At 34.5% G+C, this 72089-nt stretch overlaps 1 long non-coding RNA gene across 1 annotated transcript; it reads right to left on the reverse strand.

The window, feature by feature from the left end:
- Positions 1–26648: 26648 nt before the first annotated feature.
- LOC306670982 lies at positions 26649–28124 on the reverse strand. The gene is made up of 3 exons (XR_013766550.1): positions 28014–28124; positions 27364–27660; positions 26649–26785 (listed from the first exon to the last, which is right to left on the reverse strand). It is a non-coding gene; the product is annotated as an uncharacterized lncRNA (long non-coding RNA).
- Between the last annotated feature and the right edge of the window lie 43965 nt (positions 28125–72089).

Below are 72089 nucleotides of genomic sequence, written 5' to 3' on the forward strand. Positions count from 1 at the left end.
ATCTCTCCTGTTCTCTATAACTAACAAGATCTAAAAGACAAGATCTAAAGTCACTTAATTTTATGATTTCATTACTGAGTAGAGTTTCAATTGCCTTCAATCTTCATTTGCATATTCATTAAGATGTGGTTTCTTTGATCAAAGTTTTATTTCTATACAACTTTATCTCATTTTTCTTTTAAATCACTAACACTTCTCTTTTCAAATACCTTCCTACTTTCATCACTCCCATAAGCTTACTTACTTATTTTTTGTAATATATCTTTCCTCTTATTTCCTTAGTGTGTTGGGAAGATATTGAATAGTATGGTGCATAATAAAAAACAGAGCTTTTTTGATAAATATGATTTAGCTATGGATGCCATTTGTGGGTGTTGACAACTCTATCTGTCATTTAAAATTTTATTTTATCTTCATATGAAGAGATAATAATCAAGGAAAGTTTATTAAACTTCCACATTCAAGAAAACCAACTAAGATTAAGGAAACCAACTTAAGGTGGAGTGATAGTTTGGGGCTATCACTATTTATGAGGAACTATCATACCTGAAGCTTTAACAGGGCTTAAAGTGGGAAGAGGAAAGTGGATGGAAGAAATAAGCAGAATAACTGATGAAAGGATGGTCTCATAGGAGCTGTGGGCCTTTCTAGAGATAGAGTCAACACTAAATAAATACTTCATCTTTCTTCTCCCTTCTTCTGATTGCTGGTGACTCCCACTCAGTGAGTCCAACTGGTGTAGAGGGTGGAAAGCTCACGGAGGTATTTTATATAGGTCAGCCTCCAGGAACTGACAGCAGAGTCGGGAACAATTTGGGGTAGATGTGGATGGACTGATGGGGAAAATCCAGCATAGTCCTGCCTTTTACATTCATCTTGTGTTCTGTCCAGATGAGTGTTCTGTGCCCAACACACTTGCCACCCATAATTTCCCTTCAGCTCCATTGAAAGAAATTCAGTTATCTACACATATGGAACTTAAAGTAGAAAGTAATACCAGAGTTTTCATAAAAGGTAGGAGAGACTGGGATAGAGAAAGTGAAAAATAGATAGTTAACATAATACTTTTCTACTGCAGTCTTTATTTCTGATGCTAGTCATGAGGATCAATTTGACAATTGTAGCCTCCATCCTTCCCTACCCAGTGCACCTATTTTAGTTCTGATGGTGCCTGAAATGAAGGGAGCTCTTGAAGTGTTGAGGTGATCCTGAATTATGTGAGTCTGTGGTGGTACTGTCTTTACTACATTGCTATTGTCCAAGACACTTAGGCAAAGAAATGCCAAGAAGTAGCCCAGAAAATTTCTTGGGTTCCATCCAAAGAACTCCTTGTCCCAATTTTGTAACAGAAACTCAACTTGACCTCGGTATTCTTGATCGATCACTTCAGTCAACAAGCAACCTCCTCTTCTTTTTTGTGTATACAATTATATGAGGAGCCCTGAATGACTAAGAGGGAGTCTCAGCTCTTAAACAGACCATGACTGCTTCCCTGATGGAAGCACTTTTCCTTTAGGGAATATGACTCCTAACCCAATTAATCAAAGGTTGTGGGAATGTGGAGCAAAAATTCTTCCAGAAAGTTATTTTTGTAATAGTAAGAAGACCTATTCTCATGTCTGTATTTTGGTTCTTTGCCTCATATGTTCTAGTTAGGCACTCAGTGGCTCCATAAACTGAGAACTAGTTTGGTATTTAATATATCTTATAGAATGGAATTCTAACCTTGAAGATGATTTTTCATTTAGTAAATTGAGTCTCGAGTTGGCCATAATATTGTTTCATCCAGTCCATTAAAACAGCAGCTCTTGGGTTATGGGACACCATGATAAGATCAGCACAATTTCTGGTATGATCCATTTTCTACACTTTAAAATGAATCTCTTTTTTTGAATATGTTGTTAGGGGTTCCATGGTGATTGGAAAGGTTAATAATGTAATTTTGACCCTCTCAGGGACAAAACAGAATAGACAAAGGAAAGAGTGAATCTATCAAAATGAGTGAAAATATTCCAGCACACAAGAAAACTTCATTGGTTAGAAGGAGGAGGAGATTAAAGGACAATTAGAAAAAAAAAAAATAGCTAGGGGAAAAAGCAGGTAGCTTACCAGTTACACACATTCGGTTTCCTTTGTTCTTTTAAGATTATTAGGAGAAACAGGACAATTTGGGCTTCAATTAAAAAGCAAATATAAATGGAGAGAGAATAATAATAGGTCAACTCTTTGAACTTCTATGACATTCTGATGATAGGTACTCACATCTAACACAAGAGTAATATGGCATAAGTCATAAAAATAGTTCAATTAGATTTTTGTGGTTGTAAAAAGTGTCCAAGAAGTTTCCCTCAGTGAAAGAATCTGTTATTTGTTCAACTGAGTAACTACCACGTGTCATATATTGGCCAAAGCACAGGTGCATAGGAGCAAAAAGCTCTGAGTCTCAAGAAGTCAACAGGCCAGTAGCCAAATAGACATGCACAACAGCACACATAATACAAGTGGTCATTACTGTGAATAAAAGAGGAGTAGATTTGGCTCAGGGTGCTGGGATGGAAAGGGAAGAGGGTCAAGGAGATTTCAGGGAAAACTGCACAAAGTATCTGACACTTATTGGGAGAAATGGTATCATCTAATAAACAAGTAAACAGGCCAATAGAGGAAGGAGTTTATTACAAGCAGAATTAAAAGCAGTTGCAATCATAGGGAAGTATGAGATATTTAGGCCAGTAGTTCAGTAAAACTGTCATAAATCATGTGAGAGGGAAAAAAGAAGGGCAAAAGGCTTGTGAGGATATGACAGACAGAAAGCCAATGTAAATTATTCCTGCTGTCATTCCTTATCCTGTATAAATGACTGGTATCTGATTGTGTTAAAACCTGTATCTATGAGAATTAGATAAGCTGTACCTCAATATTTTCTTCACTACTTGTACTAACTTGCAACAAAGTTTTTCATCTTTCAACAATTTTTAAGCTTATATTCTGCAACCTGTTGTTGAAAAAAGTGTATCTTCTGGGCCCCCTAAAAATATTAGAGGAATCATTAGGTTTGCTGCAGTTCAATCACATATTCTTAAATAATATATATGTATATATGTATGTGTATAAATATTAATGTTAATATTGTATTAGTTTTCAAATGGATTTCAAAGTATTTAAAATATAAGAAAATACTAGAGTACCCAATATTATGTTGGGTTATTATTTGTTATTATTTAGTAATGTCTAAACTAATAACTTGAAGGTATAATAATTTGAAGGTTAGAGGCAGAGAAAATTGGGAACACTGTATTGGAGTTTTAATCTATTTCCAGATTTTCAAAATCAAAATCCTTATAACTATGAATGTGCCATGAAATTATGGGGCATTTCTGATGTTAAAAGTGTTTAATATCATTGATTTCTTGCCATACTTTAATTTTTTTTATTTCATCTAATTTTGCTAAGTGAAATTAGCCAATCCCAAGAAACCAAAGGCCAAATGTTTTCCCTGATGAGTGGAGAATGATATGTAATGGGGGTGGGGGGTGGGGAGTGAGAGAAGAATGGTGAAACTTTATGTTAGAAGGAAATGAGACGGGGGTTTGAAAAATGGTGGAATGACACAGACATCACTACCCCGTGTACATGAATGATTACTCGAATGATATGAATCTACAATGTGCATAACCACGGAAACAAAATGATGTACCCCATTTGTGTACAATGCATCAAAATGAAGTCTGTAAAAAATTTAAAAATAAGTAATTTAAAAAAGTAGAGAGAAGTATGTTTTTGTGACTAGACTATGATTGACCATGAGAAAAGCAATGCATACAATACATATAAATACATACAGTTGTCCCTCTGTATCCATGAAGAATTGGTTCCAGGACATCCATGGATAACAAAATTGGAGGACATTCAAGTCCCTTATATTGAATAGCATAGTTCTGCATAAAACTCATGTACATCTTCCCATGTAGTTTAAATCATCTGTAGATTATTTATAATGCCTACTACTGTACAAATGCTGTGTAAATACTTAGCACGTGTATTGTGTAGGGAATAACGATAAGAAAACAGTCTGTGCACGTTTGGTACAGACACAACATTAAAAAATATTTTTGATTTGCAATTGGTTGAACTCTGAGATGCAGAACTCATGGATACAGAGGGCTGACTTGTTAAAATGTTCTTTGAAGTTCTTAAAATTATCCTTTATCTTTGACATACTTAGTCTGCTGTTCCAACTTACCTCATGAATTTTAGTTTTAATTAACACATTAAGTTTAGTGACGCTTTCTGAATTCCACACTTAAGATCATGTTACGATACAAAGATAGACACAGCGCTTTATATGAAACACTTTAATTTGTTAAGTTTCAAATAATTCCACTAGATTTTTTCTCCAAAACTTTTCCATTTCTAGTTTTCTTTTATCTCAAATGCTTTGGATCATTGAAGACAAAACTAAAGTGTGTCATTTTTGGAAGGACATGTGAAGATTGTCCATTGTTTATATGTTTTCATTATACAAGAGAGTGAGCAGAGTCCCGGGGCCTGGCGCAGGGATATTCAGCCATGCTTACATTCTTACACTGAGCTTGGGAACAAACAGTTCAAGTACATACATGACGTTTTCCCTAAATGTTTTTTGGCAAGGTTGCAGAAATGTTTTAAACCACTGACACATTTTGTTTTTATATTTTATAACACCACTGGTAGCAAAATATGCTAACATGACTGTTATTTTTTCCTCTTTCAATTGCTTATGTGTGAAAGTCTATTCTGTACAGAGACAGAGCAGTTTTTGATCTAAAAAAAAAAAAAAAAAAAAAAAAAAAAAAAAAAAACTAAACTAAACGCAACCCTGGATGAGGAACTGCAAGCGGCAATTTCTTTCTATTTGCCTGGTGCTCTAGTTCCCAAACTGATAGAACTCAAAACCTTTTCCAATGCAGCACTGTGTGCATGTTCACACACGTCTCCACACACACGTTCACAGATGTGCACGCAGAGTTAATTACTACTCTCTTACTTTAAAATGTCTGGGGAAAAGCAAAAGATGGCCGCAAAGTTTCTGACAGTGTGAGCATCAGCAGTAAGTCTCAGGGAACAGGACGCTGCTATTCTAAACAGTTGTCTGTTCAGCAAATTTAGCTAGATCTTCCATACTAGCAACTTATGTTCTCTCCTTCTTCCTAGTGTCTGCTGGTTATTTTTAATTTAATTTAATTTTAGCAATGTGAAGAGGGAGTCAATGTTACAGCAGCTCCTTTTTCTGAGGCCCTTTGCCTTCCAGGATTCCTTTCTACTCTGTATCCTGCAAGCCACCCAGTCTGGAATCCTTCCTAGAACAAGTTGAGATATTTGTTTGAAAAAGAAAGAAAAAGTAGAAATTAAAGTTTCTACAGAAGTTATTTGATAATTATTTTGGTCTTAGGAAAAATGTTATATAGCATTTAAAATACCCTCTTGTATGTATGGTGACATGGTGTTAATGATAGCTGAGTGTGCATTCCTTCTCTATATAAAATCATTGTTGTTATTATTATTTGTCGGGGTACTCCAAGAATTGAGCCACGTTGACAGCCTTTTTTTTTTACATTTTTTATTTTGAGACAAGGTCTAGCTAAATTACTTGGGGACTTTCTGAGTTGCTGAGGCTGGCTTTGATTGTGATCCTCCCACTTCAGCCCCCTGTACCACTGGGATTACAGTTGTGCTCCATCATGGCCAGCTTCTCTCTATAAAGTTTTAAGAATGCTTTTTGTGTTTCAATAATATGAAAAATTACAACATCCTGAATTCATACTAATGGACTATTTTGAGTGAAATTTCTGAATCATATTCTTTTTCTGGTTAAAATTTCAAGTTTTTAATGCATTTCCTTTGCAATTAATAAATAGAATGAAATATACTAACTTAACAAGACCAAGAATAAACAACTTAATTAAATAACATACAATAGTTGACATAAATGTGACTTTCAGAAATGCCTGTGAGATGGATTATATAAAAACCAAATTATGACACTTTTATTTGAAATTCTCTTGCATTCTGGAAACTAAACAGTGTCTAGTTAAAACTTGAATGTACCTCAGTATCTCTAATGATGCTATGATCTCATGGAAGAACACAAGTAGTTCCAATGCCTTTAAAGACTATTTAAGTAAAAATAGCAGTAATTGGTGAAGAAGAGACCAAAGAATAAGATTCTAATATTTCAGCAGAGAACTATTCAAAGGGTGGCTGCTTCACAGACCTGTTCATTTACTGCCCAGGAGGAATTTATAAATCCAATCGGAGTTTAAGGACCCTTGTAACAGAAAACCTCTCTATGAGAGATGGGAGAGTTTTGTGTGTGCGCGTGTGTTACGGCCTCTTTGCCTATGCTCTACCTTAGGGAAAGAGTGCACAGTGAAAGGGGCTGCTCTTTTCTGCTTCTAGGTTACCGCCTTCTGGATTAGCAGGAGGGCTGGCAGCAATGGGAGACCATCTGGACATGCATCAGTGACTCCTGGAATATTCAGTCTCAGTGCCTTCAGCATCACAGTTCCAAGAGCAAAGCAAGGACTCTGAGTGATGTCTTGGCAGTCCTTTGGATAACTTATGTAATACACTTTTTTCTTTTCTTTCAAGTGAAAATATTTATTCAGATTGATGTCAATTATTTCTTGTCTGTGCAAACTTGAGCTTTTTCACAACTCTTGGCTGCTAATTTGGCCCTATAAATTATACAAAACCAGCCACGGTTCATTGAGTGGCATTCATTCACATTCAGTGTCTGGACCTATTCTATGAAATTTTGTCTCTCAAAGGAATATATATATATATATATAGACTTCCATCCAGAACTTAGGGAAAACTTTTACTTGTTTTCATATGCACTGGGGCCTATATCCATCAGAGATGAGTCGAGCATTTATATTAACAGGCTAACTAACTTTTAAAACAGATTAAATAGATGTGGAGTGCAGGGTCATGGAAAGAAAAGATTGCCACTAAGTGGAACTTGGTGTTCATGTTGTGTTCATGCACATTACATATTTCATATAACATGATTTATAATTTTCAGCTATTTTATGTGTTTTCATTTGTAAAATCATCTCAAATTTATAAGTTATCTTGAAAAACCTTCCACTAAATTTAGGATATAATTTTATAAGGTTTCATATTCATATTAATTATTTATTTTCCCCAGTGCTAATTTTGATGATAATTATAAAAACACTTCCAACCACTTGTTTTATCCTTTTCAAAGTGAATTCATAGAGCTTTATTCATTTTATGTCCACCATAATCTAGCGATACTGGAAGTTTAGGTTATATTTCACTTTAGGCCAGAGAAAACTGTGACTTAGAAAAATTAATTCACCTTTCTGAGCTGACATGTTTAACAGTTGAATGAAATGGGTTGAGAAGTTGTATCTTTTGAGATCTCATCAAGCAGGCAATATATTAGAAAAAGTTTACAAAAATTCACTTATGTGCCACATAAGTTAATATATTCATTAAGCAAAATAAACTGAGGCAGTTTAGTTGCTATTTAATCTACAATGGAAATATGCCTTCTTTGGGGGACAGATGGCACTTCCGACTGGTGCTTTATGCTTGTGTCATTTCATGGGTTTTAGAGAATTTTGAAACATAATGGGAATGAGAAATGATTTTGTCTGACTCCAAACCCTTATCTCAATCTTTTATTCATATGCTATGTAGACAATAAGTCTCATTCATCTAGTTGAAGATTTTAATTTAGATGGTTTCTGTATTTAAATTGCTCTTTCCTCTTGGTACCATCAAGAGAGAGCTAACATTACATATATTTTTTAAGTTAGGAAACATGTTCAAACAGACCTGAAAACATAATTTGTGATACTTCTTCATTCATTATTTCAACCAACCAACCAAGGAATAATCACTCACTATATACCATGTGTCAGTCTGGAAGCTCAAGTGAATAAGATGGCTATGATCTCTGCCCTCATACAGGCACTGTATTCTTTTAGGTGTACTAACAATTAACTGCACAATTATAATAAAATCTCCTGGGAATTGTGTTTCATGAAATGGGAACTTACATACCAAGATTAGACTGAAAGGAACCGTGAGTGGGATTCACTTGGGAAGGATTTCTGGGAGCAGGGATAGTTTTCCAGGTAGCATGACAGAAACACTGGCAAATCTGAAGGACCAGCCCCTTGATGCGATGATCAAAATCAGGGCGTTGGATTCAGCCTTTCCTGAGTTCAAATGGGAGCATCATCATTTCCTGACTGATCTGTCACAAGGGAAAGTCTCCTTCACTTCTCAAGCTCTCATGTTTTGACAAGCAAAGAAAATTGACATCTTGAATGTCTTTGGTCAGGATTAAAGGTGATTTGGTGAGTAAAGCATCAAGAACAGGATTTGATGAGAACTGTCAAGTTCATGGCTAAGCCTGGAGAGCTAGTGTGAAGAACCCTGAGGGGTCAGCCTTGCAGATCTGGTCCAGCATTAATTTGGACTTAAGGGTCCTAGGAAGAATCTGAAGGGTTTTAAGCCAAGAAATTACACAAACAGATTTTTATTTTGGAACAATTTAATACTTGGGTGCAGTCACACAGTACCCTAAACATGAGAAATATTTTACATGGAAAAGATTATGAAGATAAAACTGAATGAAAACAAATAGGTAAATAATAGCAGGAAAGAAGAAAAACTCCAAATCACTAAGAATTAGCTGCTATATATTTTTATAATTTTTCTCTATGTAGAAAAAGCCTTGAGGCCAAATAGTGTCTTTTGAGACCACATGTATCAGAGAATATCTCTGGGCCACCAAACCATTGCATAACTTATTTATAATTCTTAGAAAAAATGTATTACAATTCCAGTTGTTGACAGATCCACATGTGCAGAAAAATAAAAATCATATGCCTAGGAGATGGTCAGAAATCTTAATTACACCTAAGTTCAGTATTGTAACATTTGTGAATTTATGTACTAAGCCACTGCCTGTTACTTATTATGTTCTGTGATGGTGTTCAATAAACATTTGTTGAACCAAGTTTAATGTGCAAATCACTTTACTTTATACTTACTGTCACATCTTATTGATTTTATTCCTGTGTTGTCTCACCACAAAATATAAAATTATATATTCCCTGTTGGATTATTTGTTTTCTATTTCACTGTGTACCAAATAAATACGATTGACGTTGAATTTCTTTTGTTCCTGCATCTTAATTCTCTGGGTTGAAATTAGTAAATATTATTTTGTCCTGGATAATGTATAACTGCCAGTGTTTTTCCAAAAAATTGTCCAAAGACCAATAGTGTAGGAAAAACCTAGGGAGGGAGAGTCCCTATTGCAAATGCAGATTCCTGATTCCTATCCCAGAATGACTGAACCAAAATTTTCTTGGGATGAAGTCCTGGAATTTGTGTTTTCTAAAAATTAACTAGTGTATTCTTATCTGAATTCAAGTTAGAAAAACAAGTTCAGAATGTGTATGCGAATATTTTCTGTTGATTGAACCAAACTGGATTATCTCATTGTTGTCATGTCTATACATATTAGTTCACTGTTGAAACAGTTAGTATGAGAGAGTATGTAATCAGAAAATCTCACAGAACACTAGTGGATGAGATGCCAATAGAGGCTAACTAAATAACTCTTACAAGGACCAAATGATGAAAATTTGAACATTATCTCCCTGAAAGCTGTGCTCAGATGAGACTACGAACCAAATGTCCATGTTCTTCCTACTGTTCATATGCTAGAGCCCTAATCCCCAGTGTGACGGTATTTTGAGGTGGGATTTTTTGTGACGTATTAGCTCACAAAGGTGGAACCCTCATGAGTGGCATTGACGTTCATATTAAAGACAAGAGAGAGATGATACCTCTATCTCTAGCACATGGGGATACAACAAGAAGTCAGTTGACTAAAACCCAGGAAGATGGCCCTCACCAGGAGCCATGTTAGCCAGCACCTTGATCTTATATGTCTCAGCCTTCAGAACTATGAGAAATAAATATCTGCTATTTAAGCTTCCTAGTCTATGGTATTTTGTTATAGCAGCCCATACTAAGGGAGACAGATGGTACATATTTCACCCATTAAGTCTTTTCTTTTCGTGTGATATTTTTGAATGAATGACCTGTAATGACTTTTATGTTGCCCAGAGCTAGTAGGGATATCTAATTTTTCAGAATCAAATTTCAAAAGGATATAGAAAAATGAAACAAAATAGAGTATTCAAACTTAAACTTTCGATATAAAATCCCATACTAGATTAAAACATTAGTTATGTAAATTCAAGATGTGGAAAGAAGTGAACTAAGGGCAATTTATTTGAGCAAAGTAAATGACTTCTTTTTGATTATAAGCTACATACAGATCAATAATGTGAAGCAGTTGCCCCAAATGGAGAAATAGTTTTTACTTTAATTGTAATGTTTTAGCAATAATGGTAAATATTAAAATTATCATAATGTAAGCAGCATTACCTAAATTTAATTGCTGAATATTCTATTCCAGTCCTTCACCACATAGATGTATCATTCAAATAGTTTAGTCATAAAACACATTATCGCTCAAATGTAGCTTTTTCTATTTAGTATTATATCATAAAGCTAATGTGATCTTAAGCTTCCATAATTAAACCACAGCAGAATTTCATTCTGTGTATGGTCCTGATGCAGGAACACATCTGGAGATCAGCTACCAACCAACATGGAGTTTGGAAACATGGGAAAAATATCCTGCCAGAAAGAGAACATTCTTAGGAAACCATGAAAGATCTTTTTATGTACTTGAGGGCTCATTTTGTGGAAGTAGAATTCCCAAGTACATTTTGAAATTTTCACTGTTTCTAGAGAGCAAAAAGAGGATCCACTGAATTCAATTTGACAAACCATCATTGAGTCTCTATTGTATTTTCAAAGTTGGATTTGGAGAATATTTCTATATGAACCAGGAAGAACCCAGCACCTTCATCCACAGATCTTATGAAGAGTGGAGAAACAACATTAAACTCCCTCAATTTATTTTAAAGCTCCTTTTAAATGCTTCCAGTTTCCCTTCCTATGATGTTAATGTATGACTGTGGCATCTTATTTTATACATTATAAATACTTGCTATACTATTTTATACATTATAATATACTTGTAGTACATGTTTATGTTTACTTAGTTAAGTATCTTTCATTGGTAATGATGATCCTCCAGAAATGCTCACATATATTCACAGAAAACACTTTTCAGAGCAAAGGGAATTTTGATAAAAAATTACTGAAATTGGTCTTAATATTTGTACATAAGAAATTTTCAAAGGGATTAATAACATAAAGAGCCTGATTGACAAGTAGGAAAATTAAGTTGTTGTCAGTAACAAAACATATTTTTACTACAGATTATTCAGCAAAGAATTTATTCCTGGCTTTATTTTTTGAAAGAGATGCGATAATATGCACATTTGCTTAACAATTTGTATGACTCAAAATTGGACATTATCTTTTATCCTCAGCTTTGTAAGCACTGTGATTCAATAAAAATTTATGTAAAACTAGTATGTTAAATTTCTTAAATTGTTCTTTGCTTAAAATTTCCTTCTATATTCTACATTCCAACAAGTCAAGATGTTTAAAAATATAGTATAATCTAATATTGAATGTAGAATTTGGCAAGTATAAAAACACTGAAGATGTATAGTTTGTTTCAAAATATTCTCAAAATATATTATCAAGTGCTAACACTCACATTACATCACTTCTCCTATTTAAGAAAAACAGTGTTTCAGTGTTTGATCATTCTGTACAGTATGTAACTTTTAATAGAAATGCTATCAGTATTTTATATGTAGCATAATTTAGTTGCATTTATTCTTATAAAATATTAAGCATAAGATTGACATTGCATTTTCTCATAATAAATTTCATAGAATTTTGATCTTTCTTTAAATTGATAGACGTGCTGATGAATTAAATGAATTAGTCTATTAATCATAGAAATAAAAGATCAATTAGAGAGCTAAAACAATGTAGAATTGTTTTCTGAGTTAACAAAGTAAAATTCATAGGAAGATAGGTTTTATTCAGTTTTGATATTTTCTTAAAAAGCCTTCTCTAAATCTATTTTAAAATTATATTCCTGGGATAACTTTACCTATTATAGTTGAAGCTTCACAAGTTTACAATGGAATGCATGTTAGTTGCCTTAAATTGTCACTAGAAAACTTGACAAAAATATATGATGCTACTTTAAAAGAAATCCTTATAATCGTATTGAATTATATAGTATTTGCTGGATAATATTCTTCTCATGGTTCACTACCAAAGAAAAAATAAGAGCCAAAAGTAATTAATCAAAGCAGTGCGGTTCATAAAGAATATGAAAAAAAAATCGTTTTTTTCTTAAGTGATCACTTACTCTACACTTTGCACTGTTCTCAGCACTGTGAGGATCTATTTCATTTAATTCTTACAGTATCCAGTTAGGCAGCAAATATTTTTAGCATCATTTACATGACAAATTTGAAGCCATGTACCTTGCTCATTGTCAATCCTTTAGGAAATAACACCAATACATAGGTTTTTTTGACTTGACACTAAATGCCTTATTTCTCTATAAGTTGTTTTTTGATGCACAGTGGACACTAAACCAAATAGACACTGAGAGGTAGTCTTTGAACTTTCAATAAGTCTTTAATGAATGTCCGCTGGCATTATGTACCAAATGAGGACACCCTCCCGGGTCTTCTCCCCTCTTCCCTCAGTCTTCTTCATCCAACATGGATCACCAGGCTAATTAGAAGAGAAAATTGTAATCATCTTTTCCAAGCAGAAGATCCCTGGAAGCCAAACTTCCCTTGAACTATTCCTTTGAATTTAAACTTGTCAAAATAAAAAATATCATAGTTTTCTCTAAGACGGTGTTATGCTGAAATAACAAAAAAAAATCTCTGTTCTATGTTAACCAAACAGGGACTCGTTTTCCTCTCATAACTGGAGCAAGGAAGGGGTGGTTTTGGCTACTCATCAACTATGTGATGGTCAGTGCCTCTACAGTTCTCTTGAAAACTGATGGAGGCTTTAAGGAAGAAACAAGCCACAGTGGTGACTTCTGTGACTGTCGTCTTTCATGAGGAACAAACAGCTTCCCTGAGTTTTTCCATGTGTTTCTCTTGAGGTTTCATTGGTCAGAATTGGGCACTGTGGTCACACGTAAGAAGCGCAATAAACTGGGAAAATGGGCACTGGTCAAAGCAGCAGGCTTAGATTGGTGTTTCTGGATGGGGGTACTTTCACAGATTTCCATAGGACAATTCTTCAGTATGATGGATTGCTGCATATCCTACTCACCAAGAAAGGAAAGATAATGTAATGAGACAAACATTACGACCCCATGTACATGTATGATTACACAAATTGTGTGACCCTATGTACAACCAGAGAAATGAAAGTTGTCCCTCATTTGTGTACAATGAATCAAATAATAATAATAATAATAACAATAATTTTTTTTTAAAGTTCAAGATTATGAAAGCCAATTAGATTGAGAAGTTGTCATTGACCACAACTTGATACCTATGTTTCTGATTTGAACTTTTTGCCATATGAATATTGCTTGGACTAATTGGAAAGACTTGAATAAGATCTGAGCTGAGATGGTAGAAATGTATCATCAAGAATGAATGTCCTTGTTTGGGTGGTTATAAGTATGTATCCTTTCTTTCTTTCTTTCTTTCTTTCTTTCTTTCTTTCTTTCTTTCTTTCTTTCTTTCTTTCTTTCTTTCTTTCTTTCCTTTCACTTTTTTCTATTATTTTGGTAGAAAATACATACAAATATAATTTAAGTATTTGAGAGGGATAAGACATCAGGTTAGCTATAGTTTGGTAAGTTTTTCTGTAAATTTATAATTGTTTCAAAATTTAACATATATCTGGTATCAACTGCTAATTTTATTGTTAAAAAGTTCTGGAATTTCATTAATGGGAAATGATGAGGCATAGTATTTTGGTTTGGAGTTAGATGTTAACCATGAGAAACATGAGATTCCCTTCTCTTTCGATCTTTCTTTGACATTTCCAAATATACCAGAATGCCAAATATACCTGTCAAGAAAAGTGCCTATGCAATAAGTGTATGTGACAATCTACATGTACTATGGCATTGTGTCTGTCAAAGTCCTTTCTAAAAATCTTTCAGAGAACTACTCAGGGTGTAACAGATGGAATTAAAAGTTTTGATATTTTCAAAAGATATGGATTCTAAAGTTTCTTTCATGAATCAATCTTTGACAATGGCTAAGGTAAGCAGGAAATGTGGATGCAGATGAAGGATTTCGAATTTTTTTTTTCTTATAAAAAAATGGTATCCAAATTTTCCTCCCATCTCAGTGTGCTTAAAGCTTCTGGCAATAGATACATTATATTTTCTTCTAATTTCTGTAATGAAAGCCCTTTTTGCCTTAGGCTGTTTTGCTTCTGGGCCTCAAGGTCTTCATTATAAAACAGAAGTTATATTAATAGTACTTCCTTCCCAGAGTTCTTATGTGGATCAGGAAAATAAAGAATGTGGATGGAAAGAGCTTCAGTAAGAAGTGTCATGCTTAGATTAATAAAACTAATTGATGGCTCTCCCTGAAAAGGCTTCACTTTGTTGGTTGTTCTCATTTAGGATATCATAATCTTAATGTTAAGAGTGGGTCAGGAGTCACCCAATATCTGAAAATGACCTTTCTGTAAGCCTAAAGAAAGTAACAGAAGAATTCTTCGGATATGATTGAACACAATCCACAGAAGAGAAATCAGTTTTAGTTTAATGAATTCAAAATAATTGAAAGATACTCACATAGAATAAGATAAAATGATACACAACAGAATTTTGAGTTGACATCTTTGTTCTTCCCTTTGGTGAAAGCCCTCAGTAAGGATGGCTAAGAGAACATGCACTCTTTAGTCTGTGTGATCCTGAATCTCTGTTGCTTCCCGGTGTTTGCTTTATACCAGTTAACACGGAGACGTTCACTTCTCCCATTGGGAATGTTAAATATTATAGAGCGATTACTCATTATCTGTCTGCAATTGCTCAATTTGGTTTTTAAGTACCAAAGTTCATATTAATTAGATTGCAAAGGAGGAATCCATTTTACCCACACCCTGACCTCATTCCCTAGTAGCCTGGGAAAGCATCAGGTTCCTGCATTACTTAGGTTGTCTGGGTTCTCTCTTTCTTATTGATCTGGAGAATCTGATTCTGCAAGTCACAGCACTGTTTGGAATAGGCTATTGCTACTGCATGGCTATGGGAAGAGTATCCTCACTAAAGACCAGACTAAAACACATTTGTGATGGACACATGCCTCCCCCATCACACTGCCCCATGTCAAGCTTTATGGAATTTATAGGTTACTATAGGGAGACATAACTGCTTATCTTAATAATTCACATTACAATGGCACAGATTTACATAGATTGATTCTTCTTACTAATTGCCTATAATTTTAAGGGGAATTTCATAGTAAAAATAGATGGAGAAGTAGAATTTCTAACTTCTGCCTCTGCAAAGCACCAGAGGCAGTAAGAATATCCAAATCACGATGACTGCTGGGTTGTTAGCATTTCCCAAGCCGTCTTTTGGCACAGAACGAGTCAGAGTTCTAAGGATCTGAGTCACAATGATCAGCCCTCATGAAGAAAGAATTTTAAAAAATGATAGTCTTTGTCTCTGGGGTGCTTCCTTGAAATTTTTGCTCATCACTCAGCCTCTTCACAATACTGCAGTCATCACTCAATGATCACTGTGTAAATGAGCAACTTTTATGCCATTTCCTCCCATTCCCTGCACCTTCCAAAAGGAGCACCAGTAGGTTCTAATGCCAGTGTTAATAAACGGAATCAGAAAAGCAGAAGTTCTTGGTACAATTTATAGTCATCATTACATATTTAATAGCACACAATCTTTTTTCAAATTGAAGTTTTAAAATAAGATAATTTGTTTCAGCTTGAATTAATTCCATTGAGAGTATTAGAACACACTATCTGTAAAATTCAAATGTTGAAAGATTGAATTAGAGAAAGTAATGATGAGACTTTGTTTCAAAGTTTATGTAAGTGCTACTTATAAATCATAAATGAAAAATTATTCTAAACAAATCAATATGAAATCTCCTGTCAAGACTGCATTTGATATGTGAAATTGGAAACTTGTTAAGCAGGAGGAGCTGAACCGGAAAGCTGTGCATTTTTCATACATAACAAAAGGCTGGAAGTAGAACACTCAAGGCTGGTACAGCCAATGACCAACCTTGTCAGATAAACACCGTTTCAATTTTCTGGTCAGTCACACTTAGCAGGAGGCCTTTAGCCTCAACCTTCTTCAGCATATCATGAAGTAGTATAAGAGAAGTGGCTGGGAAGGTCAAAGACCAAAGCACAACTGAGAAGTGATTTTACCTTTCCCACCAACTTTACAGGAAGTCATTCCAAATGACTTCCTCTTAAATCACATTGGCTAGATGCATGACATGTGGTTACCCTGGTGGCATCAAATTTCCTGAAGCTAAGTATTTGTAACTGGGCATATTGTCCTCTCATGGAAAAGAGGAATTCTATCACTAAAGGAAAACAAATAAGGAAAGAAAGAAATGAAGAATGGACACTGGGCAAGGCATTAGCAATGTTTGTTGCAAATATCTCAAATAGGTCCTATATCATGTGGTTCTAGAATCATTTTTGAATGTTGGTTTGGGAAATTTGTGTCCAGTACTACTCTTTACAAGATGAGAGGAATGTCCCATAGATGAGATAGATTATGACCTGATGGGTGATGGTATTTATTTTATAATTTCGGTTGCTTGTTCATAATAATCATGGTTCTTTATCTTTCAACAAACTGAAAAAAAGTACATCTAAAATAATCTCACTATTCCATTTATGTTCTCTATATTTGAAGCATTTAGTGACTTTGTGTTTAATGGATTAAATGAAGAATTCATATATTAAAAAGTTACTGCTGGTATGGAGGCACATGCCTGTAACCCAATATTTCAGGTGGCTAGGGAAGGAGGATTGTGTGTTCAAAGCCAGCAAAGTAAAAAATAAAAGGGGCTGGGGATGCAGCTTGGTGGTTAAGTGCCCCTTGGTTCAATCTCTGGTACCAAAAAAGAAAACAAAATTACTTAGAAGTAATTTGAGTAGTTACTCTTACACTTTATAGTCAGGGTTAATTATTTAATTTTGGGAAAGCAATTAAATTTGAGTTTCATTTGTTTTACGTCATGCCAACATTACAAAATTAAATATATTTTACAATAGGATTTAAGACTAATATGATTTATTAGAAAATAAGTGAAGTGTTAATTTCGTAAGTGTTGCACCAAGAAATATTTTTGTGAATTATCTTTACTACTCAAAGCTTTCAATTTATAGAGTAAAGTAAAATAGCAAGTTTGAGGTAAATTTGGGTACATACATTGAGCTACTCCATGTAAATTATCAATTGAAATTTTTGACTTGCATTTGAATTAATCAAATTAATTATGAATAATTACAAAATTAATGAGCTATTTTTGTTGCATATACATGGTTTGTATCATTTAAATATTTGTTATAATAGTCATCAAATAAAGTTCTAATAAATAGGATATAGTGGTTGTTCCAGAGATTATAAATTGTGCCTATGTGAGTTTCAGGGAGAGGAGGTGCTATGAACAGTGGGAAGTTTGGTAAAAAGACTCTTCAAAAATATATGCCTTTTTATGCCATTGCAGAATATTTGTGAAAATACCAAGTGTCATCAAGACTACCAAATTTCTGGAACACAGTTTTATAGAATAAGTGGAATGTTGCAGAAGTACAGGGAATAGGAATAGTTCTTGCAGACTGGAGAGGAGGCTGGTAAGGAAGAGGCAATCAAACTCAGAGAAGGAAGAGGTCAGGTGTCCAGTAAGACCTGTGCAGAACCGCAAGTGAGCTGTCCTTCCATTATGACCTGCTACTTGCAAGTTACTGAAACAAAAAACAAAACAAAACAACAACAAAAACAAAAACAGAAAGGAAAGAAGCAGCTCTAATCAAGCATTATACGATGTAATTTGAACTGATGATCAGTTATGCAAATTCAGTGTGACGGAAAGATAAGTATTCAAATATAAGGAGAAAGAATGGCAAGAAGAAAATGTGAAGTCAAGAAAAAAGTGGATATCAAATTACTGAGGTGGAGAAAATGTAAAGTAATTATGGTGCCTAAAAATAAATGAAAAAAGAGCATTTGAAGAAAGTACTGAGTATACTTATTGAAAAACACATTTGTACTTAATGATAATTACAGTCTTGAGATGGGTGAAAAAAATAGCACTGAAAGATACAATAGAAGAAACTTTCCTTTACATTAAGGAAGAACTGCTACTCATGTGAAAAAAAGGAGGATAATATTTCAGAAAATATAAATAAAACCTCATTGGAACTGGACATATAATAAGATAGCTAGCTATTATTCTTCCATGTTTAAAAAAAAATCCCCCAGGGATCAATGCATAAAAGCAAAAAGAAAAAAGAAACTACAAGGAAAACAAAATTGTCTTAGCTATATTTGAAACCAAAATAAAAGGAATTATTGTCTAAATGTTCCTAGATGACATAATAGAACAAATGACCTAAGAATATCATGTGAGTAAGTAGCCATTCAAGCATGAAGTTAGCAAGTGGGTATTGTCCAACATACTAAAATAAGCTACTAGAATTCATTGAATAGTTGCTCGGGGTGAAAACTTATCAAGTATTACAATAATCTTGATTCTCACAATAATCTTATTCAAGGAAATACAATTATTATCTCTTATTTATGGTGAAGAAATTAGGACAAGTTTAGCTATTTAATTGTCCAAGGTTTCACATCTAGTTAATTAAAGAGTTGGAGTTTGAACTCAAGTAGTTTTGGCTTAAGAAATTGTATACTTCCTCACTATAGCACCCTGCCAAGAACCTGAAGTAACGAACAGTGGTGAACCCCGGAGCCCTTCTGGAAAAGTCAACAAATACAAACCAAACAGGCAGTAAAATTGATCAGTGAAAAGATAAATTAATTATGGCTGCAAAATAGAAAGTCCCTTGACAAATTTAAAATGGTGGTGTAATAGTATATTAGAACCAACACAAATATGAAATAAAGAGAAAGATGTGGAGATGATACAACAGTTACAATATGCTAATCTGTTGCATGGGGGTGTAAAAGGATTCTGCTCAAAATTGACATAGGTGCCATTAAAATGATGACTTGCCATCCCCCAAAACGAAAGGCAGAATATTCTCTCTGTATGTGGAGGCTAACACAGAACAAGGGTGGGGGGTGAAAAGCACGCAGAAACCACTCCGGATGCAGGAACTCACACAAGATTTTATTAAGTGGACAGGCAGAGTGCCCACAGGGTGAGAGAGAGAGAGAAAATGAGAGAGAGAGAGAGAGAGAGAGAGAGAGAGAGAGAGAGAGAGAGAGAGAGAGACAGAGAGACAGAGAGACAGAGAGAGAGACAGAGAGAGAGAATGATGGTGGAGTCATTCTTAAGTAGTGGAATTTCACCGGCTAATTACAATGGACCAATGGCTGGCGAGGAGGTTCGCGGACTAAAAATCTGGACCAGTGACTTGACTAGGAAGCTCCTGAGCAAAAATCTAGGTTGTAAAATGGTGTGGGGGAGGGAGAATAATGGTGGCAGCAAAATAGCAGATCTGATTCCAATAAAGGGAGTAGGGAAGAAGAGAAGTTCAGTGCATTAGACTAAGGGGAATAAAGGAAAGAGGAGATGGGGTAGGAAAGACAGTGGAATGAATGGGACATCACTTTCCTATGCTCATGTGAGAATGCTCCACAGTGAAACTCTACATCACGCACAACCACAGGAATGGGATCCTAATGAGAACAAGTTAGACTCCATGTCTACGTATGTCAGGATATACTCTACTGTCACGTATATCTAAAAAGAACAAATAAAAATTAATTCAAATGAATAAATAAATAAAATGAAAAGATGGCTCACATTTATCCACATTAGTTTTAGTCTTCTTTCTTCAAGAGTTTCACAGGAATTAATTTTACTTTATGTGAAAAAAAAAAATATTTACCAAACATTTCAAAATGTCTTTAGTTTCAGGGCAAATTTTCTTTATTTTGTTGAATTCAAGTAAAATAAAATCAGTGCTGATCTACATTATGCTTTTCTAGTTTTAGTATTATTTATTTTAAGAATAATGTATTTTCATGTCATGGAGCTCACATTAACTGTTTTGAGTTCTGTAGATATCTTTGATAACATTGTTGAATTCCAAGGTGATAATGCAGGAAGATAATTAATAATTCTAGCATTGTACTCTAGTTGGGGAAAGACCTGTGATTATTTTTTCCCCAGGAACCATATAGCTATACTCACCTATTTCATAGCAATGCCTCGCTCTATCCCCACTCCCATTCCAAGGAAGGAAATTAATCTGATAATTCAAATCCAGAGAAACCACCTGAACATAATTACAAGTGGACATTGCCACTGCACATGCAATGGCTGGCTAAAACTTTAAGTAAGACATCCAGGTTTATGACTTCTCATTGTTCTTTCCTTTTTCATATCATATTGTAGAACTGATAAGTAAAGTCATGACTCCTTTTAAATTTTGTTGGCTTTTCTCTGCCTCTCATGCTGTGTCTGAGTGGGTAACATGACGCCAATCACATAATTTCCTCTCATGTAGGTCTACTTGAGTCTTCTGGTATCAATGTTAAAATGTGAGAAAAGTATTCAGAAGTTTCTTTTCAGACTTAAGGCCTAACCAGGTGGCTGAAATTTACCTGCTGACCAGCAATTTTAGTTGCAGAATACAGAAACCAATAAGATGATAATTTTATTTCACCTCTGTTTTTGTTCCTTGGATACCTTACATCATCACTAGATGGGAAGGATCCAAGACTATGACATAGGATTGAAGCTTCCCTAGCTTCCTGACTATAAAATGACTCAAAACTATCAAAATCTACCTGTCTAAAATTAGAGGACAATTTCTGAGAAGTTCAGCAACAGCTAGCTCTAGCCCACATCTATGCTGAATTCTCTGCATGGGTATAGAGATGAACCATTTTCATTCTGATCTCAAGTGGCTCATTCAGTGCTTGTGCACACATGGTATTTTTTTCAGAGAATGATAATGTGTTTCTAACTATGCCACTTATAAAACATTTTTTTCAGGTAGAGTTTCTTTAAGGAGGCATATAATTTATGACACCCATAGCCTAAAAGACATTATTTTTATTTTATAGGTGCAGAAATTGAGCCTTCAAGAGTTTAAAGGGTTTCTCCAAGTCTCCCTGGCAATGAAGTAGCAGAGCTGAGATTCAAAGGGATGTATGCCAACTCCAAGGGCAGTTCTTGTCCTAACAGAAATGTCTCTAAGTTACCCCAGTGTACTGAGTCCTAGTTTTCATTCTTGGGCAGTCAACATTATCTCATGTGACTCAACATCAGTTCTGACCCTGGGCAACCACTTGGATGTTCTTGGTGATGAGACATGTTGGTCTGTGACTGTCATGCAAGCATAGTCAACTAAAAAATATCCTTATAAACAATGAGTATCTCCTCTACTGTGTTGTTTATTTTACAAAAGACGTGGAGTAGGATGAGAGAAAGAGAACTTCAAAAGGGTCAAGGCAGGAACATTTGAAAATTATAGCTTTCTATTAAGAATATTAATTTATATTTTATTAATTATATAATCAGTAAGAAATCTCTGCATCTTTAGTCTAGTCATTTCTTCATGGGAGACATCAAAAGTTGAATTTCCAGCCACAGAGAGTGCGCCTAACTGGTACAGTTTTCTCTCCAAATATATTTAGTATGGAAAACTGATTGTTGACTAATCAAGGAGGAGAAAAAAGCCAATTCAATACCATGCTTTTAGTTGTGTAAATATTCTCAATCACAATTGTATGTATCAACTTTGAAATATTCTTTTCTGTAAGAATTATAAGATACAGAGGATTGGTCTAATTTTTATAAAGATATTGCTGATTTTCACTATATCATCTTAGTTTAACATTCATCTGAATGATTCAAAGAAGCAGAAAAGCAAGGGAAGAGTAGCTGATTTTTGTTGTTCTGTATTTATTCCTTTAATGAGTCATTCCTTTAATGTTTGAATATGTTTGTTTTGATTCTACAAAGAGATTGAAGCAATTTATTAGACTTTAGATAAAATAAAATTGAAAAAAATATTCATTCAGACCATCAAAAATAGAGCTAGAAATACAAAGAACATATCAGGAGAAGATTGTATAATGATAGTATGTTATAATTTTCTATATGATCACTGAAATTACATTTACACACTTATTTCTCTGCTTTCTGGAAGCCACCAAGGGGATGAAAAATAAGAAAAAAGATAACTTAGGTAAGTTATATTGTTCACAAAAAAAGCATTCTATCTTCATGTAATTGTTACTGCATGACAGTTGTGTCTTAGACTTATTGTTTGAAATGTCAGCATGTGTACTCAAAGTTTTCTCAGTGAATGCCTATAAGTACAGCCTGCATCCCATATGCTTATGTGATCTCCAGGACTTCAGTCCTTCTGTGAAGACTGCCATTGGACCAAATGTCCCTTCCTACTTTTAGATACCAAGAAACACAGCACAAATGTGTCATAACCACCCTGTTCACTTAAGACCACTTAAGGCATAGACACCTTGCATTTAAGACCAGCAGGGCCAAGATTATTCTTTGTTTTCACACTCATTTGTTTCTTTTCTCCTGAGTTCTAGATAATTTTTTTTTAGAGAAGTAGTTCATATTTATTTATTTATTTATTTAATTAAAAATCATAAATTTACATAGGGCAATATTGTTTGATTCATTCTGTTATTTTTTCCCTTCCCTCCCACCCATCCCACCCCTCTTTTCCCTCTATACAGTCCTTCCTTCCTCCATTCTTACCACCCTCCTTATCCTTAACCCTAAACCTAACCCTAACGCTAACCCCTCCTACCCCCCCTTATATGTCCTCATCTGCTTATCAGCGAGATCATTCATCCTTTAGTTTTTTGAGATTGGCTTATCTCACTTAGCATGATATCCTCCAGTTTCATCCATTTGCCTGCAAATGCCATACTTTTATCATTTTTCATGGCGGAGTAATATTCCATTGTATATATATGCCACAGTTTCTTTATCCATTCATCAACTGAAGGGCATCTAGGTTGGTTCCACAATCTGGCTATAATGAATTGAGCATCTAGATAATTATCAGCCACAATCTGCCCTGTTCTTCTAGATTGTATTGTGATGAAGTTCAGTGATTGATTTCCACTTCGAAGTGCATTGACCTTATGAATTGAAATCTCTCTCCAGAGGCAGAAAACATAGCAAAAGAAAACAATCTGGCTCTGGAATAGTCTACATTTTCTTGAGTGATGGGAAGCAGGAAGAGGAGAGGGAAGTTTGAGACAAAGCAAAGCTATCTCCTTTGTTGCATCCCCGAGAAAGATATTCTGATGTATCAACAGGAAGTTCCATTTTAGGAGTTTCATGCATCATAAAGACTCCCCAAATTCTCCCAGTTCTAAAATACTTCAACCGATCAGAAGCAGAGAGTTCTTTTTTTTTATTTTCAAACGATACCTCATTGATTTCCCAGTCTTTAGTGCCTTAGTATGAATATGTTAAACAAGTTCTCTCAAGTTAGAGAATTTTCTCAGAATATATTTCTGGTAAAATGAGGGACATATAACACTTCAGATATATTTTGGATCAGAAGAAGTTGGGGAAAGTGCATTTTTAAATCCAGTTTAATGCATAACAGCTGGACTTTTAGATATAGGCTAGCTCAGCCAGAAGTTTGATTTATATCTGATTCAATTAGATGTATAAATGATGAAAATTACTGTAGTTATTTCATATATCTTGTAAGCCCTGACTTGTAAACAGATTTGGAAATGTGAGACCATCCCTAGCATGTCTAATTATCCTTATAAAATACTCCTTGTTTATTTGTAGTTTTAAATAGATGCAGAAATCACTTGAAGAAATAAATGATACAGCATGTAACCTTAAGTGTGTTATATAAATGGCCTTCCTAAGTAAAATTTTATATTTTCCATAAAAATACAGTGTAAATATTTTCTTCAAAACAACAAAACTTAGAAGTAATTTAGTTATGTTACATTGATTATAGTTGATCTATAATGATATTCTAATTTTCTCATTAGTAATATTTATTAAATATAGTGAATTACATGACATAAACCTTTATGGACTCAGAATTAGAAAGCAGTTACCTCAACTCTTTTCTGTTTTCTTTAATAACAGGCTATACCATATGAAAATTCTCTTTTATGGAACAAGCCAGACTATTGACAATTCAAAAACACCATAAATATTTTACCCAAAGAATTATTTATCTGTGGGTTGCCTGTATAATATAATCATAGAAAATTATGATATACAAGCATTATAACATAAACATGGACTTTAAAAATAACATAATTTTCTGGCTTTTATTAATAACCTTGATAACCTTGAATAGAAATACAATATATCAAAAGTGCAAATGGTGTGCAATTTTAGGAAAAGAGAAGGAACGCAATTATTTTTAAAATCCATAGACAAGTCACTGAGAGACAATTTTATGGGAGACAAATCAGATCCCATGCTCCTGGAGATTTTTCAAGGTGCGATGTGGCCAGAGCTGTACAAGGTAACTTACCATATACCTGAGTGTCTTCCTGAGAGTACATTTGTCTTGCCTTCCCTGAAGCAGGATAAGATTTGAAATGTCAATGTTAGATTATCTTCACTTCAGAGTGATTAACTGGATAGTAACTGATGAAATAATCAATTTCAAATGCGGGACAAACATAAAATATAGTTATGCTTTCAGACTTCTATCTGTGACAGGACATGGAAATAAAATTATCTAGGCATTTTCAAGTTAAAAGATAGTAATGAGAAAGACAAAATTTTATAATCATCGTATGACAAAATAGAAGGGATATGTCTTTATTTAGGTTTGTTTTCATTCCAACAGGACTTTCTTCTCAAAGTCTGTGAATATTGTTAATCAAAGTATAAATGTAGACTAGGACATTTATAGAAGATTTAAAAAACTCCTACAGCTTTTGAAACATGTATAAATAAACAGTGTTATTTGGGGGGAAATATTGACCCAAATCATATGAAATATTAACATCAAAGAGAGACAAATGAATAAAATGAGTTAAAATGTTTGGTTTGAACAAATGGGGAGAGGAGTTCACTAGATAAGAAAATATTTATGATGAAATATTTTTAAAGGTATAATATGAATATTTTAAATCATGCTTGGTCTAATGTACTTAAAACTAGAAATATTTTGGAATATGAAAAATTACCTAAAATATTAATTATATATCACCATGGTCTTTGTAGTAATAGAGGTTTTTTTAAAAAAAAAATTCTACCCAATGTAGGGAAATTGTGTTTTTCAGTTTGTACTTATTCTTTTTATCCTAATTCCTTATAGAGAGTGGAACTAAATGTACCAAAGACATATTTATAAAAATGTCCATGTTGTGGACAAAATATAATGGAACCGGAACAGTATTATTTCCATATATAATATAACTCGTAATGGAGAAGTTACAATAGATCTCTCTGGAGTGCAAATGGAAGCTTCTGAAATATCACTTAGAACATTATAGTAGAGAAAGATAAGGAGACAATCTCTAGGTTTGTTTATGTGCATGTTCTGCAGGTTCTGATTAATGGGCAGAAAGGCCATGAAATATAAATCTTGGGATAGGGGAGAAAGAAAATCTATGGATAATGATTCAGAAACAAATTAGAAAGCAACAGATTTATTTGTTTTCTTCCAAATTGAGCAAATCAAGTAGTAGTTTAGCACTAATAAGAAAATAAGAACACCAGGTGTCTCTTTTTAAAGAAGTGCATTTCCAGTGCTATTACTTTTCATTCTGGTTTAAGGCATCTGCAACCAATTATTTCATGTCACCCAGTAAACATTATAACAATATTTTCTCAAAGCATTGGTTTAATTACTTAGATTAGTTGTTATTTATCCACTGCTTCAGCTTTTCACACATTTGATTTTGTTTCAGAACATTTATTTCAATATGAAACTTACCAAGTTATTCTTTGGAATGGCACTTGAAAAAGAAACTTGAATCATGTTAAATGTGGCACCAAGTCTCCTGGAACTGTCCCACCCTCAAGGAAGCAATCTCAGCGCAGGCCTTCCATCTTTCTGAGCCCAGACCTTGTCCATTGCATTAACTAGATTATTTTTCATGCAGGAATTTCTCATCTCTCCACTGACTGGCTGCCATATAGATTTCTTAAAATGTAAATATAACTATGTCACTCATTTTTAAAAGTGTTTAAGTGAGCCCCTATAACTCACATTAGATTCAAACAGATTAGCATGGCATAAAGAGCCCTGTTGACTAGAGCCCTGGCTAGCTGCTGATCTTCATCTGCTTCCATTCTCCTTAGTTTGCTCTGCAATGACTGTACTGAGAAGCCCAGCATCCCCCAAAGATGCCATGAGGGACAGATCCCTTGACTGGGGTCCATCTTCCCTTTGCTGCTCAGTGAAGTCCCACTCTCCCTTTAGACATACCTGTGAACTCTCCTTGTGGACTGAGAAATGTGAGTAAGCACTCCTTCTTTTCACTTCTTTGATAATCTGGTATGTAACTCTTAGCATATCAGACATTAGAATTTGAGTTTCTTTCTAATTCAGCACTTTCACAGACAGGTATTTCAATAACTGCTTCCTGGAAGAGAAAATATATAAAAAACACATAGGTGTTCAGTAATATTAAAAAAATACCACACTGTTTTATCATTGTCTACCACCAAGTTGCTGGATGTCTTTGAAACCATGCACATAAGGTAATTGAACTCTGCATATGGCCCCAAATTCTACAACCACACTGTCATCCTATAATAGAAAGTCCTCTGAAGAAGACTGACTCTGGAAAGTGTGCTCTAGTTTGAGAGCATTTTAAAAACTGGCTAATCTAACCCCTTTATTATATTAACAAGAAAAAAAATCAAGCCCAGAGAGGAGAAGGAAATCAGCTGTAACATAGTTGAAATAAAGTGGGAGGAACTAAACCAAGGTATACAGACACTATATTATTATAAAGAGTTAGAGTGCCTAATATATAATAATACAGCAAGATCTTTACTATGGAAACACATTAAAAAACCACAAATGCTTCTTACATTATTTTTATTGAATTCTCCTAATTATTTAGTCACTAAGCATTATTAAATATCTACTTTCACTATGTTTAAGATACTATGCTAAGTTATATGGATATAAAAATAAACAGAACATGGATCTTACCCTTCAAGTATTTGTGCTTGGTCTCCAGCCTGTCTCCTTTCTCTTTCCTTCTATCACCCTTACTCTTTGCTCAGATAGACTCCATTGGGTCTTGAGAAAAGCTTCAGCTAAGTATTTCTCAAGTGAATAGAGAGATAGAGGAAAATGGCCACAAGACTGGGGATTCCTAGAATCAGGTTGTGAATCAGATTCTGTCTCATCTAAATTTTGAGATCTTGATAATCTCCATCTTTATGAGCTTTGGTTCCCAGCTCAGAGGAAGTCACAGTGGTCTGTACTTGCCCCTGAGATGGACTGCTTTAAGAAGAAATAATGAGAGTGTTTCATTATGAAGCACTGGATTTAGAGCCCTGAGAGCTGACTTTGGATCTCTGCTGTTACCACTTAGTTGAGTGACTGTGCTTTTTCTCACAGAGTGGGGTTACAGTTTCTACTTCATCCTCATTAGGATTAGCATTATCATAAGCAAAGATTACGGTCTGACATGTAGAACATTTTCTATCAATATAAATCTTAGTCTCATTATTTTCAGGTGTTTTGCGAGAGTTTATCAGTCCTACAGTTCTGTAGACACCTTAGAAACCACTTCTCTCCAGACATGTGCTCTCTAGAGCCTGTCATTTCCAACATGACTGACCAAACCTTCTTACCTGAACACTGGTGGTATTAGGATTTTTCCCATAATTCCACACCTTTGTTACAGAGCTCAGCAGCAAGGCTGACTACACAGCAATGTGCTAGGAGCCTGAGGCTCTGTGAAATGAGGACTACTCTGGATTAAATTGTTGTGTTCAAAAAAATAAAGAGTGAGTCAGACCATGCCTAATTCCACAGGAAAGAGATTCGTTGCAGCAGAAAACATGTGGAGTTAATTTGGTTAGAAAGGAAATATTAACATCTTGAATTCCACACAAAGACTCCTATTCCTTGGAGTGTGTTGGATCCTTTACAGAGCCCTGTTCTAACTGCATAAATGTAATAGGTACATTATAAAAGGGTACATCAAGAATGACTATTGTTACAGTGAATGTTTGTGTTTTATATATCTTCTAAACCTCACCCTGCAAGTGGAGCCTCTACTGATATGGGACCTAGGGATTTTGAGGGAATTGAAGCAAGAAGTGATATTTACATAATGTTCTCTCAAGTTCCATTTTGGCTGAATTTTGAAACATGATTTTAGAATAATGTATACTTGGAATGAGTCAGAAGAATATACTTGTTTCAACAATATGGAAGTCAGCTGTAGTTTGCACAGCAGGGATCTTTCATTAATTTAGTGTCTCCATTGACTGTAATTCTTTTGTCATTCAGAACTTGAAGTTGCTTTGAAGTTTGCTTTCTGTGATAGTTCCTGCAATTTGCTATGAATTTTCATAGTTATGTAGATCCTTGTCTTTATTACTTTTATTTTCTTTTGTGTTTGACACAGGAAGAAAAGAATTTGTTTCTGTCTGGTTCTCTTTGTAGACTTGTCCCTACAGATTTGTCCTCTGTCATGTGCTTTGGGACTTTTCTTTCTCCCTTGTCTCAGACAAAATTTATCCTTCCTCAGGTATGAAATTCATTGTTGTGCATGTGTTTATATATGTATGTTTTAAAAAACCTTCTGTAGATGTACAGGGGTCTTTACAGACACAATACTGAAACAGATGAAGGAATTAGGATGTCCAAGTCAGGATTATTATGCATTAATTTAATTCATCTAAACAAAGTACATAAAAAAGACGTTTGCCTAATTTATATTACATTTCCCCAAATGTTCAACATATCCCAAACTCCTACCATTATAGTAGATCCAAGATAATAAATTCTTTTATTTGAGATCTTTTGGTGTTTTTCAAGGACATATTTTGTATTTGTGTATAAACTGAGGAGGGGGATGGCAGGGTCAAATGGTGGTTCCATTCCAAATTTTCTGAGAAATCTCCATACTACTTTCCATAATGGCCACACTAATTTGCATTCCCACCAGCAATGTATGGGTGTACCTTTTCCCCTACATCCTCACCAATATCTATTGTTGCTTGTATTCTTGATGATTGCCTTTCTGATTGGAGTGAGATGAAATCTTCCAGTAGTTTTGATTTGCATTTCTCTAATGCTAGAGATGTTGAAAATTTTTCATATATTTGTTGATTGATTGTATTTCTTCTTCTGTGAAGTGTCTGTATTTGTAAAAAGTTTCTTTGTAAATACTATGAAATTTGTTTCATTATATTCAAGAAATTGAAACTACCCAAGTGTCCATTGACTAATGAATTGAGAAAGAAAATGTTCTACATACACAATGGATCACTATTTAGCCATAAACAGAGAAGAAAACTGCCATTTGTGCCAACATGATTGAATTGGAGTTCATTATGTTAAGCGAAATAAACCAGGTACAGAAAACAAGTCCTTCATGGTCTTCTTCATATGTATAATCTATAAAAGTTGGTCTCACAGAAGTTGAGAGAAATATGGTGGTTAACAGAGATTGGGGAGAGTTGGAGTAATGGAGAAAGGTTGATTGATGGGTACCTGGTTACAGTTAGACAGGAGTAAGGGGTTCTGGTGTATTTCTTACACAATATGGTGACTATAGATAACAATAACGACTATGTAGTTTAGAAAGCTGGAAAGTTAGAAAGCTGAAGAAATTTTCAAAATGAGGCATGGGAAGGAACTAGAGCCACAGAACAAGCAGGTATAACCAGGGACACTGGAGGAAGCAGGAAGAAGGGAAGAGCCCATTTTCTTCCTGTTCTAGCATTCCCATCATTGATTCCAGTCATCCATTTCAGATCCCAGCTGGTAGTTGCAGAACAAAGGTTCCTTAAAATCATAATTTCATCTAAAATGTGAAAAACCTGGAAAAAATGATACAATATAGATCTCAGAGAGTTATGTTCGACTATCTTCCCTCCTCCCTGATCCATCTGAACCTAACCAGATGGTTTTGGAGAGGTCATTGAACTACTATGAAATTGTTTCCTTACATAGTAAAGGAAAAATATTCCATGCTATTTCTGGCCACAGGAGTATTGAAAGAAGCAAAAGAAATGGTATGAATAAATGTTCTATCTATATGGTAAGATCCAATATAAATATAAATGTCTAGTACACTTACATGCAATAAAGCATAAAAGTTCTTGCTCTCTTGATTATTGGATATGGATATATTTACAAATATATCTGTATTTATGTTCGTTCATTCTATTATAAGGTAGAATAAAACTACATGATTTTCACTAAGCATTTCGCTGTCGTATTAACAAAACGGGAGGGTTTAAAATTCTTTCTTCTCTATAAAGAGGAATTTCCTGAATAGTAGAATGAGCCTCCTTAACCATGAATCTTATCAAATTATTACCAAATAGAAAAGTAAGCTTTCGTCAGACCACTTATTCCCTGAGGCACTTTGTCCTATGAATAGATAAAAGGATAAATGTGAAAATTCTCATTACCCATTATTTAATCCCTGTTCCTCACTTACCTCACCTCATGAATCTTAGGTAACCTCATGCACGTTATGGAATTTCCTACTCTGGACAATTCATACACATACAATCATACAGTGGGTGGTCTTTCAGGACTGACTTCTTCAACAAAGTATAACATTAACTAGTTTCATCTGTATTGTAACATGAATTAGTCCCTTAGCACTTATTGCTAAATAACAGTTTATCATATGGGATATCACATTTTGTTTATCCATTCATCAGTTGATGAGCAATTAATGAGTCATTTCCACTGTTTGACTATGGTGAATAATGCAGCTGTGTACATTAGTGCACAAGTGTCAAGGACATACGGGCATATTTTTATTTCTTTTGGGTATGTACATATGAGAATTGCTGGGCCATATGGTAACTGTAAGTTCAGCCTCTTGAAGAAATGCCAAATTGCTCCCCAGAGTAACCACTCCATTTTATATTGTCATCAGCAATGTATAGTTGTTCTGGTCTTTTTGAGTGCATTCTAGCCTTTGCTATTGTGGATCATTTTATTAGAGCCATTTCACTTGGAAGGTGTGCAATCCTTTATATATATCATGGTATTTGGTTTGCTAGTATTTTTAAGGATTTTTAAAATTTTTATTCCTAAGACCTATTGATGATAAGCATTTTTTAATTGTCTGTCTGATTTTGGTGTCAAGGTAATATTGACTGCACAGCATGAATTGCGAAGTAACTTTATATATTCTTTACATATTCTGGAATGAAAATGATTTGCAAATATTTTATACTATTCTATGGCAAGTACTTATGTACATATTTTTTGCCACATTGGAGATTGAATTTAAGGCCTGGTACATGCTAGGCAAGAACTGAGATGCATTCTAGTCCTTTCCTATTTTTGAAAAATTTTACTTTGATACCCAGTCTCTCTAAGTTGCCAAGGCTGTCTGTAAACTGGGATCCTCTTGCCTTAGCTTCCCGAATAGCCAGATTATAGGCATATACCATGGTGACCAGCTTTTTTCATTTTCTTGATGATATTCTTTTATGGTAAAGTCTTTTAATTTTGTCAATATTCAAATTATCATTTTTTATTTGTTCTGGTTCTTTTGGTGTCATATTTAGGAATACTGCCCTATTCAAGATCATGAAGATTTATGCCTAATATTTTCCTCCAATAATTTTAGAATTCCAGCATTTACATTTCAATATGACTCATTTGAGTTAATTTGTGTGTGTGGTATTTTGTAGGTGTCCAACTTCATTCTTTTGCATATCCAGTAATTATTCCAGCACTAGTTTTTAAAATGATCATCATTTCCTGTGTTGAATTTTTTTAGTCCTCTTGCAGTTAATCAACGTAAGAGCTTAATTAGATTAATTAGATTCTATTAGATTGTTTATCCTTATGCCAGTACCTCACTGTCATGTACTGTAGCTTTGCAATAAGTTTTAAAATTGCAAAGTGAGATGCTTCTAACTTCTTCCTCTTTTAAGATCATTTTGTCTAAATTTGAGCTTCCATGTGAATTTTCATATCAGTTTGTCATTTTCAGCAAAAAAGCTATCTTCAATTTTGGTAGAAACTGTGCTAAATCTGAAGATCAGTTTGGGGGGTATTATTCCTTTCATAATATTGTCTGAAGAACAGCAGTTACCTTTGCAATTATAGTCCTTTCTCAGTTTCCTTCAACAACAGTAGTTTTTACAATACACATTTTGAACTTCTATTTTGCTTTTATTTCTAAGTAGTTTGTTCTTTCTGATGCTACTATAAATGAAATTATTTTCAGTCTCATTTGTATTATACCTTTCTAGTGTATAAAATTTGATTCTAGTTTACTGATCTTGAATTTTGTTGATTAATTTCATTCCTAGAGATTTTCTTATACTTAAACGATATTTTAAATGGAATTGTTCATTTCATTTTTATTTTTCATTGGTAATTTCTAGAAATACAATTTATTTCATGGACGTCACATTTGCAACTTAGCTTCAGTTATTTTTAGTTCTGGTGGTGTTTATAATGAATTCTTAAATATATACCTTGTTCAAGGTCTGGTATGGAGGTGGAGACTGCCAGTGTATATGACTGCCTATCTTCCTTTCTCTGCCTGAGCCCATGTCTAAACTGGATTTCTCAGGATTTTTACATTAAGCGAGTTCATAAGATTGAATTCTAGGGCAGTAGAATGTGGTTAGAAGTAATACATAATACTCTTATGTAGGATCTAGATTTTTTCTAATCATCCTACAGTGTCTCACCTTCCTTGTCACAACTGATGATGACCACGCAGAAGGTCTGAGGAAAGGGTAGGTGGTGCACACATTGAGCATTCAGCATCTAAACTGACTAGAGTAGACTTTTCTGAGGGAACTGTGCTCCCTCCAAATTCACATATTAAGCCTTAACGTGCAGTGTGACTGGATTAGGAGACAGGACTTTTAGGAGACAGTTAAGATTGAGGCTCTTGTCCTATAGAATTGGTTGCTTAATAAGAAAAGGAAGAAAGAATCTCAGGGTAGTTTTGATTCACATTTCTCTAATTGCTAGAGATGTTGAATATTGTTTCATATATTTTTGAGCATTCATTCATATTTTTTCTGTGAAGTGCCTGTTCAGTTCCTTTGCCCATTTATTTATTGATTGGGTTTTTTTTTTTTTTTTTTTTTTTATGGGTTAAGTTTTTTGAGTTTTTTGTATATCCTGGAGATTAATGCTAAATCTGAGGTGCAGGTGGCAAAGATTTTCTCCCATTCTATAGGTTCTCTCTTCACATTCTTGATTGTTTCCTTTCCTGTGAAGAAGATTTTTTCATTTGATACCTTCCCATTTATTGATTCTTGGTTTTACTTCTTGTACTATAGGAGTCTTATTGAGGAAGTTGGTCAGAATGGCAATTATTAAGAATGAAAGTGACGAAAAATGTTGATGAGGATATGGGGGAAAAGTGCGCTCATACATTGCTGTTGGGACTGAAAATTGATGCAACCCCCTGGAAAGCAGCATGGGGATTCCTTAGAAAACTTGGAATGGAGCCACCATTTAATCAGTTATTCCACTCCTCAGTTTATACCCAAATGACTTAAAATCAGCATACTACAATGAGTCAAATTAATGTTTATAGCAGTTCAGTTCACAAGAGCTAAGCTATAGAACTATCCTAGGTGCCCTTCAAAAGATGAATGGATAAAGAAACTGTAGTATATATACATAATGGAATATTAGTCATAAAAAAGAATGAAACTAAGGCATTTGCTGGTTAATAGATGGAACTGGAGAGCATCATGCTAAATGAAATAAGCTAATCCTAAAAAAAAAAAAAAAGGCCAGATGTTCTCTCTGATGTGTAGATACTAACATAATAAAGGTAGAGGAGGGAAGAATAGAAATTCACTGTATTAGACAAAAGGGAATGAAGGGAAAGTTGGGAGGATGGGAATAGGAAAAACAGCAGAATGAATTAAATGTAACTTTCCTATTGATACCACCAGTTCCCTTTGAGGAGTTCTGCTTCCTCACACGTTGAAGTATAATACCTAGGCAAGCATAGGGTAGGATGCAACAAGTTTTATTCAGAGAATAGTAATACAGACTTCTCCTGGGAGGAAGAAGGGAACCCAGAGGTGGAATCCATGGGATGAGGAAGTCCTGCTCTTCTATACATCTAAATTTCCTTTGTACTCCTGCATTCTTCTCCCTTATCTTGTTCATTTTCCCATATCCTGCAGACAAACCTGGGAAATGCCATTTGGGTGGCCAGAAGGTGAATAGGTGAACAGGGAGGACCAAGGAAGGGAGCAGGAGCCCACGTGACATTAATAGAAGCTCCCTGTCTGCTCAGGAGTTACTTCATTAACAAACTTTTGGGAGGAGTAGTATAAACAGGTAATCTTGGTAATCAAAGGACTCCGAAGACATGAACATTCCAATCTCCCTGGGGCAGTCTCCAACTTCCCAGACCCAAATTTGCCTCCATTTTCTCCATCTGACCCAATTACCCACCTACACTTACTGCTTGTTTTTAATTCTTGCTTCACTATGTTCCCATGAATACATGACCAGTGAAACTCCACACCATGTACAACCACAAGAATGGGATCCTAATTAGCATAAGTTATACTCCATGGATGTATCATATGTCAGAATACACTCTACTCTCATGTATATCTAAACAGAACAAATAAAAAAGAAATTACTAGCATCTATTACCATCCCTTGGGACATATAGTGTAATTTGAAACTACAGGTGGTATATATTCATTTCTACCTTTTATTTTCTGATTAAAATACATTGTTATTGAGAATTTAAAAGAAAAGAAGAAGAAAAGAAAAAAGGAGACATTTCTCTTTCCAACACTGAGGACATAAAAAGATGGCAGCCATCTATAAGCCAGGAGAAGTGATCCCTCACCAGAAATTGAATTGGCCAAGCCTTGGTCTTGGAATTCTATCACCTAGAGTGGTGAGAGAGCAAATGGCTATTGTTTGAGCTGTCCAGTCTCTGAGGCTTACTAAGTCTGTCCCAGCTCACTCTACAGCACCCACACTGCTTATCTGCTTTAGGCCAGGACATCAATGGGCACTAAAGTAAGAAACAGAGGAAATAAGAAATGGAATTGTTTGTTACAGTGCTTGACCTACTGTGATCAGTATAACAGAAGACAATCTAGAGGAAGATAGCCAGTATAGGTTGTTCTGAAAGCTGCCATAATTTTCAGTATTTTAATTATAAAAAGAACCTTCAATGAAGCGAGAGATTTACCACAGACTTTAAACATGAAGAATATTATTACTTAGGTTCCTTGACCAAATGAAATAGTGGTTATGTTGCCTCATAAACCTGAGAAGAAAAAAATGATTTTTTTTTTTTGAAATTCAGAAAAATCTTTGAGAAGAATGTCCTAACCATGTGAAAGGCTGAACCAGATGTAGCAATTATTGGGACTGAAAAGCACAAGCTTTTTTTTTGTTTTCTAATAGTTGTTCAAACAAGAAAATCAGAGTGAGCCATGAACAGAAAGATATAGCCTAGTAAGTACACTCATGATTTGGAAACTGAAACAAAAGCAGAACAAAAATCACCTGTCAAACAAATAGTTCAATGTAAAGTCCATGTTTGCTAAAGAAAGTTTAAACCATGGCTGTCATTTTGAGTTGGTAATTCTCTTCATTTCTCAAATAAGAGTATATGTTCAACAGTTTATTTTTGAGAAATGTGTAAGTATGACCTCTTGGACTCATAACATATCCATGGAGGTCTTCACATTAACATTTGGGTAAAGTAAAACTTTGGTAGCTTATTAGTTACAATAAAATATAGCTCCAAGTCTTAGAGGTTGTACAAATCCATGTTTGTTGTAAAATAACGACACCCAAAGGTGTCCATATTCTAATCCAGGGCCTGTGGAGATGTAACCCTGGAAAAAGGAGATTTACAGATGTCATTATATCTGATCTTGAGAGGGGGAGATTATTCTGACATGACTGGGTGGGACCACTGTAAATTCAATGGTCCTTGTAAGGAAGAAGCAGGGGTATCAAATCAAGCAGGAAGTGAGACCTGGGTGAAGTAACCATGAGCTAGAAAAGCGGGCCACCCCTGGAAGCTGAAAGGAGCGAGGAATGTGTTGTCCCCTCGAGTCCTCAGAGAGAACGTGAATGGGCTAGCATCGTAACTGTAGCCCTGTATGATTTCTAGAACTGTTAGCTAATACATGCATTTTAAGTCACAAGACTTGTGATAATTCTCATAGCAACAACAGTAAATAAACTCCAGATGTTTATTCTTATTAAAATCACAAAATAAGTATAGAGATGACTGTTTTCCTCTCTGTGGTTATCCTTGCCATAAAATGATCCCCATCCCCCTACCTCTTGTATTATCTCTTCTAATTTAATCTTTGTTATGTCTTTTCTCAACTTTCTGAGATATTACCTCAACTTGACCCTAAGAATTATTTAATATGATGTTTTCACAGTGTCAGTTATATTGATTTTAATAATGTAAATATCAAGTTCATTAGGTTTAATATGATGCACACAAAAAATAGTGATGTTTAACTGAACTCATTATAAGTAACTAGCAGAAACAATAATTAATTCAGTGTTATGTAAAGATAAAATTAATATATGCGAAGTAGAACAAAAACTTACAGCTGAGAATTGGTTGTTCACTCAAATTCTTTGCAATTGGGATTGTAGCAATATTGAAATTTTTCTAGGGATAGTGATGCAAAGATTAGTGGGACACCATTTCCATCTTTGGAGTGCATTGGTATATGAGAAGAAATGGTATTTAAAGTGATAGTGGCAGGACGATGAAGAATTTACACACACACACACACACATATATACATGGTATAAGTAAATGCATACACTACCAACAAAGTTAATGTCTAAGTCAGCTAGATTTATAGTAAGGTTGTTAATGGTTTGGTTTTCAAAAGTGTTTAGCTGAGAATTTATTTACTGAAATTAGCACTGAAAAGCAGCTGAAGAATTTCCATTTGAGTAAACACTGAACATTTAAATTATAATTCATTATTCAATCTCCAGTTTTGTTATTTCAACATCTGTGGGTGTTTGGATTTTGCCAAAACATTAAAGCATTTCATTTTTACTAATTATGATTTAATACAATTGGCAAACTACAAAGTCTAGTCCAGTCTATATCTAATTTGGGTGACTCTCTTCCATTGATTTTAATGAATGTGCCAATTTATTCTCTGAAGCATATGGATAAATATTAAAGCCTGATTGCAAAAGAGTCATCTAACAGTCACCTCTTCAAAAGAATTTCGATTTTGACACATCCTGTTTTCTCATGTGGTATATATTACAGAATTTAAAATTAACATTATTCTGCTTATTAGTTTTGTGACCAAGGAAGTATTTAGATAACTCAATGTTAAGGTTTTAATATGATAAAATGTTAGGGTTTTAAGGAAGAAATATCCTTAAGCACTTAAATAAAACAGATTTTCTATGACCTTTGCAAATTTACCTTACATAGAATTATTATTCTGGATGAATGAAATTAAAAAACACATTTTTGTAATTATGAGTAATATCTATTTCTTTTATATTTTTTCAGATTAAACTATGTCTAGTCTAGGCTCACTGTCAGGCATCTATCATCCGGCATTTGCCTGCCTCTCGCCTGTCCATCGATTGCCTTAACCCTATCCATCACCCAACGCTCGAGGTTCACCTCCCAATCGTCCAAGAGCTGCCAGCAGACTGACCGCAGACCGCCAGTGGAGAACCAGCTGCCTGCTGCTGCCTGGAAGTTCACTGTTACAGTATCTACAGGCTTGATTACACGTGGCTGCCACCATTTTGAGACAACAGCCAGGCCCTGTAGGATCCCTGGCAGGACTGACTGAGTCCTGTCTCCAGGATCCCTCAGCCCAACCAATCACTCCCTGCCTCTGAGGTCCTCACATCAACTGACTGCTCCCTGCCGCCAAGACCTCCAGATCAACTGACTGCGCCCTATCACCAGGAACCCAGACCAACTGATTGCACCTGGCCTCCTGGATCCCACAACCATACCAAAGACACCCGACCTCCAGGACCACTGCTGGGCCAACTGGATCCTGTCTCCAGGACCTCCAGCTGACCACGTCCACCCCTGAGCCGCAGCTCCCCATTTGCCAACACATTTGGAAGCCAGAGCAGCCATCTTGGATAATCCTGGAAGCCGTAGCTCCGATCTCTGGGTGGGGCAAATCCCATCCTGCGACGCCTGCTGGAGGCTTGAAGCTCATTGTCAGGTACCTCTCATACATCAGGCTACTGAACACTGGGAGGTTTCATTAGTATATGACTGTTATACGGTAGATTTTCTTTTTTCTCCTTTTTTTAAAAAAATAAGTTTTTATTTCTTTATGTTTCTTGCTTTCTTTTCCTTTTTTTTACCTGTTCCCTCAGAGTCACTTTCTCCCTTATTTACATGCTAACATCCGATTTCTTTTGATTACACTCTCACCCTTTCTATTTTCTAGAACTTCTGTATATTCTTTTATTATCCCATTAACAGCCATATTCTTCATCCCTCTGCATTCTCTTTGTTCTCCATTAGAAACTGCAGACATTATCGTAAACCTGTTTGTTTTACCGAAGATAACATTTGAACTCATTTTGTTTATTATGACAATTTTGTTATTGTCCCCATAGGGGCTATTTGGTCTAGGATTGCATAATGTCTGATTTGGGCACTGCTAATATTGATCTCCCCTTAAAGAAAGGGTTTTGGAAACCTATAGGGCCACTAAAAGCCTGTAGGGGGAAATCTGCAATACCCCAGATCTGCAGCGCTAGAGGGGAAGATACATGAACAACATGAAAAAACAAGGGAAGAAAATGAATCAAACAAATCTAGATTCTATATTAATAGAATCCAATGACAGTATGTTAGAAGAAATGTCAGAAAAGGACTTCAGATTATACATGATTAAGATGATTCGAGAAGCAAAGGATGAGATAAGAAAGCAAATGCAGTCAATGAATGATAATACCAATAAGCTGAAAGAGCACCTGCAGGAAGCAAAAGATCATTTCAACAAAGAGATAGAGATTGTAAAAAAAAAAAAAAAAAAACCAAACGGAAATCTTTGAAATGAAGGAGGCAATAAACCAAATAAAAAACTCAATGGAAAGCATCACCAACAGACTACACCACTTGGGAGACAGAACCTCAGACAATGAAGACAAATATTTAATCTTGAAAAGAAAGTGGCCCAGAGAAGATGTTAAGAAATCATGAACAGAATCTACAAGAACTATAGGACATCATGAAAAGACCAAATTTAAGGACTATGGGGATTGAGGAAGGCACAGAGATACAAACCAAAGGAATGAACAACCTATTCAATGAAATAATATCAGAAAATTTCCCAAACCTGAAGAATGAAATGGAAAATCAAATACAAGAGGCTTACAGAACACCAAATGCACAGAATCGCAACAGATCCACACCAAGGCACATTATAATGAAAACGCCTAACATTCAAAATAAAGATAGGATTTTGAAGGCCACGAGAGAAAAGCATCAGATTACATATAGGGGGAGACCAATACGAATAGCAGCCAACTTCTCAACCCAGACTCTAAAAGCTAGAAGGGCCTGTACCAAAATATTTCAAGCTCTGAAAGAACATGGTTGCCAACCAAGAATCCTATACACAGCAAAACTAACCTTCAGATTTGAAGATGAAATAAAATCCTTCCATGATAAACAAAAGTTAAAAGAATTTACAAATAGAAAGCCTGCACTACAGAATGTTCTCAACAAAATATTCCATGAGGAGGAAATGAAAAACAACAATGGAGGTCAGCAAAGGGAAGAACAACCTTACAGAAAAACAACTCAAAGGAGAAACCAAGCCAACTTAAAAACCAAAAATAAGTCAAATGACTGGGAATACAAATCATTTCTCAATAATAACCCTGAACGTTAATGGCCTAAACTCATCAATCAAAAGACACAGACTGGCAGAATGGATTAAAAAGAAAGACCCAACAATATGCTGCCTGCAAGAGACTCATCTCATAGAATAAGACATCCACAGACTAAAGGTGAAAGGATGGGAAAAAATCCACCACGCACATGGACTCAGTAAAAAAGCGGGGGTTTCCATCCTTATATCAGATAAAGTGGACTTCAAGCCAAAGTTAGTCAGAAGGGATAACGAAGGACATTTCATACTGCTTAAGGGAACCATAAATCAGGAAGACATAACGATAGTAAATATTTATGCCCCAAACAATGGTGCATCCCTGTACATCAAACAAATCCTTCTCAATTTCAAGAATCACATAGACCACAACACAATAATTCTGGGTGACTTTAACGCACCGCTGTCACCACTAGATAGATCTTCCAAACAAAATCCAACCAAAGAAACCATAGAACTCAATAATACAATCAATAACCTAGACTTAATAGACATATATAGAATATTCCATCCATGAATGAGCAGATACATTTTCTTCTCAGCAGCACATGGAACCTTCTCAAAAATGGACCACCTGTTATGCCACAAAGCAGCCCTTAGGAAATGCAAAAAAAAAAAAAATAGAGATACTGCCTTGAGTTCCACCAGATCATAATGGACTGAGAGTAGAAATCAATGACAAAGTAAAAAAAGGAAATTACTCCAACACTTGGAGACTAAATAATATGCTATTGAATGAAACATGGATAACAAAAAACATCAGGAGGAGATTAAAAAATTCTTAGAGGTCAATGAGAATGGTGATACAACATATCAAAATCTCTGGGACACTATGAAAGCAGTACTAAGAGGAAAATTCATTGCATGGAGTGCATTCCAGAAAAGAATGAAAAGTCAACAATTAAATTACCTAACATTACAGCTCAGAGCCCTAGAAAAAGAAGAACAGAATAACAGCAAAAGTAGTAGAAGACAGAAAATAATTAAAATCAGAGCTGAAATCAATGAAATTGAAACAAAAGAAACTATTCAAAAAATTGACAAAACAAACAAAAAGTTGGTTCTTTGAGAAAGTAAACAAAATAGATAAACCCTTAGCCACACTAACAAAGAGGAGAGAGAAGACTCAAATTACTAAAATACATGATGCAAAAGGAAATATCACAACAGACACCACTGAGATACAGAACATAATGAGAAGCTACTTTGAAAATCTGTACTCCAACAAAATAGAAAGTACCGAAGACATTGACAAATTTCTAGGACATGTGCTCCTCCCAAACTGAACCAGGAGGACTTACATGATTTAAATAGATCAATATCAAGCAATGAAATAGAAGAAGCCATTAAAAATCTACCATCCAAGAAAAGCCCAGGACCAGATGGATTCTCAGTCAAGTTCTACAAGACCTTCAAAGAAGAACTCATTCCAATACTTCTCAAAGTATTCCAGGAAATAGAAAAGGAGAGTACCCTACCGAACTCATTCTATTAAGCTAATATCACCCTCATACCCAAACCAGGAAAAGACACATCAAGGAAAGAAAATTTTAGACCAATATCCTTGATGAATATAGATGCAAAGATGTTAACAAAATATTGGCAAACTGTATCCAAAAACATATTAAGAAAATTGTGCACCACGATCAAGTGGGGTTCATTCCTGGAATACAAGGATGGTTCAACATTCATAAATCAATAAATGTAATCCATCATATCAATAGACTTAAGGATAAGAATCATATGGTTATTTCAATTGATGCAGAAAAAGCATTTGACAAAATACAACACCCTTCATGCTCAAAACACTAGAAAAAATAGGGATAGTAGGAACATACCTGAACATTGTAAAGGCTATTTATGCTAAGCCCATGGCCAACATCATTCTTAATGGAGAAAAACTGAAACCATTCCCTTTAAAAATGGGAAAAAAAAGAGGGATGTGGTCTTTCACCACTTCTATTCTACATTGTCCTTGAAACTCTAGCCCAGAGCAATTAGGCAGACTAAAGAAATTAAAGGGATACAAATAGGAAAAGAGGAACTTAAGCTGTCACTATTTGCGGATGACATGATTCTATATTTAGAGGATCCAAAAACCTCTTCCAGAAAAATTCTAGACCTCATCAATGAATTAAGCAAAATAGCAGGCTATAAAATCAACACGCATAAATCTACAGCATTTTTATACACAAGTGATGAAACAGCTGAAGAGGAAATGAGGAAAACAACTCCATTTGCAATAGCCTCAAAAAAAATAAAATACTTGGGTATCAATCTAACCAAAGAGGTAAAAGATCTCTACAATGAAAACTACAAAACACTGATGAAAGAAATTAAGGACGACCTTAGAAGATGGAAAGATCTCCCATGATCTTGGATAGGCAGAATTAATATTGTCAAAATGGCCATACTACCAAAAGTGCTATACAGATTCAATGCAATTCCAATTGAAATCCCAATGATGTACCTCACAGAAATAGAGCAAGCAATCATGAAATTCATCTGGCAGAATAAGAAACCAAGAATAGCTAAAGCAATCCTTAGTAGGAAGAATGAAACAGGGGGTATCACAATATCAGAACTTCAACTATACTACAAAGCAATAGTAACAAAAACAGCATGGTATTGGCACCAAAATAGAGAGGTAGATCAATGGTACAGAATAGAGGACATGGACACAAACCCAAATAAATACAATTTTCTAATAGTAGACAAAGGGGCCAAAAATATGCAATGGAGAAAAGATAGCCTCTTCAACAAATGGTGCTGGGAAAACTGGAAATCCATATGAAACAGAATGAAACTAAACCCCTCTCTCTCACCCTGCACAAAACTCAACTTATAATGGATCAAGAACCTTGAAATCAGACCAGAGACCCTACATCTTATAGAAGAAAAATTAGGTCCAAATCCTCCCCTTGTTGGCTTAGGATCAGACTTCCTTAAGAGGACTCCCATAGCACAAGAAATAAAAGCAAGAATCAATAACTGGGATAGATTCAAACTAAATAGCTTTCTCTCAGCAAAGGAAACTATCAGCAATTCGAAGAGAGAGCCTACAGAGTGGGAGAATATCTTTGCCACTCATACTTCAGATAGAGCACTAATTTCCAGAATATATAAAGAACTCAAAAAACTCTACAGGAAGAATACAAATAACCCAATCAACAAATGAGCTAAGGAAATGAACAGACATTTCACAGAAGAAGATGTACAAGCAATCAAAAATATATGAAAAATTGTTCATCATCTTTAGTAATAAGCAAAGCAAAACTACACTAAGATTCCATCTCTCCCCAATTAGAATGGCGATTGTCAAGAATACAAGCAACAATAGGTGTTGGAGAGGATGCGGGGAAAAAGGTACACTCATACATTGCTGGTGGGACTGCAAATTAGTGCAGCCACTCTGGAAAGCAGTGTGGAGATTCCTTAGAAAACTTGGAATGGACCTACCATTTGACCCAGCCTTCCCACTCCTCGGCCTATACCCAATGGACTTAAAATCAGCACACTACAGAGATACAGCCACATCAATGTTCATAGCAGCTCAATTCATAATAGCCAGACTATGGAACCAACCTAGATGCCCTTCAATTGATGAATGAATAAAGAAACTGTGGTTTATATATACAATGGAATATTACTCAGCTATAAAGAATAATAAAATTATGGCATTTGCAGGCAAATGGATGAAATTGGAGAATATCATGCTAAGTGAGATAAGCCAATCTCAAAAATCCAAAAGAGGAATGATCTCACTGATAATCGGATGATGACACTTAATGGGGGGTGGGAGGGGGACAGGAATGGAGGAAGGAGAGACTGTATAGAGGGAAAAGAGAGGTGGGAGGTGTGGGGGGGAAGAAAAAAATAATGGAATGGATCAAACATCATTACTCTATGTAAATATATGAATATGCAAATGGTATGCTGTTACTCCATGTACAAACTGAAACAATATGTATCCCATTTGTTTACAATAAAAATAAATTAAAAAGAAACTATGTCTATTACCAAGTAATTATTGCTAGCAAATGGCAGAATCAGGTTTAATCACATTAGACCTATTTACTTCCATAATAATGATAAAAATGAAATTAACAGTTTTGCTATGATTCTGCATCATGTAAAGCTAGAGAAATGAGAAATTGTGCTCCATTTGTGTACAATGAGTTCAAATGCATTCTGCTATCATGTATAATTAATTAGAATGAATAAAAAATAAAAAAATAATAATTTTTGAAGACAACAGTTTAGTTTTGACCATCATTTAAAAATATTCAAAAAACTAACATATCAATCATGTGACTTTATCTTTACAGTTACTCTATGAGAAAGGAAAGATGTTAAACTTCTGTTTTATACAACATTAAAGTTAAGCAACTTAACAAATCGTAAACATGTTAGTTACAGATTTGGGAACAGAACTACTTTTGTATATTCCAATATATAAAACAAATCTCATTAGTCTTTGGCAAAAGTAAAATCTGAAGAATGATGACAATGTAACTTTCTATGCAAGTGATGGTTCCATCATCTTTGTCTCCAAACAGTATTTTTGGTCCATTTCATTCTGATTTAATTGTTCCTGTCTTCTTATAAGACAAAGTCCTCTTTTAGCTGAGCTTCTCACAACTTCTGTGTGTCTTCTGCTCTAAGACACCTAGAAAGTTGACGTTAGTTCAGATTTGAGTATGTATTTCCTATACCTGTATATTTAACTTTATAAGAATCTACAAAGCTCTTTTTTCAAAGTGTTTATACTACTCAGTCATAAAGAAGAATAAAATTATGACATTTGCAGGTGAATGGATGGAGTCGGAGAATATCATGCTAAGTGAAATAAACCAATACCAAAAATCCAAAGGCCAAATGATTTCTCTGATAAGTAGATGATGATACATAATGGGGAGGGGTGGCAAGAATAGAGGAAAATGAGGGGGTACAGGGGAAGAGAGATAACAGAATGAGACAAACGTAATTACCTTATGAACATATATGATTACACAAATGGTGTGACTCTACTTCATGTACAATCAGAGGAAAAAATGTTGCTCCCCATTTGTGTACAATGAATCTAAATTTAAAAAAACTACTAAAGTGGTTATACTACTTCAAATTTTTAAAATATAGTGTTTTCAAATCCTTACTTCTGGTATTATTAATATTTTTAATTTTAACCATCTAATATGTTCATAGTGTTCTCTGATTTATGTTTTGATTTGTATTTCTTCAGTAATATTGGTGAATATATTTTCATTTGCTTGTTTCTCTTTGTATATTATCCTAGTGCACAATATTTTTAAGTCTTTTCTCCAATTTATGTTTTTATTTTTGAATTAAGGACTCTTTATATATTATAGATACAAGCATATTGCCAGATACATGACAAGTGTTAAAAATAGTTTATGCAAGTCTTAAAAATAGTTTATGCTTGTCTTTTCACTTTGTAACAGCATGTTAACAAAGAGCAAAAATCTTTAATTTTGATTGTCTAATTTATCTTTCAGTAGTTGTTGTCTTTTATGTTTGTCTGTGTGTGTGTGTGTGTGTGTGTGTGTGTGTGTGTGTGTGTGTGTTTTCTCTGAGGAATTCTTGCTCTAAAATATTTGTCCAAAAATAAAAGCTCGCAAACACTAGAGAACACTTAAAAAACTAAATATTTGAACCTGGGTTTAATATTTGGGGTACATTAAAAGAAACAAAAAGATATGTATAGTAGTAACTACTTAATCTGAAAATAAGTTAATCCTTTCTTTTTTCTAGACAAGCTAAGCCATTTTAAAAACAACTTATACTTCTTTAAAAGTCTGTGTAGATTTATGTAGGCAGTGTTCATTTTTCTGAGAAATTGAACCTTCTTTTTTTCTCATGTGTTGAGAGGAATTTGAAGGGTTCTTGGATGGTGGTCATCTCAGACTCCTTCACTGGGCTATACCCTATACATAAAAACTAGCTGCCTTAGAGAGTGTGTCAGTTAATCTACATAGCAGCCAGTTCAGACTGTCAGGACTAATCTGTGTACACAAGAAGTGCCTGGATGGCTACTGAGCAGGGCACATGATAACAAAATCTCCAATTTTAATTATTTATTAGAATCAGATGACAACTACCCATGTTTCACAATAAAGGTGTATGCTGTAGAATCTAATGTGCTGAAATGGCCTGACACTTGGTTACATTTCAGATAAGCCTCTAGATAGCTAGGCATTTTACTAAAATGAGAAGGTCTCAAAATCCTTCCCCATTTAGAAGTAGTGCAATAAAGATGTATCTCTAAAATAAATAAAAATAAGTGGGGCTGTAACTGTGGCTCACTGGTAGAGCAGTTGCCTTGTGTATGTGAGCCACTGGGTTTGATTCTCAGCACCACATATAAATAAATGAATAAAATAAAAGTCCATGAACAACTAAAAAAAATAAAATAAAAATAAAAGTAAGTTATTTTTCAGTTATATAGACTGTTACAGTAGTTTTTTTGTTGTTGTTGTTTGTGCTTTTCTATTTGCTTATTTTTCATTGAATATACTAGACTAGAAAAGGGATCCAATACAGGTAACATTTGTAAAATTAGAATCAATAATGGTTGATCTGGCAATCCTTCTACTAGCTGTATATTAGAAGAAAATGAAATCACTGTCTTGAAGAAATATCTGTACTCCTGTGTTCATTGGAGCATTATTCAAAGTAGCCATGACATTGAATCAAACTAATTATCCATCCATAGTGAATAAAGAGAATGTGGTATGTACTCACATGCAATAGAGTACTATTTAGCCTTTCAAAGGAAGGAAATCCTATTATTTGTGGCAGCATAGGTGAGCCTGGCAACATTATATTAAGTGAAAGAATCCAGGCTGGAAAGACGGATGTCCCATGATCTCACTCGTTAGTGGAATCTAAAAGAGTTGAAATAGTAGAAATAAAGAGTTCAATGGTGGTTACCATGGGCTGAAGCCAAGGTGGGGAATATAGTTGGGGAGATACTGGTCAAAGCATATAAAATTTAATCCCACGGGGGCATAAGTTCATGGGCTCTAATGTAGAACATGGTGACTCCAGTTACTCACAATGTGTTCTTGGAGCGGGAGGAGTCGTGTTCAGCCAAATCCCTGAATATAATTTCTAGATATTGATGTTGTTTGACTCAGGCTTTCTCCATGTTCTTTGCAGGATTTATATTTTGCAGGCATAATTATGCTAAATTAGAAATTTCACCAAAGTCTTAATTCCTGATATGATGTATAAACAGAAATGTGTAATTTGATTTAATATGTTTATTCGAATCAATTAAAAATTATAAAAAATAAGAAGAATAATGGGCAAAACATTCCTGTAGCTGTTTAAGAGAAACAAGTAGAATTTAGTGGTTTTTCTCTCTTCTGTGCATCAGAGAGGTAACCTAGAGGCGGTTTAGGTCTTCTTCCCTCCATGTGATGGGTAGAGATTTTCTATGTAGATCTATATTGGATGACTATCATGGATGATGGTTGGTTAGGGCCTGACTTTTCCTCACAGTATCAGGAGCCAATTAAAGTAGTCTTTGGAGTAGTCATCCCTATTCCTGTTATGCAAACCATGGCAAAATTGACTTACTTTCTTTAAAACGTGTTCTTTAAAAGTTGGGCAAGCAATAAATTTTATATGATGCCTTGAAGCAGGAACTATATTAATGTATTTAGGAATCATTTTGGCTTTGTTATCAATTAACTGAAATTAAAAAGAAGACTATACATGGAGACCTTTAGACAGAAATGAGAGAATGAGTTATTAAGTCACAAAGGAAAACAACAAGAAAGAAAGGAACAAAGAAACTACAAAATCGAGAGAAACAATTAAAATGACACTAGTAAGTAGTAAGCATTATTCTCAAGTGCACATGGAACACCTTCTAGAGTAGATCATATGTCAGCCATGAAATGAGTTTTAACAAATTTAAGACTGGAACTACATCACATATCTTTCTTGATCACAATGGTGTGAAACAATAATGAGAGAAAAATTGGAAAATTTACAAATATTTAGGAATTAAGCAGCATACTCTTGAGCAATTGAAAACTTAATGAGGTCAAACGGGAGATAAAGATATGCCTAGACACCAACAAAAATGGAAAAACAACATAGCAAAACCAGTTCTTAATTGGAAATTTATTTTAATAAACACCTACATCAAGAAAAGGAAAGATCTCAAACAATCCAAATTTACAACTCAAGGACCCAGAAAAAGAATGAAATGAGCCTAAAGTGAGTAGAAGGAAGAAAATTAGAAAGATCAGAATAAATATAAAGGATATAGAGACCAGAAAAACAAAAGATCAATGAAACTAAATGTCAACTTTTTAAAAGTTAAGCAAAACTGACAAATGTTTAGCTAAGTAAAAACAAAAGACACAAAGCAATAAAATTAGAAATCTAAGCGGGTACAGGTGAATAATACCACAAAAATACAAAGGATCATGAGACAGATATAAGCAATTATATGTCAACAAATTGAAATATCTAGAAACAACGAGAAAATCCTAGAAATATATGCAGTATCACAACTGAATAATAAAGAAATCTGAACAGATCAATAATGAGATAGGACACTGAACCAGCAATGAAAAATCCCCCATAAAGTTGAACCCAGGATAAGAAGGCTTCGCTTGTGAATTATTTAAAACCTTTGAAGAATTAGTATCAATCCTTATCACTCTTCCAAAAAGATAAACTCATTATTGGAAGCCTTGATTTACAGAGAAGTTTTTGCTTTAGCTCTACCCCTTGCTTACACTGGGCACCAAGAGGATTCCTGTCTCTCATACTTGGGAGTTCTCAAGGGTAATTCAGACTTGATAGGCTAAAACAAAACCCATGATCCTGTCTGACCTTGCTTAGATCTGGTTCATGTGCAGTCTTCCTTTTATCAAAAAGGACGTACATCATCAAATTATGCAAAATAGAAAGTTTAATACGTTTTTCTCTTTTCTCCCTATATTAAAACAAGACCATTCTCTGCTGAATTATTGCTCCCAAACTATGCAAGCTAAATAAGTTATATACATATGTGTGTCCTCAAGTTTGTTCGTTTGTTGTCAGAGTGAAGAACAAATTTTATAATGTGGTAGAGAATGGACATGCATATGGTGCATAAAGTGATATACTCTCACCTTTGTATTAAAATCACAGAGAAGTGTTATTCAAAATGTCCAAGTGGTGATTACAAATGAACTTAAGAAATTTCTCTCAACTTTATTTTTAATCACCACTTGAACATTTTGAATATTCAAAGGACATAAAATCAGCATTCTACAGTGACACAACCACATCAAAGTATATAGCAGCTCAACTCATAATAGCTAAACTATGGTACCAACCTAGTTGTCCTTCAACAGATGAATGGATAAAGAAAATGTGGTGTAGATATATGATGGAATATTACTCAACTATAAAGAAGATTAAAATTATGGCATTTGCTGGTAAATGAATGGAGTTGGGGAATATCATGCTAAGCGAAATAAGTCAAACCCAAAAAACCAAAGGTGGAATGTTTTTTCTGATATGCGGATGGTAATTCACAAAAATGGGGATGGTGGTGCTAGGGAAGAATAATTACTCTACATTAGGTAGAGGAGAGTGAAGGGAGAGGAAGGGGTATGGGGGTAGGAAGGATAGTACAGTGAAACAGACATTATTACCTCATGTACATATATGACTGCATGACCAATGTGATCCTACAATATGTACAATCAGAAAAAAGAGAAATTATGCTCCATTTAGGTATGGTTTATCAAAATGCATAAATGCATTCTATTGTCATGTATAACTAATTAGAACAAATGAAAATCTTTAAAAAAATGAAGCTCAGTAATACTGTCTGAATCTCACGCAGAAGTTGTTCTCTAATATTTTCTGTTACCATCTTGATCAAGGTTACTATTATTTCATGTCTTGAATCCGGTAGTCATACTTCTAATCCTACTCTCCCTTTATCTGATCCAATTGCCTTCCAATCTTCTCTGCACCTGTCATCAGGTAGCATTCACATCTGATCATCTCACCCACTGTTTTAAATCTTTCAAGGGCTTCCCATTTCCCTTGGGGTATTAACCAAATTCTTACCGAACTTAGATGGCGGTTTTAGTTTTGTTTATTTCTACCATGTATCTCACATCACAAAGACCCAACATTCTGCAATCAGGTCTTTCTCTCCTTTTAGCATCCTGCCTTTTCTCCTCTTCCCATGCAGCAGTCAGATGACGTACACAACTTCTCACATCTTTGCTTTCTGAGTCCCTCCCATCCTCCAGACTCAGCTGATCAAGTCCTTCCTCTAAGAAACATTACCTGATTTTCAACCTATGTCAGACTCTAACTTATAACTCTCTGAAATCATATTTCTGTCCTTCAGAGCTAAGTTTGAGTTTACATGCTCATATTGGATTAATATTCCAGTCCTCATTAAATTATAAGTTTCTCAAGAGCAAGGTGGTGTCTTTGTTATTTATATCACATTCCTAGGACTTACCACAGCGCCAGACACACAGTAGGCATATTCCAAATATCTTTTGAACAAACTAGTGAATAAGTAAATAGGTGTATCCTGCTGCTGAGCTGTATTCTTTAACCCCTTTAATGTCTTTCTATTGCTTTTGGAACAAACCAAGTGTTGTTTCATGTTCTTTCAAGACTTCCATGACCTTGGCTTCTATCTTTGCAACTTCTTAGCAGTCTTCTTTGTGCTCATTTTTAATTTTTGCTTCCTTTAGGCTTGGATGCACCTTATATTCTCTTACCTTAAGGCTGTTACTTATACTCTCCATTGCTTATAATCCTCCTGAGTCTGTGCCCTATGAGTATCTTATAATCTTGACCCTAGGCTTAAGTAACATATCTTTATAACCCTATTTCAAAAAGTCCAGTCTACCCTCATTATTCTGCTTCTCTATTACTTGTTCATTTCTACATTTTTATTTGTTATCAGAAAGTGCATTTGTCTAGTAACAAACTGACTAGATGAGTTTGAATACAGGTAAGAGATCTGAAATAGGAGTCCCAAAAAAAAAAAAAAAAGAATCTGAAATTTGTATTTCCAAAACAAAAAAGAAGCCCCCATTCCAAATGAAACTTAGATTAAGAATTATCTACAAATAAGAACAAGAAAGAGCAACAAAAGAGAAAATAAAACAAAATAATGAGTTCTTGTAAGATCCCCTCAAGAGTTCTGCATAGTGTCGAAGCTCAGTGCTTCATCCTAGAACATGACAGTCACCACAAAGTACCATCAACCATTAGATGAACATTCCCAAGCTAAATGTCACTATGGCGTCTTTTGGAATTACTTGTACAATTGGGTGTATCATGTTTACTATTTCACTTTTTCATTAAATATTTTCTGCACGTGATTATTTCTCAGTAAGAACACAATTTATGCACATTATAAGCTATTGTCCAGATACCAAAAATATGCATAAATATACATGAAGTTTTCTATTATGATCATTTTGCCTTAGAAGTGAAATTAAAATGAATGTACTATGCCTGTTAGAAATTTTTAAATTTTACATGAACTTATGTAAACATTTGTTCATGAATTGAAATGCTGTAATATATTAATGAAAGGTAAATAACTTCAATTTAGTGGTATTTTTATATTTATATTCCCATGAAGTCAGTGAGAATCAATTTCTTCTTTTATCTGATCAATGTAATTTTGAAAATTTGATTTTGAGTGAAATGTTTATCATAATGAAACCAAAGTTTCAATTTTTATGAAATCCAAATTGAAACTGGTTTGATTATTGCTGTATTTATTGATTTTTCCCCTTTCTTATTTTATTAATAGCACAGCAGCAGTTATGGGTCTACATTTTAAGGGCAAGAAATAGTCTTATAAGTGTAATTGAAAATTTCAGGAGTTACATAGCTTTTCATGACCACACAAACCACTTGATACATTAAAACTTAAATCCTGTCGTGAAAGCTAATGTTCCTACAGATTCTTGGAGATAAAATTGCCACAGTATTTTTGGCTTCATAAATGTTTTTGTGTGTGCTTATTACTACAAATAAGGTCAAAGATTTAAGAGTTTGAGTGTCATTTTAAATGAGACTTAAACATAAGAAACACAATATTTTTAGTAAACATCTACAGAAATACAACCGGACCATCACCATTAAGTTAGTTTGAAAACTGGGTTTCAATGATATATTTGGGACTCATGGAAATAATAACCATGCCAGGTTAAACTGTGACAGTTCTATATTATTTGTTTTCATTTAAACTTACAGGGTGCTAAGTGGAGTTGAAAGACAGGACCATGGCAAATTAGTGAAAGAGTATATTAGAAAACTCACGTGTTATTATTACAATGGGAAACTTGGCTACCTAGGGCCTTCATCATCAATAATTTAGCCCTTAATATATGCCTCTTTAATTTTCTTCATTGCTAGAGCCAGAGTTTGTAACTTTCCCATGTGTTTTGCATTTCTCTTTGTTTCTTGTTAGTGGGAGCAAGTAATATACCTAGAACACTAGTATTCTGAGAATATTAATTATAAAATGGAAATAAGTAAGTTAATCCTCCCAGGTCTACTTAACTTCAAGACAAGGAAACTTGAAGCTTTCCAACTGTGGAAACTTGTAGACTATTCTATTTAGACTTCGGAATGGGTTCCAGAAAGAATGCCTGTAAGAGATTTCCTTTAACTTGACATATCATGTAGTGAGCTTAGGTGATAAGCTCTCTGAAAATATTTGAAGACTCATCATGTTTGCAGGATTACCTAAGCAGACTGGTCTGATAACTTTCTTGGTAAGGGTATATTTTCAATCCTAGGATTTGTAGTGCTGGTGGGTTAATCTATGATCATATTTTCTCTCTCACTGTTGAGAGATTGGAATGAGGTACACAGTTAATATGCACTCAATTTTTTTCTCCCCAAACTATAGGGTGTGTGTTGAGCCATGTAAAGCTAGTCACCTTCCTGGAAGAGGTGCATTTTCTAGAAATGGAAATCATGGTTAATTAAGCCTCATTGTCCTGTAATTTACTTAAACCACAACACATTATTTAAGGATCATTCTCATATTTCATAAAGTCAGTATCAATTCACTGGAAAAAAGGGAGGGCTTTGTGATTGATTCTTTCCAAAAACAAAATAACATTTAAATAATCAGGCATAGCTAATTCTAACAATATGAACTGAAATATCAACTGATTTTTTTCAAGGACAACATATCTGCGTGTATATCACTAACATTGTTTGAAAAAAAAAGAAATCTGTTATACATGTTCTGCTGCTGTTAGCAAATAGAAATATATCCTAGAATTTTAAGGACATTTTGAACTATCCCTGAAGTTGTCATCAGTTTTTCAACATTTGATATGGCTTTTTAAAAGATAATTTAATTTTTTCTACTCTCTCACATACATGTCTTCCAAAGTTGTCATTATAATTTTGCAAAATTATATTTAAATGATTAGAAAGGACTCCATGCTGCTAATTAACTACATAGAAGCTTTAATTCATATCTAAGATAATACACTGAATAAAAGCAACACAAATACCATTTTTTCATTTCATCTGTTAACACCAATGACTTTTCCACTTTAATTTTTAAATCCCATAATATTATAATTCTTGTTTTTTAAAGCAGGAGAAAGCTCTTTAAACTGAACAGCTCCTACAATTCAATACACGTGATTTAAGAAAATCATTTAATCCTTAAGTTGTGAAAGTCATTTGTAATTTCCAATTGCACTACTCGGATCATTAACAGATAATGATACACAAACACACATTGTGTACTTTCCAAACACTTGAACCAGTTTATTTTTTCATTAGTAAAATGCCAACGTGCATCATATCTGCCAAGTCCCCATCTCTGGAAATATCGGTGTTAGGCCAAGTTCACCTCACAAAACTTTAACAAGAAATTGCAGAACTTGGCTGCCTTGAAATACCTTAGTGCTTTCTGATTCCTTTAGCTGTGGCTTTCTGCTTTTGAAATTTTTCTTGAAGACATAATATGGATATTAATAATTAAATTTAAAAATAATTAACAAATTTTATTATCACATTCATAATGTTCAAAAGACAGTTTTATCTTACTACCAAAGATGGATACAGAACTGTAAAAGAATTTAAAGTTGCATCCCATTCCTTGTAAATGACAGATATAAAAATTTTAGCCTTCATTTAGATGCTTAACATCAGAGTAGCTACTATTGCATGCTAAAGCTCTTGGGATAGGTTTTGATTAAATGGCAATAATGTTATAAAGTGTGACATCCTGTTCATCTGAGAGTCTTATATACTATGTCAGTTTAATAGTGTTATATAGTGTTATTAAAATAAAAAGAGTTTGAAACTTTCAGTATCATTCTTTCTGATGAAATTATTTGGTCTTTCTACTTCAGTTTCTTCCAGATGCTTAAGCTAAGGGATACTGCTTCTATTTAAAATGAAATTTACTTGCTCTAATTCCACTATTCCTCATGGAGCTTGAGGCTCAGGTATAATCTGATTCTTCTCTTTGAATTGGTGAAATATATTGATAGAAATAATCCATGTGTCACTCAAACCTGTCAAAGTCACTTACTTTCTTCTTTCTAAAATACTCAGTGGGCTTTTGTGGGAGTGGGGTTAAAGGTTGTATAAGCATAAAGTCCTCCCATTAAAATGGCATTTTACTAAAACACTGAACCAGCAATAAAAAACTGTACCTTCTTCTCCTCAGGAAAAAGGTAAGCATTCTGTAAAGTGGTCTCAACCTACACTTGTAGAAATACCATCGATGATTCCATAGAAGAGTGGCTTTTCTGTCTTCATTTTCCTCCCTTTCCTTTTTTGTAATAGAACCCAAATAATTAACCAAAACACATGTCCACTCCGCTTAAGATCATATCTACCAGCCTTTCCTACATGTAAGTATGAGTGTACGACTAAGTATGGCTTCTGGCTTAAAACGAGAAATAGCCTGTGAAATTGAAGGGACATGGACTTGAAAGGTAGGTGCTTCCTCTTCTTTCCTCCTTCCTGCTGGCAGAAACCCATCTTTAAAGAGGTAGAAAAGTACTAGCCACTAATCAAACTGAAGGGGCTCTGACTCTAGGTAATGCAGGCACACAGAGAAATGTCTTTTAGATCTATTAGAGATGAGTACATGTTCTAATGTGCACAGTAAATATTTTTAATACTGAAATATTTCAAACCCAAAGTACAGAGAAAACCTAACCAACACCGAGGTATGCACCACCCCAAATTAGCAAAAGTGAATTTATTCTTCTTTTCTTAGCAGTAACTATGATTTTGAATTTGGTGTATATTTTTCCTATTTGTGCAATTGTAACTGTACTATAAATTCATGCATCTGATGCGTATGAGATTTTTATTGTATTCAGTTTTATATGAAGTGTATCACATTATACTTCAGAGCTTTCAAATGTCCTATTTCCACCTAGAGTTGCATTTAATTGTTTCAATTTCATCATGTCTATGTATACAGTTTGAATTTTTGTCATATTTTTATTTTATTTATTTTTTAACTTACATTGACTTTCCTTGATTTTCACAAACATGACCTTGTTTCAGTGTATCTATTGATGTGATTTTATTTTTATTTCATTATACATCTTTTCTTTATTCATTTACAGTCATATGTTTTATATTCATTACTTTAGAGGTCGATTTTAAATGAGATTCTTGTTAATAAATTGCAGAAAAATTAAAACTTCTCTATTATACTCTTGAATTATAAGACAAATAGCAGTTAAATATGGATTGTATAAGGCTTACCTTGATATCTCATTTTTTATGAGTAATACTTGTTTAGGTTCCTTACAAGGCTTTTTAAATTATTTCCTTCACCATTAATTCTTAGAGTGCAAATCTTTCTGAGTTCAACTTAATTTCTGCTTAAGTACAAACTTTTGTACTATTGCACTGGTCCAGCAGAGTTGAGACCAGATATAGGAGGGCAAGGCATATGTTCATTGGGCAGTCTCTCCCACTAAAGTACACATGTGTGTACACACATGCACAAACACAAATTAAAAACAAGGTATTTCCTGAAGAACAAATGGTTTCTGCTGATGAAGTGCCCCTTGAAATCAATAATTTTATAGAAAATCCAAATGTTTTAATTTATTGATATAATTTTTGAGTAATCAGAAGGTTTACAAAGAGGGCTAATTTTAGAAACCAATTCATATAAAGCAAATTTCTCCTGTTAGAAAGAAAAGAATTGCTAGAATATGTTTATAATAACAGAAATATGTCTCTAATAAAAGAGCAACAATGGAAAAATGAATAAAGCATCGAAACATTGATTCCAAAGAACAATTTTCTGTTTCTTGTTTTCTCAAAAATTAAGCTAAAATTCCACAGCAGCATGTACCTAAATTTTCCACATTGTGCTTTTATTTCATTTTATTCCTTTGAGGATCATTTCCTTTCATTTTAATATAAATCTTTATCCCACAATTGCCCTTTATACATCTGAAATGCAGAAATATCTAGCATTGTTCTGATGTCAATTTGATTTTGTCATTGTTTTTACTTATTTTTAGCATATACTTTGTCAATCACTGTGCATTCATTTGAATTGAAATCAATATAGTTTTCTAGCAAAGGTCATTCAAACATTTCTGTCTGGTGGCAAGGACACGACTGCAAAGAGGTTTAGTTATTTTTAGCTCCGAGATTCCAATCAAAGAGAGGAACACCATTAATGATTTGGAATGAGAGAGATAGTGTTGTTAATGGAAAACACAAACACAGCTTTCCCTTCAAGTTTCCATATCCACATTATACAAAGCACAGACAGGTCGAGATGTACTTCTCATATGTCCGTTTACATTACCAAAGCTACTGAGTTTATTCATTTTATAATCTGTGAACTTCGAAAGCTTGATTCTCCAATGATCTTTAGCTTCATCTTTTTAAAATCAAGAAGTAGTCATGTAAAGTAGAAGCCTGGGTTCAGCTTGCTGCTGTTTATCCTTTATCACTGTTATCTGAATGATCCAGAAGTCAGACCTACTGTTGAATGCATATTAATGCATTTTTAAAATTGATTTGGTATTACCTGCACAGAAAGTAAAACATCATCTTCTTCCAATTCATCATCAGTTATACCAAGGATTTTCTCACAGACTTTCGCATTGCCAACTTTTTGCTTCTATTCCTCATAATACTTAAATTTAATGGTCTCCCTTTCTTACTCTCAAGACATAATCTGTTCTTTCAAGAAGAACATGTCTCATACTAGATTCTAATCTCCTATTTATTCTATTGTCATTCCAGCTAAAGTATCTCCTCTTTGGCTGACACTTTAGACTCTGGAGACAGCATGCTGGCTTCATATTGTAGGTCTCAATAAACAATTTTGAATTACTGAGCATCCTAGTTCCCTGGCAACTATGGGTGACATGAATATATATTCTCATGAAGAATATGGCATTTGCCGGTAAATGGATGGAGTTGGAGAATACCATGCTAAGTGAAATAAGCCAAACCCAGAAAACCAAAGGCCAAATATTTTCTCCCATATGTGAATGTTAATTCACAATAATGGGGTGGGGGGCACTAGGGAAGAATAGTTACTCTAGATTAGGTAGAACGGAGTGAAGGGAGGGGAGGGGTAAGGGGTAGGAAGGATAGTACAGTGAAACAGACATTATTACCTTATGTACATATATGACTGAATGAGCAGTGTGATCCTACAATATGTACAATCAGAAAAATGTGCAATTACACTCCCTTTGTGTATGATTTATCGAAATGTATAAATGCATCCTATTGTCATGTACAACTAATAAGATCAATTAAAAAATTAATTAAAAAAGAATATAGCAAATACCTGTGCCTTCCATACTTGCCTTGATAGTTATAGAGTCCTACTATATCCCCAGAAAATCCAAGTCTTCTGCTCATCTAAGGTGAGATAATGTGCCCATTATTCCAATGTTTCACATAGTTTTATTGTAAAGTAAGTCTGGTAATTTTTAGTAGTTTTCCACCCATGCATTGAGTTAGCCCAAGTCTGGGTTTAGAGACAGATTGAAAGCACTATATAGCACCTACAATTTTTTCCCCCTTGAATGATAGTGATTCCTTATGAAAAAGGGCTTATTTTAAACAGGCTTTTATCAATAAAGTTGAGAGTTTTCCTGGAGCCTTTGTTCCTTATGCCTACAGGATAGGCTTTGATTCAGGAATGATGAGGATAAGTTACGTCCATATTAAGCTAGATACGGATCTCTGAATTTAAGTAAAGTTAAAAAATGATAATTTCACAGCTGATTCTCAGATACAGAAAGGTCAGTTCCTTAAGCCATAGAGATAGCAACATACAAGCAGTCCTATTTCCCTCATCTACAATCACTTGCTCCACTAACAGTTTTTTTTTTTTTCTTCAAAACCTCAAATTCCAAATTATTCTACTTTTGAATAATGGAAGTCAAAAGCTCTGGCTTTAATGTTTGAAGAAGGAAAGAAACTGTTTCTTAAGTTGATGCTAAATGGTGTATATACTTTTCCTTTCCTTTATTTTTTCCCCTTTTAAATAGTTTATTTATTTATTTTTGCTTTTGCCCATAAGGGAACCAAGATAAAACCATGCCTTTGTACATGCAGAAGTCTATCTATTGGATAGTGGAAAAAGATCTCCTCATGTAATTTTTACAATTTAAAGTATAAAATATTTAAAAAATTATAAGCAACATCTTTTGTTATAACCCATAACCAAAGTAATTTGTAAGAGCAAAAAACCACCTAGTAACACTGTTTGAGTATGAATTTTCTGTGTGTCACTTATTCATTAGTGACCTCTGAAAACTTTCTAACCTTTCTAGCTGGTAGTTTACTCATCTGTAAAAGTGAGATCACTATAGTAAATTTCACATATGTTGGTTTTGAATATCAACATATTTCATCTTTGCAAGCCATGGAGAACAACAGATGGTACATGGTTAAGTTCAATTTAAGGGTGGAATAAGCAAGGTGTTATACATGCAAATATCACCTACCCCGATTGACCCTATATTCACATTTATTTTAGATTTTCTGGATATAAAGTATTACAGATGTTGAATTAGTTATCAGTTGCTGCATAATAAATTGCTCACAATATTAGTGGCTTAAAACCATCAACATTTATCACAGTTTCTGTGGTTCAGGAATTAGGGAGTAGCCTAGCTGGGTGGTTCTGGCTTGAGATCTCTTACAAGGTCACTGCCAGAGCTGCAGTCATCTGAAACTTTCCCAGAGGCTGGAGAATCCAGTTCCAAGGTTGCTCACTCATGTGGCTGAACGAGGGGGCCTCTCTGTTCCTCACCACATGGACCTTTCTGCAAGGCCACTTGGTTATCCTCCCAGGTCAGTTTGCCTTCTCTCTAAGCCAGTGACTTGAAATAATGAGCAAGATATAAACTGCAAATTTCTTTTAAGACCTGCCTTCCTGAGTCACACCTGTCATTTCCACTGTATTTTATTCATTAGGAGGAAGTGCCAGCTCTACCTGTTGATGACAAGTTGATCAAATAATTTGTGGACATGTTTTAAACCACTAAAAATGCAATTGAGCCTCCTATTTTGTTCTTCATAGTATGTTCCTCTTTACTCTTCCTCTCAGGATGATTACTATCCTGAAATTGACAGGTTCAGAATCTCACAAATCAAGTTATAAGTGAGCCCCAAATGCTGATTCCCTAACGTGAATGTCAGTGCCTGAGCTACAGAATTACTGTCCAGCCTCTTCTAATAGCCTGAGTATTAAGTATATGATTAAGTGCATCATATAATGTTAAGATGTTTTATATGTGTCATGATATAAATGCCATTTTTAAAGCACTAGACAATTTCCCTATTTGATCCCTGAAGCCCAGGCTCCTTGAGTAAATGCTGGTGCTGTATGGGTAATTTCTGATCAGTGGGTATGGGAGATGTTGAAGATGCTGTCAGATACTACCATTATACAGCCATTTTCAAAATAACCAATGTGGTGCTCTAATTCTCTTTTCTCCTCCCTTACCGATCCTCGGATCAGATCACACAGCTGTAAATTGGGAGCAGCTTGTTGTCTGAGTAATTACTTAGGGAGTATGTGTTGAGGAAAACCCTGCATCCACATTGGGCTTGACATGAACAAGAAATAAACTTTTATTACATTAAACCAGTGTGATGTCAAAGTATGTTGGTTATTGTTTGCTGATTGCAATACAGTCTATCCTACCTGACTAATAAGGAAAACATAAAACATAAATGAAAACATGTGTCAATCATTAAGAGATCACAGCAAATATAGAAGGCTCATGTATTAGAATTAGAAAGATGGTCATCAGTGTTACAAGGTCAGAATGCAATTAGTAATACTAGATCTGGAGTTACTTGGGAGGAATCCTATAAATCTAATAAAGGTAAATGGATAAAAGCATAGATATGTTGGTGTGAATCTTAATAACACTTAACAAATCATTGTAAGAAAAAGAAGTTTGGAAATGAGTTGGCTAGTTTACAAGCATAAATTCTACCTTTGCAACATTAGATTTTAAACAGTAAGGGCTAGGTTTACAAAACCTTTGAAGAACAAAGTCATGCAATGCTCATGAGTTGGATAAACTCACATGGAGCAAAGGACAGACTGAAACTGGTGTTTAATACAAGTCCCAGCTGAATAAATTATTTTAGGGAAAAATGAATTGAACGGTCTTTCCTGCCTGCTTATTGTACCACAAAATCTTTATATATTTATATATATATATAACAAGATATATATATATATATAAATATATATATATATAAATCTTTATATATATATACATATATGTGTACATATATACACACATAAATATATATACACATATACGGAGAGAGAGAGATAGGAATGGTAGTGGGAAATTAACCTTCATATTTATTAAGGAGAGAAATATGATTTTTGACACAAGAAACTGAAAATACATAGATCAGAAACCTACTAAAGTTTCAGCAGAAGTATATTGTCAAAGATATCTGACTGTTTAACACCTAAGACAAGACTTGGGTTTCTGTTACCCTGAGGCAGGAGTCACCTAAGGAATTCCCATTCTCCAAGTACACATGGACAGGGGATTCCATATACATGGTAGATTCATGGACAAAGAAAAGAGTACTCTCTTGGAAACTGGAGTTTATGAGAATATTTTTTGGAGAGTTTTTTGGTCCCCAATCCTAAAGCAAAGTGCTTTCCAAATGGTGCCAGGTAAGATTTCAGAGTTTCTGCCAACCAATGACTGCTGCATGTCTTCCATTTTCTCTTCTCTGATTGGGTATATTTGTTGTAGAATCCTCCCCATATCAGAAACGGTGGGGCAGGCCATGTGCCATTTTAATTAATAGGTGTTGGGTCAATGAGGGCAATATCCAGACCACCACACATTTATATTATATTAGGAAGTACTCCTTATAGCAAGAAGTTCAGAGATGTTGGGAGAGTGAAATATTTCTGAGGACGATGTTCCAAAATAGTAAACCCTGGGAACTTTTGGGAAGGGTGGGCTTGTTGACTTTCCTGTCTATGAACTGCAGGGAACAAGATATAATTTTCCTGCATTTTGGAGTGCTGGTAATCATGTGTTCAAAACACCAAGAAGAAAGTGACACGTGGGATGTTGATAATTGTTATGTAGGAGTGGCAATGCCACCTCATTTTCAGCAGAAATCATGAAGAATATATTGTTCTTCAAATGGTACAAATGGTCTCTCAGCAAATGAGATATTAAGTTCAGATTGTTCTTAGAGAATGTGTCATTTGACAAATGTCTTTCCTGAATTTTAATGTAACATGCCACTTTAATCTAAAAATAGAATAAGAAAACACAAATCTCAAATTATTGAATAGATTTCTTTTCAACATGATGTAGCTAAAAGGAAATTAATAAGCATATTTTTAAAAAATAATGGATATCAAACTCTTACAAAACAACATTTTTGTCAGCTAATCGTAAATGAATGAGAAACATATGGATTAAGTTTCCATCAAAAACCCACACATTTAAAAATTCAAGTAAAACTTGTTTGGCAAAAGTCTTTTTGTATTTTGCCAATTTCAAAATATTTGAAAATAATTTGAATGTTTTTTAACATAAAAAAGTCATAAGATGCTCTTTTTTTTAACAAATTATAAAAAAGATGAAAAAATCATGAAGTGATTTCTACAGCAATAATTATCAAGCAAAAAATTATTGTCATCTTGATAGCTCCATGGATTATTTCAAATGTAATTACCTGAAAGAAAAGAACAGCATGTTCTGAAAATCAACAGCATGTTGGAAAACTTAGGAAAATATTATGAACTAAAGATATGAAACTATGTTGCTCACTTTCAAATATAAAAAGGGCAGGATCTTCCAAGTAAAAATACACTTCATATTACCAATTGCGTGCTTTGGGCTTAGCATAAGAGAATACAATGTATTGTATATTGTTAGTTTCAAATAGTAGCCAAAGAACTTGACTTTAACTCTTGTTAAATTAAATTAGATTCTTTGGAACTTGATGAGAAGATATGGTGACCATATCAGTCAGTCTTAGACAAAAACACAAATATATTTAAAAAACTGAAAAGGAATATGTTGGATCACACATTCAAGAAGTCCAAGTCCTGGGTTGATTTTTGTCATGGCAAAATTCAGGGTTTACTTCCGCTTATTTCCTTTCTGTGTTTTGGTATTTCCTGAAATCTCCTGACTTCTGTGTTCCCAATATCACAAAACAGGGGAAAGCAGACACCTTCTTTCTATACCCAATTCCAGCAAAGAGCCTAAGAAGACTGTGACAGTTGTGTGTGATGTGTTCATCTGCTTAGCTGTGCTTCAGTCTTGAGATACCCACCAAGCCACAGGGACTAAGGAACAGGCACAGTTATCTTTCAAACCAGATGAATGTGGGTGAGAATCCCTGGTTTTTCAATAAATAGAGCTAATACTTTAAAAAGGAATGAAAAAGATTACTGGACAGAAATTCACCTCAGAGATTCCTTTTTATCTACAATCACAGTCTCCTTATATCGTCCCCTGGGGTAGGATTTTAACATATGATTGGTGGTGACACAAATAAGCAGACTATAGAAACTGGTAAGCAATGAAATTTTTCCTGTGTTTATCTTCTGTCTCACCAATTCTGCCTGCAGAGTGCAACTGACTGAGGATTTTGAGGTCAGGCTTGCCATTTTTATGTCCTTTTTGATGACGAAAACATTAGACATAGAATCTATATATTCTTCGTCGTTTTACAATAAAAGATCTCCTTAGAAAGAGGAAGAATACATGAAAAGATCCAGATAGTTGATTTCTGTGTCACTGTGTTCCTTGAGCATGATTATCAAAACAAGTATTTTCAATTTTTTTTCCACTTGGAACAGAGAAATGTATTCCTAAAACATGAATGTTTTATAGATCTTGAGTATTTATGTGCATTTTGAACATTAGGTGATTGGGAAAAAATGGAAACACAATTCAAATTTCTAATAACCAGATTAAGCTGTCAACACCATTTCTATCATACTTAGGTTAAGGGATTAAAAGTTTTATAAATTTAGTGTTATTTTAAAAAGACCAAAATGCTATATTTAAAAAGCATACTGATTAAGGTTAAAAAGAGGAGTGGGGGGAGGCAATTTTCTTATGTACATAGAGTTCTTGTAAGTATTTAAAAATTTAAGATGTATGTTAATGTTTCAATTTGTTTTGTGACTTCCTGAACAATTAAAAAGGGAGAATTTTTCATGAATAAGTGATTTTTTAAAATTAATATTTGAAGAATATTCTCATATATTTTTGTCCAATTTTTAAAGAACACTATTTGCATATTAAGTAATCCACTCTTCTGTACTTACATTTCACTCTTTGTTTCCTTTTTTTTTTTTTTTTGGTATGAGGAATTGAACCTGGGGTGCTTATCTACAGAGGAACATCCCCTGCACTTTTATTTTACACTTTTTTTTTTTTTTTTTTTTTTGAGTCAGGGTCCCACTAAGCTGCTTAGGGTCTCACTTAATTGCTGAGGTTGGTCTTGAACTTGCAATCCTCCTACCTTAGTCTCCAGAGTCTCTAGGATTACAAGTGTATGCCACCACATCCAGCTTACATTCCGCTTTTAACAAACTGGACAACATGTCTTTGTTAGTGCTGCCTAATCTTTACCTCCTATTTATATTTTCATTTGAACTACTTTCATAGATTTACTCAGCATTTCTGTAATTCTTGATTTAGTTTATGAGTGACTCAGGAAGTAAACATAGGATAAGAATAACTAATGTTTGAATCATCGGGTTGACCTACACTTCATGAAAATCTTATTAGTAAAAATATACTGACACTTAGATATTACTCATTAATATAAAATTTATATTTCTTGTGTGGCATACAAATACATAAGATATATGATGAGAATAACAGTGTTAGCTATCAGTTCTTCAAGACTTTTTGTTTGATAAGCATTATTCTAAATGTTTTATGTGTGAACACATGTAATTGATGAGGTAAACTAGTAAGGTAATTGTTATCACCCACATTTTATGAAACTTGAGAGCTGTTTACAGTCTCTAGCAGGGAGGTGCCGCTGCCTATATATCCTTGAATGGAGAATGGTCCTCCTCTATCGAGGAAAGTCCTCCTCTTCCACAGAGCTCACAACTTGGGGAAGGATGCACATGGAGCCCTGTGAGGGAGGAAGGAGACACCTGCCTGGTCAGCCAGATCAACCAAATGGACCCTGGAAATCAAGGGGTGGCAGGTGGTGCAGCCTGAATCGCCTTCACATCCATATCATGCACATTTTATGACAAAGAGAGTGAGCACAAAAAGCTTATGAAGTGGCTAAAATCCATGCAACTGGTTAAAATGGCACCACTTACTTTGCTATGATTTATTTTCTAAAATTGTTTTCAGCACACATTCATTGGGAGTTCAAATTGGTAAAATTAAGCTTATTTTTATAATAATCTTGAAATTAATGTTAAGTGATTATATAACAAATATAAATTTTAAAGAATAGTATCACTTCTTAAAATTGAATAAGGATCAAAAGATAAGTAAAAAAAATTTCCACAAACACATGCCTAAGTCATTGGCTGAGATAAGAACTGGAATAACATCATTTTATTAAGAACCCATTATCAGGGACCTGGGGCACAGCTCAGTGGTAAACCTTCCACTTGCCTAGCACATGCAAGTTCCTGGATTCAATCCACAGCACTGCAGGAAACTTTATATGTGTGTATAATATATATATATATATATATATATATATATACAATTATATATATAATTATATATAAATTATTATATACAATATATATTTATATATATAAATAGATATGTATGTATATATACATAAACCCATTATCACTTGATGCACATTTTCCTTCTCCTTGCTAGTCTTTGGATGAAGTCCACAAGTGAAGTCAAGGCATAATTTCGTATATAAACAATTCCCTCTATGTAGATGCAACAATTTTGCCTATTATTTTTTCTTTTCCAATGTCCCTTTATATTTTATAGTATTTTTCCTGATATTAACTTTTCTTTTCTGATATTATTACTCTTGGCTAATAAAAAGTTCTCTTGTTGGTATTAAAATGCCCAGTTACATGTAATAGTTAAAAAATAACACTAAGTACTTTAACAATGGAACTTATCCACTCCCCTTATTCAGACCTGCTGCAGAGGTTGAGCAATTAGGGTTAGGTGTGTGACTGATTTTTCTCTTTCCCTTCCTTGCAATTGTATTATTTTCTCTATTCATGGCAATGGAGTTTCCTTCCCCATAAAGCCTGGCATATAAGAGTTAGAGAAGGGCTATTGATAAAGTCCTTTCAGTCTAAAAACACATCGAAACTGACTCTTTCTCCTGTGACCTTACCTTGTCTTTTATTCCTTGCCATTGAAGTAGGGTTTCTGCTTGTTTCCTTCCTAGCCCCTGAGCATCTGAGAGCATTTCTAATTTTTCTTTATTCATGTCTGTTCGCTCTTTGTACATCCCTCCTGAGTACACATAAACACAAACACACACACACACATACACTTTCAGCATTGACAAGCTTAGAGTCCCGACTTCCCTGGATCAAATCCACCCCTGTGGCACATCCATCAACAGCTGTCCTTCCTGTCTCTCATCAGTTGACCTCATCCACCATTTATAAGAAACACTTCTCCAGCTCTCTGAGTCCTCCTTTTGAAGATGCTTCCACTAGACTTGAGGTAAGGGGAGGAGATCACTTCCTTATTTTTCTCTCTAACGCTACCATATTAAATAATATCATTCAGTTTTCACCAGCCTTTCTGCAGTGGACAGAGCATTCTGAAAAAAATTCCCTCAAACTCTACTCCCTCTCACAAAATCGAGGGGCAAATTTTCATCTTGTTTGGTTACACACACACACACACACACACACAAGGTTTTAGTGGTAAAATATCCTAATATGCTCCAATGGGAATTTGAGATTCATGGGAGACCAGTCACATTGGTGCTGGTATGGATGAGCAACCCCTCCTTCCATTCAGTCCCCACCACAGCTCAAGTTTACACACTGGTCTCAAACCCCTCCTCCCCACTTCAGAGCACACATTGAATAGAAGCAATACCTCACAGAATCAACATCTGCTTTACTGAGATGTGTAATAATAGATCATAGTACTAATTAGTTTCAAATTGAGGTCATCCGACAAATATGTAGGTGAGAAGTAGATGAAAAAAAAAAATCTGTGAAACAACTCCAGCATTCTGCTTTGATAATATTCTCTGAAATGTGAGCATGCAGACTAGATATGTAAAACTAAGTCAAGAAAAGCTCATTTTCTGTTCCTCAAATATCATTGCTACTGTACATGAGTATGTGCATATTTATATGTCCTCCTGAAAATAGGGAAATGAAGCATGATTAGTTTTGATCATTAAGATCCTTTTTCGTTAAAGGACTGAAATCTCAGCTCAACTTGATTCAACCTAAGGGGGCTACTATTCACCCCTGGTTAGCAACAGCAGCTCAATTGTCTCTACAAAACCCTCTGTCCTCCTTATCTAATGCTCATCCTTTCCTGTTTCTGCATCTCTTTATGAGCTGACTTCCTTTGGGTCTTCTTTATGCTGCTGTCTTTGCAGCACCGAAACCCTGGGGAAAAGGTCGCTTCACGAAAGACGTCCTAGGAAGGAACTATCAATCTGCATGCTTTGACTGCTGGGCAAGGAGATGTGCCCTCAGAGTGCTAGAGATGCTCCCATTAGAAGGAGTAGAGAGGAACATGCTGAGAAAAGTGGAGGCAAGGTTGCTATAACAATACTACAGACTGGGTAGTTTAAATAAACAGAAATGTGTTTTCTCACAGTTCTGAAGGCCGGGAGTTCAAAAATCAAGATGTCAACAGGTGTGGTTCTGGGGCTGTGAGGAAAGGATCTGTTTCAGGCCCCTCTTCTTAACCTATACATGACTATCTTCTCCCTATGTCCCTTCATTTTATCTCACCTCTTTGTGTCTGTCTCTGTGTCCAAATCGGTCCTGTTCCTTTTTGTTTTTTTGTTTGGGAGTACTGGGGATGGAATCCAGGGTCTCATACATGCTAATCAAATGCTCTACCACTGAGCTATACCCCCAGCCTCTCCTCTTCTTATAAATCACTAGTCATATTAGATTAGAACTTACCATAATCATCTCACTTTTAATATTTTTAAAGATTAAATAGATTTTGTTTGTTTTATTTTTTAATTTTTTATTTTTACAAATGATTGCATTTTGATTCATTGTACCCAAATGGTGTACATCTTTTTGTTTCTATGGTTGTGCACAATGTATATTCATACCATTCATGTAATCATACATTAATATTGTCAAAATGGCCATTCTACCAAAGATGCTATACAGATTCAATGCAATTCCAATTAAAATCCCAGTGAAGTTCCTCATAGAAATAGAGAAAGCAATCATGAACTTCATCTGGAAGAATAAGAAAATTTGAATAGCCAAAACATTCCTGAGCAGAAAAAGTGAAGCAGGAGGTATCATAATACCAGACCTTAAACTATACTACAGAGCAATAGTAACAAAAACAGCATGGTATTGGCACCAAAACAGACACATAAACCAATGGTAGGGAATGGAAGGCACAGAGACAAACCCACATAAATACAGTTTTCTCATACTAGACAAAGGAGCCAAAAACATAAAATGGAGAAAAGATGGCCTGTTCAACAAATGGTGCTGGGAAAACTGGAAATCCATATGAAGGAAAATGAAATTAAAACGCTATCTCTCACCCTGCACAAAACTCAACTCAAAATGAGTCAAAGACTTAGGAATTAGACCAGAGATCCTGCACCAAATAGAAGACAAAGTAGGCCCAAATCTTCATCATGTTGGCTTAAGACCAGATTTCCTCAACATGACTCTCAAAGCACAAGAAATCAAAGGAAGAATCAATAAATGGGATGGATTCGAACTAAAAGGATTTTTCTCATTTTTAATTTGATGTCACCATAAAGATCCTACCTTCAAATGAAGTCATTTTCTGAGGTACCAGATTTTAGGACTCCAGCATACCTTTCTTAGGGGAAAACAGTTCAACTCCTAACACACTATTTCTTAAAACAAGGGAGTCAGAATTAATCCTCCGAAGACAGATCTCAACTACTACATTCCACACTGCACACTTTTGCTATATGGCTATGCAAATGATATGCAAATGAAGAATAGTAAAGAAGAATCACCCTCATTTCCCTCAAATATATAAATTTCAAATTTTCCTTATATTTGCATTTATAACATGTATCTGAGCTCCTTTCACTGTTGGATATCCAGGTTGTTCAGGTCCTAAGAAAATTATTATTTTTTGTTGGTTTCCTTTGTTTGTATCTTCTGAAAATTTTGCTTCATTTTACTTTAAAATCTCTCTTTCAGACTTTTAGGAAAATAAAATACTAGGCAAAGATCTGTTATCATCATGTGTAGAATTAATTAATCCTAAAGATTTCATCCCAGTCAGAATCATGATTTATAAATGAAATATCCTTTTGCATTTCTTTCTCATATCTATCTAAATGATTATATGAGTTTCTAATTTAGAGATGAATTATAACCTCATTTGAAGCATGCATTTACTCAATAAAATCAGAAACTTCACAGAAATTGCATAAAGCATGTTGAATAGTGTAGTATAGATGCTAACATGTTATTCCTTCTTAGTAGCTATTTCACTGTATGGTGCAGGTCTTCTTTATCAATCATAACCCATGATCTTGACTTTGCCCTTAATAGATTCCTTAAAAATTATTTTTCATGAACGAATGAAAAAAATATCGTTGATTAAGTGAAACAAAGCAGCATACTTATTTTCCCAAACAGAACACAGAAGGTAATTAAGTGAAATTTTAGAAGTGCGCACACACCATATGCACACATTTAAAGCCTGATTTCCATAAATCATTGTTTTTTCTCCAGGAGGTTTTGTTTTTATTTTATTTTATTTTATTTTTGTTATTTGTTCATTTTGTCTTATTGAGTGAAGAACGCAAACAGTGTGTGTTAAATTGAAACTTAAGCCTCTTGAGGGTAAGTGTAAAATAAAATTTAAATATAATGTCTGCAGAATGGCTTGCTTTTAAATTTAATAATTGTATGTCCATGTACTTCTTAAAAATTTATTGTTGGAAACTGTCTTTCCAAATAATACTTGTTTGAACAAAGTTCTCTCTGGAGTTGATATGAATTATTTGGTGCCAGAAGATGTGCCCTCTCTGCATTCTGGGATGATCATCTTTCTTCCAGATGTTCACATCATCCGTCCTTACACAAAACAGCCCCAGGACAAGAACTGTGTCAGAGAGTGGGAAAGTTAAGAAAATATCCAGGCTCTGGTACTTTCTACCGATAGACAAACCAAGTTGGAATGAATGGTCCCCAGGTGCCTTTTGTCTCTATGAGTCTACTATCATCTTGAACTCCATCACTATGGACTGTGCTGCACACATTGCTGCCAACCCACAATTAGCATTGTGGTCTTAGTCAGGGATTGTTGAATAGTCATTGTAAAAGACAAAATGTCTGAGGTTATGATTCAGCAGTTTAGATGTATCTCAACTTTAATTTTCTGGAGTGAGTTTTATCATTTTAATGTGGCAGGAAATTTCATTGTATGAAATGTAAAACCAGCATTGCTTACTTCCTTGGGGAGAACACAGTTAAAAATAGGAAACCAAGCCTACGTCTCAAACACTTCATTTGTTCACTAAAGGTAACATATTAAAGAACAATGAGCCTAGAATTCACGAAGAACTGAGGCCTTTGCTCCTGGCACACAATCTTTTTGTTTTCTCCTTTTGGGACAAGACAGTTCATATTTTTCAGGTCCAATTTTTTCTTTGAAAGATGGAGACTATTCTTCACTCACTTTGTGATGTGAAGAATGATACAAAATGACAGAGAGTGTCTGGCTCATAAGTGATTCCTAAAAGTTCATCCTCTTTTTTTCATTTGATTACAAAACAAAAATTTATTTGATTAAGAGTAAGAAAATCTAGTCGAGGTACTTGAATAGACTTCTATTTATTCCATAAATAGACTTCTATTTATTCCATAATCCCTTATATGATACTTTAATTTTTAATCACACTTACAAATTTTTGCATACTATGTCATAGTATTATGGAAGAGTAGAGAATGAATAAAATGTGGGCAAAAATAGTGAGAATCTCAGGTACAATGTATATGAAAAGATTTTGAATTTAGAATAAATCTATCACTACATCATAAAACACAATTTTGTTATAGTTTTAATTTATACTAATTATAATAGAGAATATGACTGGATCTGAAAGTCAGTGTCATTCTCAATTTATCCCACTAAATTCAAAATATGTTACTGACACATGATTTAATATATTTTTCATATATATTGTTGGTTTTTGGATTTACCCTTAGGTGTTCACAGTCTGAGAAACTAAGGAAAAAAGTCATAAGATTTATCTATATATCCTCACAAATCTAAACAGATGGTAGAAAATTTCAAAGAGAATTTAACTGTATTATTTAAAGAATATTGATTTAATACTTTTAATTATTGTTTCAGTGTTTTCTAAAACATGGAAGGCTTATAGTCCAAAACTCATCACAATACTCTAGTAAATTGAATATCTGTGCTCCCCTCCCCTCCAAATCCATATGTTAAGACCTAGTCCCATTGTGATGGTTTGGAGGTGGGACCTTTGGAAGGTGACTGGATCGTGAAGGTGGAACACTCATGAATGACATTGGTGTCTATGCTGGCCAGCTTTTTGTTGTTGTGACCAATATAACTGATAAGAACAATTTAAAGGAGGAAACCATTGGCTCATAGTTTTAAAAGTTCAGTCCATGGTCAGCTGATTCCATTGCTCTGGGGCCAAAGTAAGGCAGAACATCATGGTGGAAGAGTGTGACAGAGGAGCCTGGCCCAATTTATGACAGCCAGAAAGTGGGGTTGGGGGTTGGGGGGATAGGGGGAGAGAGAGAGAGAGACCAGTGGGGTGGGGAGTGGGAGAAGGGACACGGGGAAGATAAAACCTTCCAGGGCACACCTTAGTGAGCCACTTCCTCCAGCTGCAGCCTACCTGCCCACAGTTTACACCAGTCTTTGCATTCAAATGAGGATGGACAGATAAGTTTCGAGCTCTCATATTCTAGTCATTTTACTTCTTAATATTCCTGCATTAATACAGGAGCTCTTGGGAGACACCTCATAACCAAACTATTTTTTTTTTTTTTTTGCAGTGCTGGGACTTGAACTCAGGACCTTGTGCTTGTGAGGCAAGCACTCTACCAACTGA

This window comes from Sciurus vulgaris, assembly GCF_902686455.1.
Source record: "Sciurus vulgaris genome assembly, chromosome: 10".
NCBI classification, from domain to species: domain Eukaryota; kingdom Metazoa; phylum Chordata; class Mammalia; order Rodentia; family Sciuridae; genus Sciurus; species Sciurus vulgaris.